Source organism: Myotis yumanensis, unplaced genomic scaffold (genome assembly GCF_028538775.1).
Source record: "Myotis yumanensis isolate MYYU_CA2020_CCGP unplaced genomic scaffold, mMyoYum1.0.hap1 SCAF_3, whole genome shotgun sequence".
Classification (NCBI taxonomy): Eukaryota; Metazoa; Chordata; class Mammalia; order Chiroptera; family Vespertilionidae; genus Myotis; species Myotis yumanensis.
The window spans coordinates 160,871,804-160,922,484 of record NW_027223754.1 but is presented as its reverse complement, the minus strand read 5'-3'; the positions used below and the strand labels follow the sequence as shown (position 1 = coordinate 160,922,484).

Sequence of the window (50,681 nt, the reverse complement as noted above, 5' to 3'; positions counted from 1 at the left end):
CAAACAGGGAGACTATTTTAGATTTTCCAAGTGGATCCAATATAATCCCAAGGGTCCTTAAATATGAAGGAGGGATTCAGCAGAGAGAACAGGATGGATGGCAAAGGGAGAAGAACTGGGCTTGATGCTGCTAGCTGTAAAAATGGGAGGCTGGGGCTGTGAGCCAAGGAATGCGGGCGGCCTCTAGATGCTGGAAAGGGCATGGAATGGATCCTCTGTAGAGCCTCCAAGAGGACTGTGGCCTTGCTGACACCTTGATTTTAGCCTAGGGAGACCCATCTTGGACGTCTGACCTCCAGGATTATTAAAAAAATACATTTGTGTTCCTTTAAGCCAGTACATTTGAGGTAATCTGTAATTAGAAATTGTAATTAGCAAACAAATACAAGATGAAAGGATTCGCTCTTCCCGGTGACTGCCTCCTCCTGCAGGGTGAGCGGCTATGGCAGCTGGAGAGACAGGATTTATCTGACATGTTTCAGCAGGAGTGGAGTTAATGCATTAACAGGAATTTAACAGACTAGCATTGTCTCTTTGAATGCTGTGCTCTCCTGATACAAATGCACACACTTGGACAGGGCTTCCTGCCCCTGCTCCCTTGGGGGATGTCTGCTGTTTCCCTCTGCTTAGTGGCTCAAGCCAGGAGGAAGCAGAGGAGGCTCCCTTTGGACTCGTGTCCCGATTGCATTCTCCAGTTCAGCTTGCCAGTGAGGTCAGAGTGCTGTGGGTTGTCTGGCACTTGTCTGGTCATTAATAAAACAATTTCTTGGGTCTCCTTTTGGTCTCTGTTCGGGGTGCCTTCTCCATTGGCCCGATTCAGCGGGGTGAAGGGATGACATGCTGGTGGGCTTCCCTGGAGCCTGGATGGTAAAATCAAGGACTGGCCTGGTGGGGACTCCAGTGCCATGGATTTAATTAGGCAAAGGCTCACAAAATAATTCTAACCCACAGCTTTCTAGGTGTAGTTGAAGCTGGAATGGAATTACCTCAGTTCCACGTGGGTGCAGAACAAAGGAATATTCAATTTTGGATTCAGATTACTTGTGCTAATCTCTAGTAAGCCATGCTAGATTGGCTGTCCCGGGTCCTGATTGTCTCCTTTGTTTTGAACGGCATTTAGGGCTGCAGAAGGAGCGATGGAGGGAGGTTATTTATGGCCTGTCTGCAGGCTTCGAGATGATTTCCTACCACACAGTCTCAAGTTGGCTCGGGGGTGTACATTTATTAAGGCCTGATTTCAGATGCCCATTGTGGGGATCTGCACGTCCCACAGGTCCAGAGGCCCAGGACCCCTTATATGGAGGAAATGCCTCGTGGAGAAACACTCAGTAGAATTATTACACGCTTGGAGGATAAAAGAGACATGAACACATCGAGTGCCGGGAACACTCTGTCTCTAGAAATCAGATGTATTCAGGGAATCAGTCTTAGCTTTGCAGAGAGAAAAGTCAGCAAAAGAGAGAATGAAAAAGAAAGGAAGTTCTGTGGATTGAGCTGGGGGAAAAGACAATTTTCTTGGGAGAAATGTTGAGTTCTTAGAGGCCACGCTTGAGATATAGTAAGAGAGAAAGGAAACGTTTCTACACCTACATGCTTTTCAGGATGGAACTAAAAAAGAGCAGAATATTTACTCATTTCTGGATCAGGGAGGATGAGTGGGGTCTAGAGATTTAATAACGCTGCAAAGTGGAGTGAAGCCGCTAGAGGGAGCATGGAACCAGGGAACTAGTGCTGACAGCGGCTTGTTTGGCTTGAAGGGAGGTCAGGAGGTTTAGAGGTGAACACTGCAAGTATGGTTAGGCCAGTGGTCGGCAAACCACGGCTCGCGAGCTTCATACCGCTCTTTGGCCCCTTGAGTGTGGCTCTTCCACAAAATACCACGTGCGGGCGGGCACGTACAGTGCGATTGAAACTTTGTGGCCCATGGGCAGAAGTCGGTTTTCTGCCTGGGCGAGTCTATTTTGAAGAAGTGGCGTTAGAAGAAGTGGGGGGTGTCAGTCGGTCTGGCGATGGGAGACGCAGTGCGGGGGAGGCGCACGCGCTATTCATGCACGAGTTGAGTGAGCCAGTCAGTCAGCAGTCTCATTGTGCAGTGGTTAGTGCTAGTCGCGTCCGCAAATCGCGCGCGGGTGACAAAAGTACCTACTCGAAGCATAAAGTTACCTGTATTTTTCCAACCAGCTGCAAATCCTACAGGTATTTTTGTCATCAATTTAAGAATTGTAATTATTTTGTGATGGTGGCTTTATTATTATAAAATGAAACATTTTTTTAGGTATGTTGAGATGGTTTGGACATATAGAGAGGATGAATGAAAGGAGATAGACGAAACAAGTATACAAGACGAGTGTGGATGGGAGAGTTGGAAGGGGTCGACCTCAGCGAACATACCTCAATCAGATTGAGGACGTTTTTAGCAAAGGCCAGCTTAGGAGTACCCTAATTAAGTTAATAACAATGTACCTACCTATATAGTTTAAGTTTAAAAAATTTGGCTCTCAAAAGAAATTTCAGTCATTGTACTGTTGATATTTGGCTCTGTTGACTAATGAGTTTGCCTACCACTGGGTTAGGCAAGTCTGAAAGGGACAATCATTTGGGAGTGGGGAGGGGGTGGGGGAAGGTATCGTCTATGCCCTGAGGGGACAAGCCGAGAATCTGTGGTCAGGACCCTCCATGTAGTTACTGAGAAGGTGAAACACACGAATGGGAAGTCATGCAGGAGAGAAATAGATGTAGTCACATCTGAGTTAAATTGGGGCGACTGGGAGTATTACTTTAAAATTTTAAATATCACAAGATGACAGAATGTCTTCAGTGCCCCCCTTCCAGAGAAGAGATAGTAGGCAGGCCCCCACCTCTAATGGGAAACTTAATGCCCCAGTTAACCCCTCCATGGGGGATGTCGATGAAAGAACACCCACACTGAGAGAAGAATTTCATGAGTTTATTTAGGCCTAAATTTTGAGGACATTCCTGGAAGGAAGATCTCAACGGATTGAGAAAATGCTCCTGAGAAGACAGTCAAGGTTTTCCCTATTCTCTCAGATCCACCAAGTTTTGCCACGTTTCGTTGCTGGCTTACATAATCAAATGCAGTAATTTGATTCTGGCTCAAAGGCCCGATGTGTCAGGAGGAGGCTGTCATTGAGATGCCTTGCCATTTCTGTCTTCTGTTTCAACTGCACTGGGCCCTGGCTAAGCAAGCCAAATTCCCGCCCCTGTGCTGCTCCAGCTGCCCACTGGGGGGACTCTCCCAGTGCCCACTGGGGGGACTCTCCAGAGGAGCATAGAAGAGATGGGCTCCCCCCGCAGCTGCAGCACCACTGCTCTGAGAACCTCCGTGGAGAAGGTGCGCAGGTGGTGGCTGTGGCTCAGTGCCAGTCTCCACCGCACCTTTTCCCTGCCCCTTAAATCCTCATCAAAGGTTTCTTTGACCCTATTTCTTCCCAAAATCCCCACACAAAAAAACATGCACTAGGTTCTGGGCACATAGTTGAGAATATGTTTGTGTTTCTAAGTTTTGCTGGTGTGGTATTCTGTGTCCTAGTTACCCTGACTTTGATAAAGAGGGACCCACGAGCTACTCAAGTGTGGATTAAGTCCACTTTGGAGGGACTGGAGGAACAGCTCACCTTTCAGAGCGGAAAGACCAGGATATAGCCTTTGGGGTTGAGGTTAGACTGCAGGTAAAATTTCAGGCTTGGCAGACAGATTTCTGAAGATTAGAGAAAAGCAGGCTCAAGGCTTGCTGCCCTATCCCTCTCCCCTGCCCCACCCCAGAACCAGCTGGCCTCCCCCTCAACTCCCAACACACGCTGCACCTGCCTCCTCTGACACCACACTGAGGCAGGTGTCACGTAGTGATACCTGTTTGTGCCAATGAAGGCATATCTGCTGGAAACCTCACCCCTAACCCCCACGTTCCACACTCTTGGGCCCTTTCTTCCTGGCTCTGAGGTTATCTGTGCTAGTCCCCTTCCTGCAGGCACCATAGCCTTTCTCCTGACCCCAGCAAACACTCCCCATGCTCCTGGCTCTCCACCCTCCTCATCCTCAGGAGCTTGGAGGTCTCCCCACAGTCCCTCCCTCTACTGTCCCACCTCAGAGATCTGGAGATGCGGCTCCCCCAGACCAGAGAGAGGATGGGGACCCAGGGACCTAACCCCTACCCACACTTGGGAAGCTGAAGTTATAGGGAGAGAGTGAGTACCTTCCCTTCCCCTTCCCATCCAGACCTTGTTCTACCAACCAGCTGGATCAACAGAAGGAACACTGTCAGCCCCTCCTGAGAGGCCAGTGTTTTTTCAGGTGGGGAAGCCAGCAGGGCCCTGGCAGCCAGTTGGGGGAAGTAGGGAACTGACCTTGTGGGAATGGATATTCTTTAGGAAGAGCGATGCCCAGGCAAATAGACATCACTAGGGTTTTTGGGAGTGAAACCTCCTGGTTAAGAATGAGCAGACACTGCCCTAACTGGTTTGGCTCAGTGGATAGAGCATCAGCTTGCGGACTGAAGGGTCCCAGGTTTGATTTTGGTCAAGGGCATGGTTGCGGGCTCATCCCCAGTGGGGGGTGTGCAGGAGGCAGCTGATCGATGTTTCTAACTCTATATCCCTCTCCCTTCCTCTCTGTAAAAAAATCAATAAAAATATATTAAAAAAAAAAGAATGAGCAGAATAACAAATTGGGGAAGAATTACAATTATTTTTTTCAATTATAGTTGACATAGAATATTGTATTAGTTTCAGGTGTACTAGTATAACATAGTGATTAGGCATTCATGTAACTTACAAAGTGAGCATCCCAACAAGTCTAGTACCCATTTAATACAATATATAATTATGACAATACTAGAGGCCCGGTGCACAGATTTGTGTACCGGTGGGGTCCCTCGGCCTCGCCTTTGGGGATTGGGCTGAAACTGGCAGTCTGACATTCCCCATGGGGTCCCGGATTGCAAGAGGGCACAGGCCAGGCTGAGGGACCCCACGGGTGCATGAATCTGTGCACAGGGCCTCTAGTATGCATATAAGATCTTTGGTTAACCTCTTCCTGCCCTCCCCCTTCCCCACTTCCCTCTGAGATTCATTAGTTTGTTCCATGTTTCCATGCCTGTGGTTTCCACTCCTGTGTTGAGCGTCTACCCCATGGTGGGCAATGCACATCATAGCTATTGGTCGGCTGGCCGCTTAGGCTTTTAATATATATATATAATTATATTAAATAAATATATATATATATTATATATTTTAATATATATATTTGACTATATTTCCTTTGCTGTAGTTTAGATCTCTGGGGAAGGGAATAATTTTGGAGTTTTATTTCCTTGCATTCTAATTTAAAAGAAAGTGTCTTTAAATTTTGTTACTTTTCTTTTAAATCCTCACCCGAGCATATTTTTCCATTGATTTTTAGAGAGAGTGAAAGAGAGAGGAAAAGACAGAGAGAAATATCAATGTGAGAGAAACATATTGATTAATTGCCTCCTGCTCGCGCCTTGACCAGGGCTGGGCCTGGTGAGGAGCCTGCAACAGAGGTAGGTGCTCTTGACCAGAATTAAACCTGAGATCCTTTGGTCAGAAGGCTGACGCTCTATCCATTGAGCCAAACTGGGTAGGAATCTTTATTACTTTTGTCATTAAGAGGGGGTTTATGTTTAAATTTAGGGCATTTTTGGGCAGCTAGTGTTGAATGATTTGATAGTTTATGCTGCCAGGTAGTACTTATTTTGTAACTTGCAGGTGAGCTGAACTGAGCTGATTGGAGAGGAGAAATAGTGTTTAGGAGTTTCAGTGTTGGAGCTAGTTTTCATCCTATTTATATCTAATTCAGAGCCCTTGGAGGGAAACAGTAACCTGATCACCCCGCTGATTCCAGGAGAATATACAAAGATTAGTGGTGAGGACTTGCTACTTCATTTTCTTTATCTGAAAATAAGAATTGAATTTTGTGGGGTCTTTTGTAAGGATTGAATGAGTAAATATGTGTAAATCATTTGGAAACCTATTTGCACATTTGCTATTTGGAAATATACTTCTTGTTTGCTCCTGCCACGTAGTAGGCGCTATAAAAACCAATGGGCCATATGACATGGCCACTTTTGTAGGTCACAAATGGCTGAATATCTGCAAAGTGGGAGACATCTCTGATGCACGGTCTCTTCTCAGCCATCCCTCCAGCTGCACCTGTGGTTGATCACAGATCAGAAGCCAACCCTTGAAATCCAAAGCGCTGAGCAAAGAGAAAGCTTCTCTGTTTGGGGGCTCTTCCTCTTAGATGTCCCCTCCCCACAGGGGTTGGAGGGAATATTTTCAGCTTACTTTTTCATTCTGTGCTTACTCTCCTCTGGGGGAAGAGTAGATGATCTTACCTGTGACAGCCTGACTGTGGCTTCCCAGCCCTGTCCTTGTTCAGTCCCTGGCTCAGGCAGGTGGGGGTGGGCACAGGGCAAGAGTAGAAGGCGCCTTTGTCCCGAGGTCTTCCATCCAGCTTTAACAGGGAGCCCTGCCTTTGGGTTTATAGCACATCTGTCCAGCCATTAGTAAGGTAGATATTTTGCTTTGATCTCCATTAGGTAATGAGTATCATGTCATTTCTTATATTGATCTGAACTGGAGGGTCAAAAGGATGAAAATTGAAATTTCCCTAATCTGATCTCAGAAACTCCCCCTCCAATTTCTTCCTGAATGACATTAACTTCCAACTCCCATGCCCCCCAAACCTCCCCCCCCGCCCCCGTTTCCAGCTCTGAACACATTTGCAGATTGCATTGCCAGTAGGACAGTCACTCTGTTGATCTTCTGCGCACACATTTTTTATTTTTTTAATCCTCACCTGGGGGGCGGGGGCGGGGGAGAGAAAGAGAGAGAGAGGTGTCAGAGAGAAACATTGGTTGGTTGCCTTCAACCAGGGATTGAACCTGAAACCCAGGTATATGTCCTGACTGGGAATCAAACAGGCAACACTTCTGCACACAGACTGATGCTCAACCAACTGAGCACTCCAGCCAGGCTGCACACATAATTTCATATGTCCTGGGAGTAGGACAATATAGATCAGGGTTAACTCCTGGGTTGGAAAAACTCAGCTTTCCACCTGTGAGTCTTTCTTTCTTTCTCTTTTTTCTGACATAAAAATATTTTTAAATTTATGTAAAAAAAATGTACCTCTAACAGGCAAACTACAAACTGGGGAATTTACCTGTAAAATACACGACTAAGAGTAACCTATTAAGAATTCTTACAAATTGGTAAGAAACAAGACAAGCATCTCAATTCACAAAACACAAAATTAATAAAGAAAATTTGAGAGTGTGGCCAGGCAGCTCGAACCGGGCAGTGGATTGTGTAGAATATATTGCCAGGCTCTTGTCTTCTAGTCACCTGGCTTCCTCTGATACCAGGTTAGAGGACCGGGGGAAGCGTGCCTCAGGCCAGGCTTCGGAAGAATCCACCCCAGAACTCCCCCTTCCCTGCCAAGGAAGGAGGCTCTTTCCCGGGAGGAAATTCAGAAGAAATTAGAAGCTGCAGAAGAAAGACACAAGTCCCATGGAGTGGAGGCCTTGAAGCAGCTTGCTGAGCAATGAGAACGGGAGAAAGAAATGCTTCAGAAAGCAAAGAAGAGAACGAACTTGACTAAAATGGCAGAAGGGAAACTGACCCACAAAATGGAAGCCAACAAAGAGGCACCAACGCTGCCGAAACGGAGCGCAGGTGAGAGGAGGACAAGCACATTGAAGAAGTTCGGAAGAAGAAAGACTCCAAAGATCCTGCTGATGAGACTGAAGCTCACCCATTTGTTCTGAGAACTGACCGTCTCCCCCTCCCCTTCATAAAGATCCAAGGACTGCACTGGCCAGTGTCATTGTGCTTTTGCCCTCCTGACAAATAGTCTAGAAGAGCGGTTCTCAGCCTGTGGGTCGCGACTCCTTTGGGGGTCGAATGACCCTTTCACAGGGGTCGCCTAAGACCATCGGAAAACACATATATAATTACATATTGTTTTTGTGATTAATCACTATGCTTTAATTATGTTCAATTTGTAACAATGAAATTGGGGGTCACCACAACATGAGGAACTGTATTAAAGGGTCGTGGCATTCGGAAGGTTGAGAACCACTGATCTAGAAGTTGATGTGGGACCACAGGTAGATCCAGATGATGTTGTTTTAGGGGATTAAGGGGAGAAAGCATTTCATTCGTTTTTAAAGTGTTGAGGTCTTTCTAATGTAGCTATTTTTCTTGATCTTTTCTACTTCAGTACACTTGGTGTGCTGGGTCAATGGCTAGTACTGTATTGGCTCTGTGAACACGTTTGTGAAAAGAGTATGTCGTGGCTTCTTTTAAATTGTTAAGATGTTGAATATCAGTTCACTTAAAAATATATGTTTTCATGCCAAAACCGTTTGGCTCAGTGGATAGAGTGTCAGCCTGTGGACTGAAAGGTCCCAGGTTCGATTCCGGTCAAGGGCATGTACCTTGGTTTTGGGCACATCCCCAGTAGGAGATGTGCAGAAGGTAGCTGATCGATGTTTCTCTCTCATTGATGTTTCTAACTCTCTATCTCTCTCCCTTCCTCTTTGTAAAAAATCAATAAAATATATTAAAAAAATATATGTTTTCATAGATTTCAGAGAGGAAGGGAGAGAGAGAGAGAGAGAGAGAGAGAGAGAGAGAGAAACATCAGCGATGAGAGAGAATCATTGATGCCTCCTGCACGCCTCCTACTGGGGATCGAGCCTGAAACCCAGGCATGTGTCCTGACTGGGAATCAAACTGTGACCTCCTGGTTCATAGGTCAACACTCAACCACTGAACAACACTGGCCAGGTTCTGTTCATTTTTAAATCCCAATTCTGTCTTGATATTACCAGATGCTAATGTTCTTGAATGGTTAATAAAACTGCACAGTGCTGTTAATAACATTTAAATATACCAGGTTTTGCCTGTCACAATGACAAAGAGAGGAGAAGAGTGAACATAGCCAGTGGTGGTAAGTATGTAAAATATGAAAAACTGCTGACAATTGTATTGTTGGCAAGATGAGAATATATATCTTTTGACTTTACATATTTCTGAATTTCGTCTAAGAAAAATAAAAATGTATAAAGAGTGTAATCAGGGTGAGCAAGTTTTCGTAAACATAAAGTGAGAAAGTCTAAGAGGATAGACAGCAAAACACAATGAATGTTTTTCTTTGTATTTATCTGCCTTTCTACAATGTGCACAGATTCCCTGTGCATTTTTGCTCGTTTGTTTTTAATAGAACTTAATGGAACTCAAGTTCAGTAGAAAAACCCTAATTTCAAAGCATCACAGTTTGAACTGAATTGAATCATTTCAGGTTAAATGCACCTGTTCAAAATCCAAGTTTATCATTTTGTTTGGAACAATTTTTGAGAATCAAGTGGTCATGTAAATAAGGAAGCAAACAGGTGTAAAATGACAAGAGAGCTATTGACAAAATAACTACGAACTGTTCCAATGGCTATTGCAGTATAATAAATAAAATGACAATTAACCCAAATCACCTTTATTTTAGTCTTCAATGCCCCCCCCCAAGATAAACACGATTAACTTAAAAATGGCATTTACAGTGCCTCTTCAAAGTATTTCCATTCAACCAGAAACTTAGCCTCACAGAATCCAGACACTGAAAAGCATTATATTTTGTTGTCATTATAAGATAAAACAGAATCTAGCATAAGTCAAAGGAAATCATTCATACTTCAGGTCCTTCTGCTCCACGAACCAGCATTGTTATATGATTTCCATTTAGCAAAATCTTGTATAATTTAGTAATCCACAGAGAGCTCTGGGTCACTGCACAGGGGAGGCCCTCTCCTCCCACGGGCAAGAGGGAGTGCAGGTGGGGGGGCTGGCAGTCACCCTCCAATTGCTCCAGTGCTTCTTCCTCTGTAGGCCAGCCATGAAGTGAAGATTGGGCTGCCTCCCACCTCCCCTTCCTCCCTGATTTCCCCTCTCTGCAGCACCCTCCCCTCCCACAGGTCAGGGCATGTAGGAGGGGAGGGATATGTAGGAACAGGACAGGGACAGAGGAGGGCACCCACAGTGAGTCCTCAGGCATCCAGGCTTATTTCCTAAGACCCATAATAGACCCCAAGTTTAGGCCTCCATTATTTCCAGACCAGGCTACCTTGGAGTTTCTCATGGCTCTCTGGCCTCCAGTCTGTCTCCACTACAGCCCATGTTCTGGGCTAATGCCCAAGGAATCCCTGAAGTCCATGCCACGTCTCTACTCAAAGGTCTTTAATGACCACCCATTCTCCATCAAATAAAGTGCAAACTCCTTGGCCATGTGTTCAAGGCCCTTCATCTTTCAGACCTCATCTCTGGCCTCTGTGAAGTATTCCCTGCTCGCTGTGGGGTTATATCTGTATTCATGCTATTTCTCTGTCAGGGGTGAGCTTCCCTCTCCGCCGTATTCCACATCAGGTGTTGCCTTCTCCCTGGAGTGAATCCAACGTTCTCACTATCACTCCTCCCTTGGTTAGTCACCTCACCTTTGTGGTTCCACAATACATTGTTTACATCTTCATCTTTTCATTATTACATTCCACTGCTACTTTTAAAAATTAATTAATTTATTGTCTAAAGTTTTTTATTTATTTTTTTATTTTTATTTTTGCTAAAAGTATTACAAAGGGTATTACATAAGTGCCCTTTTTTCCCCCCCTCCCTTGACAAACCCCTGCCCTCCCTTACCCCCCAGTGTCTTATGTCCATTAGTTATGCTTATATAGATGCATACAAGTCCTTCGGTTGATCTCTTACTCCCCTCCCTCCTGTCCCCCAACCCTCCCTGACCTTCCCACTGCAGTTTGACAATCAGTTTGAGGCAGCTCTGCCTCTGTATCTATTATTGTTCAAAAGTTTGTAATGGTCTTTATTATCCATGAATGACTGAGATCATGTGGTATTTTTCCTTCATTGACTGGCTTGTTTCACTTAGCATAAAGCTCTCCAGTTCCATCCATGCCATTGCAAATGGTAAGAGTTCCTTCTTTTTTACAGCAGCATAGTATTCCATCGTGGAGATGTACCACAGTTTTCTAATCCATTCATCTACTGATGGGCACTTAGGCTGTTTCCAGATCTTAGCTATGGTGAATTGTGCTGCTATGACAATAGGGGTGCACATATCCTTTCTGATTGGTGTTTCTGGTTTCTTGGGATATATTCCTAGAAGTGGGATCACAGGGTCAAATGGGAGTTCCATTTCCAATTTTTTGAGGAAACTCCATACTGTCTTCCACAGTGGCTGCACCAGTCTGCATTCCCACCAGCAGTGCACAAGTGTCCCTTTTTCTCCACATCCTCTCCAGCACTTGTCGTTTGTTGATTTGTTGATGATGGCCATTCTGACAGGTGTGAGATGGTACCTCACTGTTGTTTTGATTTGCATCTCTCGGATGATTAGTGACATTGAGCATGTTTTCATATGTCTCTTGGCTTTCTGAATGTCCTCTTTTGAAAGGTGTCTATTTAGCTCCTTTGCCCATTTTTTGATTGGATTGTTTATCTTCTTTTTGTTAAGTTGTATGAGTTCCCTATAAATTTTGGAGATTAGGCCCTTATCGGATATGACGTTGGCAAATATGTTTTCCCATGAAGTGGGTTTTCTTGTTGTTTTGTTGATGGTTTCTTTTGCTGTGCAGAAGCTTTTTATTTTGATGTAGTCCCATTTGTTCATTTTCTCTTTAGTTTCAACTGCCCTAGGAGCTGTATCAGTGAAGAAATTGCTTCGGCATATGTCTGAGATTTTGTTACCTTTGTATTCTTCTAGAATTTTTATGGTTTCCTGTCGTACATTTAAGTCCTTTATCCATTTTGAGTTTATTCTTGTGTATGGTGTAAGTTGGTGGTCTAGTTTCATTTTCTTGCATGTATCTGTCCAATTTTCCCAACACCATTTATTGAAGAGACTATCTTGACTCCATTGTATGTTCATGCCTCCTTTGTCAAAAATTAATTGAGCATATTGGTTCGGGCTAATTTCTGGACTCTCTATTCTATTCCACTGATCTATATGTCTGTTCTTGTGCCAGTACCAGGCAGTTTTGAGAACAGTGGCTTTGTAATACAGCTTGATATCTGGCATTGAGATCCCACCTACTTTGTTCTTTCTCAGGATCGCTGCTATTCGGGGTCTTTTTTTATTCCAGATGAATTTTTGGAGAGCTCGTTCTAGATCTTTGAAGAAGGCCATTGGTATTTTAATGGGAAGTGCATTGAATTTATAGATTGCTTTGGGTAGTATGGACATTTTAATGATGTTGATTCTACCAATCCAAGAACATGGTATGTTCTTCCATCTCTTTATGTCTTCCTCTATCTCTTTTTTCAACGTCCTGTAGTTTTCTGAGCAGAGGTCTTTTACCTCTTTAGTTAAGTTTATTCCTAAGTATCTTAATTTTTTTGGTGCGATGGTAAATGGGATTGTTTTTATAATCTCTCTTTCTGAAAGTTCACTATTGGTGTATAGAAATGCCTCGGATTTCTTGGGGTTAATTTTGTATCCTCCTACATTGCCAAATTCATGTATTAAGTCTAGTAGTTTTTTGATGGAGTCTCTAGGGTTTTGTAAGTATAATATCATGTCATCTGCAAATAAGGACAGTTTTACTTCCTCTTTTCCAATTTGGATGCCTTTTATTTCTTCTTCTTGTCTAATTGCAATGGCTAATACTTCCAGGACTATGTTGAACAGGAGTGGTGAGAGTGGGCATCCCTGTCTTGTTCCTGTTCTTAGGGGAAATGAGGTTAGTTTTTGTCCATTGAGTATGATGTTGGCTGTGGGCCTGTCATATATGGCTTTTATTATGTTGAGGTATGATCCTTCTATTCCCACCTTGCTGAGAGTTTTTATCAAAAATGGGTGTTGGATTTTGTCGAATGCTTTTTCTGCATCAATTGATATGACCATGTGGTTTTTTTCTTTCAATTTGTTTATGTGATGTATCACGTTTATTGATTTACGGATGTTGTACCATCCTTGCATCCCTGGGATAAATCCTACTTGGTCATGGTGTATGATCCTTCTGATGTACTGCTGGATCCGATTTGCTAAGATTTTGTTGAGGATTTTGGCATCTATGTTCATGAGGGATATTGGCCTGTAGTTCTCTTTCATTGTGTTGTCTTTACCTGGTTTTGGTATTAGGGTGATGCTAGCTTCATAGAATGTGCTTGGAAGTGTTCCTTCCTCTTGAACTTTTTGTAGTAATCTGAGGAGGATAGGTTTTAGTTCTTCCTTGAAAGTTTGATAAAACTCCCCTGAGAAGCCGTCCGGTCCTGGGCTTTTGTTTGCTGGAAGCTTTTTGATGACTGCTTCAGTTTCTTCCATAGTTATTGGCCTATTGAGATTTTTAGATTCTTCCTGATTGAGTTTTGGAATGTTGTATTTTTCTAGGAATTTGTCCATTTCCTCCAGGTTGTCTAGTTTGTTGGAATAGAGTTGTCCGTAGTATTGTTTAACAATCATTTGTATTTCTGTGGGGTCTGTTGTTATTTCGCCTCTATCGTTTCTGATTTGGTTTATTTGGGACCTCTCTCTTTGCTTCTTGGTGAGCCTGGCTAGGGGTTTGTCAATCTTGTTTATCCTTTCAAAAAACCAGCTCTTGGTTTCATTGATTTTCTGTATTGTTTTTTTGGTCTCTATTTCATTTATTTCTGCTCTAATCTTTATTATCTCCTTCCTTCTGCTCACTCTGGGGTTTTCTTGTTGCTCTCTTTCTAATTCTTTGAGTTGTAGAGTTAGATGATTTACTACCATTTTTTCTTGTTTTTTGAGATAGGCCTGTAGAGCTATAAACTTCCCTCTCAGGACTGCTTTCATTGTGTCCCATAGGTTTTGGATTGTTGTGTTTTCATTGTCATTAGTGTCCAGGATGTTTTTAATTTCTTCTTTGATCTCATTGGTAACCCAATCAATATTTAATAACATTCTATTCAGCTTCCAAGTGTTTGAGTATTTTGGGTTGTTTTTATTGTAGTTTATTTCTAACATTATGCCATCGTGGTCTGAGAAGATGCTTTTTATGATTTTAATCTTCTTGAATTTGTGGAGACTTTGCTTGTCACCCAATATGTGGTCTATTTTTGAATATGTCCCATGAGCACCTGAGAGGAATGTATATTCCATGGCTTTGGGGTGGAGTGTTCTGAAGATGTCAATTAAGTCCATCTGATCTAGTGAGTCATTTAGGATTGCTGTTTCTTTGCTGATTGTTTGTCTAGTGGACTTATCCAGTGATGTCAGTGGTGTATTAAAGTCCCCTACTATGATTATATTGTTGTCGATCTCTCCTTTGATATCTTCCAGGAGTTTTTTTTATGAATTTGGGTGCTCCTGCATTGGGTGCATATATGTTTACCAGGGTTATATCTTCTTGTTGTATTGATCCCTTTAGTATTATGAAGTGGCCTTCCTTATCTCTGGTTATGGCCTTCACTTTGAGATGTATTTTGTCAGATATAAGTATTGCTACCCCAGCTTTCTTTTCCTTTCCATTTGCGTGAAAGACATTTTTTCATCCCTTCACTTTCAGTCTGTGTGAGTCCCTTCTAATGAGGTGGGTCTCTTGTAGACAGCAGATGTATGGGTCATGTTTTTTTATCCATTCAGCCACTCGATGTCTTTTGGTTGGAGCATTTAGTCCGTTTACATTTAAAGTTATTATTGAAAGGTACTTGTTTGTAGCCATTTCTTTTTGAGTGTGTGGCTGTTTTCTTTCTGAGGTTGTTATTTCTTCTTTTTACACCAGTCCCTTTAGCATTTCTTGCATGGCTGGCTTGGTGGTGATAAACTCCCTTAGCCTTTTTTTGTCTGTGAAGCTTCTTATTTCCCCTTCAATTTTGAATGATAGCCTTGCTGGATAGAGTATTCTTGGATTCAGTCCTTTGCTTTGCATCACTTTGTAGATTTCCGTCCATTCTTTTCTGGCCTGATGTGTTTCTGTTGAGAAATCATTTGATAATCTAGTGGGAGATCCCTTGTATGTAACTTTCCGTCTCTCTCTTGCAGCCTGTAAGATTCTCTCTTTGTCCTGAACATTTGCCATGGTAATTATGATGTGTCTTGGTGTGGGTCTTTTCGGGTTCACCTTGTTTGGGACTCTCTGGGCTTGTGTGACTTTTTTCTTCCCCACCCCAGGGAAGTTTTCTGATATTATTTCTTCGAATAGGTTTTCTAATCCATGTTCATCTTTCTGTTGTTCTGGCACCCCTATTATTCGTATGTTGTTTCGTTTCATGTTGTCCCAAAGCTCCCTTAGGCTCTCCTCCTGTCTTTTAATTTTTTTCTCCATTTGCGGTACAGTTTGAGTGTGTTTTGCTTCCTTGTCTTCTAATTCACTGATTCGGTCCTCCGCTTCTCCCAGTCTACTGTTGATACTTTCAATGGTGTTTTTTATTGCAGCTATATCGCTCTTCATTTCTTCTTGGGTCTTGCAAAAGTTATTGATCTTTTCATCTGTTTCTTCTTGCTTCTTGCATAAGTAGTTGATTTTTTCATCTGTTTCTTCTTGCTTCTTGTACATCCGGTGCATGTACTCTAGGACCCTTATTCTGAATTCTTTTTCCGTCATGTTGCATATCTCTGTCTCACTTAGCTGCTTTTCTGGCGAGTCCTCCTTCTCTTTCCTTTGGGCATTTCTTTGTCTACCCATGTTTGATCTCACTGATATATCTAGTTGTTGAGTCATTCAGTGGTTGCTTCCTGGGTGGCAGTGGCTGCTCCCTGGGTAGCAGTGGCTCCTCGGGCTGTGGTTGCTCCTTGGGCGGTTGTGTTAGCAGCGGCTCCTCCGTTGATAGCAGGGCCTCTGGTGGGTGCTGTTCACAGCTGTGGTGGCTCTTCTGGTTGCTGGAGGGAGGCTTCACACACAGCAACTGTTCCCCAGACAGAGCGTGTGGTGATCAGGAGGCCGCTGTTGCTTGGATCTGCTTTCCATGGAGGGAAGCAGGTCTCCTCTGAGTTCATGAAGTAGTCGCGCTGCTTGAGAGCCGTTGCCTCCGGGTTAGTAGCCGGTCTCTGGATGCGGATAACAGCTACTCAAGATGGCGCGGTCTTGCCCCTGGGCTGGTGCCCAGTGGGAGGTTTCAGCCTCAATCTCTAACCATCCCTATTTTCAAGGAGATCTCTGTCTTTCCTGGCTGCAGACTGTCTCTCAGCTGAATCTCCTTTGTTTGTTCAGGCTGATAGTTACCCTTTTCAGCTGCTCGCCCTTATCTGCTCCGGGACAAAGCACCAACACATCTGTCTATGCCTCCGCCATTTTCCCAAATCCTAAAGTTTTTCATATGTCTCCTTTTTCCCCAACTAACCCCCGCCACCAGTCCCCCAAGCCATTCCCACCCCAGGCAAGCTCCCACCACCCCAGTGTCTGTGTCCATTAGTTATGCTAATATGCATTCATACAAATATTTTGGTTGCTCTCTAAACCCTCCCCCCCTGCCATTTGTCTCTGGATCTATTCTTGTTCATCAAATTATGTTGATCATTATATCCCACATATGAGTGAGATCATAGGATATTTATCTTTCTCTGACTAGCTTATTTTGCTTAGCATATGCTCTCCAGTTCCATCCATGCTGTTGCAAATAGTAAAAGTTCCTTCTTCTTTTTTTATAGCGGCATAGTATTCCATTGTGTAGATGTGCTACAGTTTTTTAAAAAAATATGGAACGCTTCACGAATTTTCGTGTCATCCTTGTGCAGGGGCCATGCTAATCTTCTCTGTATCGTTCCAATTTTAGTATATGTGCTACCGAAGCGAGCACCCACTGCTACTTATTGAGTGTCTGCCATTTTGCAAGTTTTGGGGAGATAGTGGTAAGCAAAATTGCCTGACCCTGGCCTCATGACCTTTATGGTCTAGCATTTGTCACACTCTGTTGTAATTTTCTGTTTAGATCTATTGCTCCTACTGGTCAATTACCATTTTGGGAGCAAGAGTCACCGTTTATTTATCTCTGTATCCCAACTTATTTAGCACAGATCTTAACACTTGCTAAGTGCTCCAGTTTGGGAAGTTGAATGAGTCAATTTGCCTCTTCAAAGCTGGCCCCTGGGAGCTTTGTTTAGCCTCAGTGGGGAGGGAGGCAGGAGATGGGTACTGGAACTTCAACACTGAGCAAGACAGACCTGGTGGCTGCTCTTCCCGGCAGGGTTGTCAGATAAAGTCTCCCAGTTAAATGTGAATTTCTGATAAGCAGCAAATAATTGCTTTTTGTTTAAGTACAGTATGTCTCAAACAGGGGACATACTTGAAGCATCCATCTTATATAAAAACTGCTGTTTGAAATTTTAACCCTGCTATTTCTGGCTTCTGTAAATGCTTGCTGGCTTAAATACTAAGGAAAATAAGACTACTCCCAGTTCAGAGAGGCCATTAAACCTTCTCCAGACGAAGTTATCAGTGCTGGTGTCAGGCCAAGCCTTTGGTCAAGGTCTCAAAGTGCCAGCACATAGGGGCTCTTTAAGAACTTGCAAAGGGGACCGGAACAGAGCCTCATATTTGGGAGACAAAGAAGGTAAAATGGTATAAATACAGGAACCTTCCTGTGTGATTTCGCCCAGAATTTGAGAGACATTTTCCTCTGGACCCGCATTCCGGGAGCCGGTCCATCCTTGCTGCTTGACACAGTCGCTGCAGAGAAGAAACATCTGCACAGCATATGTTTCAAGGGACCTGGCGTATATGGCATACTGTTCTTAATATGTTTGCTCCCCTTAGCGCTATGTGTTTTAACCAAGGTCACCTCTCCGAGAAAGGTTGTTTTCCCAGGTAGGGATTTTTCCCTGAAGTTAGGGAGGGGATAAAACCTCTTAACTAAGTGCCAGGCTGGTAGTTAATCACTTTAACTACAAACAATCATGCTTAAGCTACATAATCTTTACTCCCTGGAATGGAGATAAGAAACGCCCTAACCTTTGCAATAAAAATTGACAGGATTAAAATCAACTGGTATAAATACAGATGTAACAAGACAACAGGACAGAGAACCTAGAAACAGAACCTAGCAACAGAACCTAGCGAAAGAACCTGGCTGAAGAACCTAGACAGAACAATTCAGGAGAACCTAGCGAGAGAATATGGCTACAGAATCTGGCGGGAGAACCTTGCTATGCTGATCAACTGAATGCAGCCTCCATGTCATTCCTTCTTCTCTGACTCCGTCCACACCTTTGGGGAGCCCTGGACCTGCTGGGGATGGACCTCAGCACCCGTGCATAATAATAAATGTAACTCCATTTCTATAAGCGTTGCTTGGTTCTTCTCCAGCTTTTCTGTAACATACTTATATTAAAAGGTTGTTTATTGTTTATCTGAATTTCACATTTAATGGGGTGTTCTGTGTTTTGTTTGCTAAATAAGGTAATCCTACCCCCAGCTCCAGATCAGCCTCCACCCTCTGCCATCTGTTCCTCCAAGAGCTTAGCCTCCACCTGTGTGCTCACTCCCCACCTGTGTAGAAGAAAGATGTACCAAAGAGGTGTCCAAGGGACACACCTGTAGTTCTCTTCTGAGAAGAGAGATCACAGTGGTTTTTGCACACAAATTTCAGACTTTGGATCAGATGACCTTGTTACTCTGGCCATTCCCATTTGGGGAGGAAGTCTGGGTCTTATCCAGAGGCATCCATCAACAGGCATCAGAGGACCAGTGGCTTCTGAGGAAGTCTGGGTGAGAGATCTGTCCATTATTGATGCTACATACTGAATGGTTCCTTACCAACCAACAACAGCCCTCTCAGTGAATTTTGAATGTGAGACAGAAGGAAAACTCAGTGAGTTGTAAAAACAGTAGATGTAACTTGTGGACCTATTCTAAGCGAGGAAAGTCCCTACCAGGTAGTGGTTGGGACACATGGTCGCATCTGTGTGAGGGTCACTTCTGTTCTCATTACTTCCCTCCTATGGGTGGGTGGAGGGTTTGACACTGAGGCCCTTGACTAGGGATGTACTGGCTTTGAATGCAACCCAGAGCACTCCGTCTTCCTGGTCTCAGGTAGGAGGCTTTCACTTTTGAGTAATGGACAGTCCAATTCAGCTGTCGAAGACAAAGAGAAAGCTGTTATCTCTTGTCACAGAACACTGGAGCTAGTCTTCGTTAATTTGAAGTTCAAATAAGTCATCAAGGACTTAGATTCTTTCCATTTCTCCCCACTGCTATTCTCTGCCCAAGAGCCCTGGCTTCTGACTACTTCTCTTCAGGCAAGCAGTATGGCTGCCACTGCTCCAACTAGCACACCCTCGCAGTATCCAGAGGCAGAAAGACCTTTATCTTTGTGCATTAATTTTTTTAAGAGCAAGAAAAACCTTTCTCAGAAGTCTCCATGGCAAAATTTTCCTTATGTTTCATTACCCAGAATTGCAACACATGCCAGTGCTCGAATCAGTCTTTGGCTAGGAGAATGGGACCACTCTGATTGGCTTTGCAAACTACCATTCATCCCTGGATGGAGCCACCCTCCTGAAACACATGGCTACAAGGAACAGACATGGGAGTAAATCAATCTGTTGGCAAAGAGAAAGGGGCCTATAGCTTTTCCATAGGAAACCAACAACATGTAATGAACTGTCTGAATCAGATAGGGTTCATATGTAATGGTTTTAATTTTTAAACTCACTGCCTTAAAAATGCTCTCTGAAGCAGCCATTTCGGGTCCCTTAATAATATCTCGGGAATAGCACATATATAGTCAAGTCCAGTCATAATCTTAAAATTTAATTTATTTAAAAAATTTTATTGTTGAAAGAATTACATATGTCTCCCTTTCCTCCCACTGACCTCTTTTAGCCCACCCCCATAAACATTTCAATATATCCAATTCAGCACTCGCCCCATCTCCTCTCTCTGCCTAATGTGATGTATCTCCAACTCCGACCTCTCCCTTCAACTCCAGTAGAGAAAGAGAGTAGGAAAAATTGCTGAAAAGTTGGTGAGAAGAGATTATTTCTAATAAAATAAGTACTTTATGCTGATGTGTCCCTTTGGGCTTCCTCTCCACATCTCACCATGCTGATATTGGCTAGAATTTTAGTTCTATGGTATTACAGGTTCAGTTCTATGATATTCTCTTTTTTTAATTTTCCTTAGTCCTTCAGACAGTTGTTTAATGGTTTTTATTTTCCATATCTCCCTAGATAGAACTATTTGAATACTTCTTCCATAATTGTTTTCCACGTGGAAGCTTTTGTGGCACAACTTCTGGGTGTGCTTTTATTACCAGTATCATTTAAATGATAAAGTCATCTTTAAGGAAATATGAATGTTGAATTCTTGCCAAATTCTTTTGCAGAACCTTGGGGATAGAACCATATGCTTTTCCGTCATTGATCACTGGTGTATATGATTATATTCATACCCTTCTTAGTATGGAACCATTCTTTTGCTCCTGCACTTACTGCTAGATTCTACTGCTAATATCTCACTTAGGTTTTTGCCTCGATGTTTGCAAATAAGAGAGATTGGTCTGTTAAAAACATTTTTTCTCCCCATGGGCACTCTTTTGGGTTTTTAAATCAGTGTTCTGCTGGCTTCTTTTTTGTCTGTGTGAGGTGTTCTCCTCTCTCTGTGCTCTGGGACAGCGTAATGAAACTGAATTCCTTCAAGGGACTAGTGAACCCACTTGTGAAGCCCTCTGAGCATGGTGCGTTCTTGTGTGACAGCTCTTGATGTTTTCTGTTTCTTTGTTAGTAATTCATCTGTTTATGTAGTTTATCTCTTCTGGGGTCAGTTTCCTTGGATATTTTTCTAGAAAATAATCCATTTTACTCAGGTTTGATAAGTTCATTTGCAAATTGAAGCAAAAACAATCTTTTAATTATTTGAGTTTCCTTTTTATCTTTGTTATGTCCCCATTTTCATTTTTTATTCTAGTTTCTCTTATCCCCAACCCCCAACCTCCTTTTCTTTTTTTGCTGTTGTTGCCGTTAAGAGTTAGATAATGGTTTATCTAGTTTTTTCCCCTAAAAAATCAGCTTTTGGATTTTTTTAAAGTTTAGGTTCTATAATTTTCTCTTTTCCATTTAATTAAGTTCTGATTTTACTAATTCTTTCTTTCTGTTTTCATTCTATTTAGTTTGTTCTTTAATTTTTTGAGTTGTTTGTTTAAGATTAATTTTTTCATTTTATTTTGCATAGGTTTATTCTTTTTAAAAATTTATTTTTAGTTTTATCACCTTTTATCCCCTCTTAAATTTTTACTTCATATTTTGACTAATGTTAATATTTAAGACTTTGAAATTTCCCATGTACACCATTTTATCTGTATCTCAAATTTTGATATGTAGTATGTTCATTATTGTTGCATTCCAGATATTCAGTATTTTTGGTTTTATTTTCTTCTTTAAATCAAGAGTTATTTAAGAGGGTTAAAAATTTCCATATAGATGTGTTTTTTTTTGGGGGGGGGTTATTTAGTTCTGTTCTTAATTTCAAATTTTATTGTTTTATGATCAGGAAATGTCTATTTGCATTATTTCTACATTTTATGGTTTATTGAAATATTGGGTAAGAGTACAGACTCAGGAGCCAGACTGCCTCAGTTCAAATCCTTAGCTACATGATTTTATTTAACTTCTCTGTGTCTCAATTTTCATGATAGGGTTGTTATAAGCACTACAAAAAATTAAAATCTATAAAGTGCTTAGAATAGAGTGTCTGGCACATTTTTAAGTTTTATAGAAGTGTTAGCTATTATTATTGCTGTAGTTGTTTGTCATTATATAATTTTTGATGCATTTTTTAGGATCAATTTCCGAAGTGCAGGAATATTTTCTCTTTCCAAGAGAATTAAATTAGCTCCATCTTAGTGTTTAAGTTACTTGGATAAGGACTCCATAACCAGAGTTTCCTGGTCTACTTGACCTTTAGGGCCTGAGCTGAATCAGATACTCTCCAACTACTGATCTTGCATTTCTTCTTCTTTTAAATCTTTACTGTTCAGATTATTACAGTTGTTCCTCTTTTTTCCCCCCATAGCTCCCCTCCACCCGGTTCCCACTCCACCCTCTGCCCTTACCGCCCCCCCCCCCCACTGTCCTCATCCATAGGTGTACGATTTTTGTCCAATCTCTTCCCACACCCCCACACCCCTTTTCCCCTGAGAATTGTCAGTCCACTCCCTTTCTATGCCCCTGATTCTATTATATTCACCAGTTTATTCTGTTCATCAGATTTTTTATTCATTTGATTTTTAGATTCACTTGTTGATAGATATGTATTTGTTGTTCATAATTTTTATCTTTACCTTTTTCTTCTTCTTCCTCTTCTTAAAGAATACCTTTCAGTATTTCATATAATACTGGTTTGGTGGTGATGAACTCCTTTAGCTTTTTCTTATCTGTGAAGCTCTTTATCTGACCTTCACTTCTGAATGATAGCTTTGCTGGGTAAAGTAATCTCTTGGTTGTAGGTTCTTGCTATTCATCACTTTGAATATTTCTTGCCACTCCTTTCTGGCCTGAATAGTTTCTGTTGAGAAATCGGCTGACAATCATATGGGTACTCCCTTGTAGGTAACTAATTGTTTTTCTCTTGCTGCTTTTAAGATTCTCTCTTTGTCTTTTGCTCTTGGCATTTTAATTATGATGTGTCTTGGTGTGGTCCTCCTTGGATTCCTTTTGTTTGGGGTTCTCTGTGCTTCCTGGACTTGTAAGTCTATTTTTTTCACCAGGTAGGAGAAGTTTTCTGTCATTATTTCTCCAAATAGGTTTTCAATATCTTGCTCTCTCTCTTCTTCTGGCACCCCCATAATTTGGATGTTGGTACTCTTGAAGTTGTCCCAGAGGCTCCTTACACTATCTTCATATTTTTGGATTCTTTTTTCTTTTTGCTTTTCTGGATGGGTGTTTTTTTACTTCTTCGTACTTCAAATCTTTGACTTGATTCTTGTGATCCTCTAGTCTGCTGTTGGATCTCTGTATAATATTCTTTATATCAGTCAGTGTATGCTTAATTTCTAGTTGGTCCTTTTTCATATCCTTGAGGGTATCACTAGACTTATTGAGGGTCTTACTAAATTTATTGGCAGTTTCTAGAAAATTCTTGAAAAAACTTATACGTGTGGTTTTGAACTCTATATCCAGTAGTTTGCTTTTATCCATTTCTGTCATTTGTGACCTGTTTCTTTGTCTCCGCATTTTGGCGGCTTTCTTTTGTTGATAGAGTGGCTTTCTGTGCTAGGTGTCCGATAGGGCCCACTGGCTCAGCCTCCCCAATTACCTAAGGTGGACAGTCTTGGTGCACCCCTTTGTGGGCTGTGTACACAGTCTTGTTGTAGTTAAGCCTTGATTGTTGTTGGTATCAGTGGGAGGAATTGACCTCCAGGCTAGATGGCTGTGAGAATCAGCTGTGTCTATGGTGGGAGAACTTCTGTGCTGGTGACACCCTTCTGGGGCAAGACTTGCTTCAGTGGGGCTTGGGTGCTCACTGAATCTGCCCCCTGAGTGTGTCCTTTATGGATCTGAAAAGTTGTAATCTGGATGGTCCCACTCTGACCACTGGTTACACTGGCTCTTGGATCTCTAAGGAGGTGCTAATTTAGCCTCTGCCCGAGGCTACCCAGCAGGAGCTAAGGAGAGATCTGCAGATTCCTCTTCTTTGTTTGGGATTTGGAGGTGCCCAGATGAGGCCCAGCTGTGAAACAATGCAAGCTGCTGTGGGGCCTTGGGCCTTCTTTTGGATATTCTGGGTATCTCTGACCCAGCTGCAGTTTGTTAGGTAATTTTAGATTGCGAAGGGCCAGGTCATTCATATGCAAAAGCCTCTGCACACAGCTTGGGTTGGGGGAGGTCTCAGGGAATCACCAGGGTGGAGCAAACAGGTATGGCTGATCCTCAGTCTGCCCTAAGAGGTCCCGGGTCTCAGTGCCCCGCGGTAATCGCTGCAAGCAACTCTGAGAGAAAGCCGCCCTTGAGTTCTGCCCGTTGCCAGACAGTCCAGTTTCTCCCCGTATGAGTCTGGGTCCCCAGAGACTATCTCAGAACTGGAGTCAGGGCCATTGGGAGCTTGTGTCTCCCTCCCAATTTAAAAAGACAACCACGTCCTCAGTTGTCAGCCCTTTCTGCGTGCGCCTCCGTACCTCTGCACTTTACCTCCGAACCTCCTCTGAGTCTCAGTGTGCTTTTCTCTTTCCTTCTAGTTGTAGAATTCCCACTCAGCCAGCCTTCCTGTGGTTCTGGATGATGTCCATTTTGTCTTTTAGTTATATTTTTGAAGTAGTTGTGTGAGGCAGCAATTTCAGGTGTTTACTTATGCCACCATCTTGGTTTCTCTCCTGATCTTGCATTTCTTAAAGGTTGGTGCTCTTTTATAATGAGCAGAACTATTTGTGTCTGTTAAAATGTTTATTGTGAATTGCAAACTTTGTTAATATACTCTTCCTTGTCTCACTTAATGTGTTTGTATTAAAAATAAATGTTATCTGATAGTAAGATCAATAGTTTGCTTTCTAAAATTTGCGTAAGTGCTTTTGCCATCCTTTGACTTTCAATCTTTCTGAGTTGCTTTTCTTTTCTTTTCTTTTTTTAATCTTCACCTGAGGATAGTTTTTCCATTGATTTTCAGAGAGAGTGGAAGGGAGCGGGAGATACAGAGAGAGAAACATCGATGTGAAAGAGACACATCAATTGGTTGCGTTCCATTTGTGCCCCCACTGGGGTCGAGGATTGAGCCTGCAACTGACTGGACTCAAACCTGTGACCCTCAGTCCACCAGCTGACACTCTTACCACTGAGTCAAGCGAATTAGGGCCCGTGTTACTTTTCTATTGAATTTTGTGTAATTCCTACGAACAAGACTATTTTCATCATAATCACAATACCACCATTAAAATCAGAAAATTAACATTTGATATACTATTGATACCTTATTACCATTTAAACCGCAGGCCCCATGTGAATGTTGCCAGTTGTCCCAATAATGTCCCATATGACAAAAGGATCCAATCAAAGACTAGCATTTAGTTCTCACAGTTCCTCAGTCTTTCCTTGATTTTCATGAATTCCAGTTTTGAAGACTACAGGCCAATTGTGTAGAAAGTCTCTTGATTTGGATTTGTCTAATGTCTTCTTATGATTAGATTCAGGTTCTGCATTTTTGGCAGGAATAGCAAGAAGTGACACTATATTCTTCATATTACATTTTATTAGGTGTTGCATAAGTTCCATTTGTCCCATTTTTGTGATGTTAACTTTGATCACTGTTTAGCATGATGTCTGGCAGATTTCTCCACTGTCCAGTTACTTTTTTTCTCTTTGTAATTAATAAATATATTGTGGGAAGGTACTTTGAGATTATGTAAATGTCCGGTTCCTCATCAAACTTTTACCAATTAGTTTTAGCACTCATTGATGTTTTTTGGCTGAATTATTTATTCCTGAAATTGTTGTCAAATAGTGATTTTCTAGTTCATTCATCCCTTCTACATTCATACTGTAAGGAAAACCTTTCTCACTTCCCATTTATGAATGCATGTACACTAATACATCTAAATAATATATGCACATTTATATGGACTCATGACTTTTAATTTGGTCAGTAAGTTATATCCTGTTACCATCATCATTATTTATTATTATATTAGTAGTAGTATAACTAGAGGCCCGGTGCACAAAAATTTGTGCACTTGGGTGGGGGGTCCCTCAGCCAGGCTTGTGCCCTCTCGCCATCTGGGACCCCTCAGGGGATGACCACCTGCTGTCTTAGGCCCGCTCCCCGGGGGATTGGGCCTAAGTTGGCAATCAGACATCCCTCTGGCAGCCCGGGAGCCCTCGGGGAATGTCCACTTGCCAACGGGGAGCAGGCTTAAACTGCAGTCTGACATCCTTAGTGCTGCTGAGGAGGCGGGAGAGGCTCCCACCACCACCGCTGTACTGGCAGCCATCAGCTGGGCTTGTGGCTGAGCAGAGTTCCCCCTGTGGGGGTGCACTAATCACCAGGAGGCAGCTCCTGAATTGAGCATCTGCCCCCTGGTGGTCAGTGTGTGTCATAGTGACCAGTCATTCCCAGTCGTTCTGATGTTAGGGTCAGTTTGCATATTACCCTTTTATTATATAGGATAGAGGCCTGGTGCATGGGTGGGGGCCAGCTGATTTGCCCTGAAGGGTGTCCCGGATCAGGGTGGGGGTCCTGCTGGGGTGCCTGGGCAACCTGGGTGAGAGGCTGATGGCTGTTTGCAGGTGGTCACACCCCCTTCAGGGTGGGGGTCCCGCTTGGGTGCCTGGCCAGCCTGGGTGAGAGGCTGATGACTGTTTGAAGCTGGTCACACCCCCTTAGGGTGGGGGTCCCCACTGGGATGCCTGGAAAGCCTGGGTGAGGGACTGATGGCTGTTTGCAGGCTGGTCAACCCCCTCTCCCCCGAGTGGAGACCTTCACCCCATGGAGGTTTGGCCAGCCTGTGTGAAGGGCTGATGGCTGTTTATAGGTTGGCCACACCCCCTTTAGGTGGAGAGTCCCCACTGGGTTGCCTGGCCAGTCTGGGTGAGGGGCTGATGGCCGTTTTCAGGCTGCCAAGCCCCCCAGCGATGGAAGCTCCCAGCCTCTCCTTTTTTTCTTTTCTTTTCTTTTTTTTATTCTGGGATTTATTTACCTTCTATAAGTGAGACTTTGTTGCCTTCAGTGGAGCTCAGAGCTGGCTGCGGCAGGCGGGAAGCTTGGCTTCCTCCATAACTGGAGCAACCAAACCTCCTGCTCGCTCCAGCTCTGTGGCTGCCGGCCGCCATCTTGGTTGGGTTAATTTGCATATAGTCGCTCTGATTGGCTGGTGGGCATGGCTTAAGGTGTAGCGAAGGTATGGTCAATTTGCATGTTTGTCTTTTATTAGATTCGATATTTTTCTTTCCCATTGACCTTGGCTAGTTTGATACAGTTTGACAGTGATGAAATTAAGCTAGCTTTCTGGTTAGCTTATGTATTCTTTTGACATGTCTTCATTATTATTTGAGCACTTTTTAACTTTACAGTACAACCAGGCATTCCAGGCTCATCATGTACTTTCTCTGTGCTACTCCTGGTATCAGCTATTTCTCCAAGGATCTCTGTTCTTTTATTGGTATTTAGAAATGAAGATATAGCAGCTTCTCGGAATGTCAGTGCTTCCAGGCCTTTCCATTGGTCAAAGATAGGGATTATATATTTGCATGAATGTATGTACATTCATACAAATAAATCATATATATATATCTCACAATAAGTTCGCACTGTTGCCTCTAATTCCAGTCTGGCACCACAGAATTCTAGCTCAGTCACCCTACTCCATATAGACCCCCTTCTCATCCTGCGTGTACTCTGTTACCCCACACAAGGTCAGTACTTGCACCCTCCCCCTTCTCCCGTTCCCAGCACCCCTGGGCAGACACCCTCCTCATCTCTCTCCAATTCCAACACCCTGCTCCACCTTTTCAGCATGCCCCACCTCTGCCCATGCAGAGACCAACTTGCTGGCTCTATCTATTGGCTTTTGCACTGAATCATTAAGGGAAGAAGGGAGGAATCTATTGTTTATAGTTTAGTTTTACTTTGTGACCCAATCTGGGAATGTTTTGCTTTTAATATATGAATTTGTGCTATTTTTACTTATTCATATGAAATGTGCTAGTTTTATCTTCTTAATGCTATTCTTCCATCTTAACAATTTATTATTATTATCATTATTATTATTATTATTTATTTTTTGATATATGAACTGTATTTCATTATTTTCTGTGTAGTTTTTCTGATAATTTAAAGATGTATAGTTTTAATTGTCCTACTGATTCTTGTTTAACCATAATTTCAAATAAGGCACTCAATTCTTTACCATCTGATATTCATGGATTATAGTATGGATTCTTGTCATGATTTCCTTTATAGCTTTATTATTGCATTAGCAGGTGAAAATAGTTTTTGATATTCTATAAAAGTTGTGTAAGTTAGCCTACTTTTATTAACTCCCATTCTCTCCTCTATCCCCATCATTAACATTCTGATTTTTTTGTTACATTTTCATAGTTTATAACATTTACCTTTGCTCTGTAACCATAACTCCTCAGCAATTTTAGCTTTTGTCTTGCATGAAAATGAATTTAGCACTTTCAGCTAATCCTTTTACCTCATTTTATCCATTTATCTCTTGGCTGGCTAGAGTTTATAATCTAATAGGTTTTTTTAAGGGTCATGGGAATGGAATGTCTTGAATTCTTGCATGCTGAAAATATTTGTCACCTTTAGACTGGTAAAATAATTTGAGGAAGTACAAAATGCTTGGGTCTCATTTTCCTTCTTCTAGAGGACTTTGTAAGGATTTCTCTACCCTTTTAGTGTTAGTTTGAAGCCAGCCTGAATATATATATACTAGATGCCCGGTGCACAAATTTGTGTGGGTCTGTGGGATTGGGCCGAAACCAGCTCTCCAACATCCTCCAAGGGGTCCCAGATTGTGAGAGAATGCAGACCAGGCAGAGGGACCCCACCTGTGCATGATTGGGGCTAGGGAGGGACCAGGAGGTTGGCCAGCTGGGGAGAGACTGTGAGAGGGCTCCAGGGTGTGTCTGGCCCATCTCGCACAGTCCCGATTGGCTGGACTCCAGCAGTAAACTAACCTACGGGTCTGAGTGTCTGCCCCCTGGTGGTAAGTGCATGTCATAGCGAGTGGTTGACCGACCTTAGCATATCATTAGCATATTACCCTTTGATTGGTTGAACGGCCTACTGGTCGACCAGATACTTAGCATATTAGGCTTTTATTATATAAGGTTCTTCCCCCTCAGTTCCTCAGTAGCTATGCTGATAGTTTTACCTGAATGCCCAATGATTCTCTTTTTTAAAATTTTAATTTTTTATTATAGTTGAAATGCAATATGATGTTAGTTTCAGGTGTACAACATAGTGATTAAACATTTTTATACCTTACAAAGCGATCACCACAATAAGTCTAGTATCCACCTATCACCGTACATAGTTATATTCCCTGTATTCCCTAGGCTGTACTTTACATCCTGTGACCTATTTTACAACTGGAAGTTTGTACTTAATCTCCTTCCCTCTTTCTAATGATTCTTTTTTTAATTTTGAATATAAGAAATTTTATTAAGCCAGTTCTCAGCATTTGTCTTTTTGAATCTGTTTTTCCTTTCAATCTGTAGATTCCCATTTTTTATTTTATTTTATATTTATTTAAAAATATTTTTATTGATTTCAGAGAGGAAGGAAGAGGGAGAGAGAGATAGAAACATCATTGATGAGAATCATTGATTGGCTGCCTCCTGCATGCCCCCTACTGGGGATTGAGCCTGCAACTGGCCATGTACCCTTGACCAGAATCGAACCTGGGACCCTTCAGTCCCCAGGCCAAGGCTCTATCCACTGAGTCAAACCGGCTAGGGCTCACATTTTTATTATTAATTTTAGTTTGTTTTTTTTTGTGGTAAAATACATATAACATAGAATTTACCATCTAAACCATTTTTAAGTGTACAGTTCAATAGTGTTAAGTACATTTATGTTGTTGCACAACCAATCTCCAGAACTTTTTTCAACTTGCAAAACTGAAACTCTTCATCCATCAAACAACTCCCCATTTTCCCCTTACCCCAGCCAGATTCAAATTTTCTTTTATTTTTAAGGAACACTTTAATTATGTCTTTAATTCTGCTTTTCTTTTCTAGGTGCACAGTTCTCTTTCTCAGGAGCAGTCTCATACATGTGGTGGATCTAGTTACAAACAAGGTGTCTTTGATTTTGTTCCTCTCAGTATATCATACACTTTAGAGAAGTTGTATTTGTCTGCTCTCCTCATGAGCTGTCATCATGGGACACTGTGTCAGCATCTTCCCTCAATTTGGTTCCAGTTTCACTGGACTTGGCAGAAGTTCTTCATAGAAAGTGCTGTTTGGGCCCAGCTGGTGTGACTCAGTGGCTGAGCATTGACCTATGGACCAGGAGGTCATGGCTTGATTCCCAGTCAGGGCACATGCCAGGGTTGCAGGCTTCATCCCCAGTCTGGGGTGTGCAGGAGGTGGCCAATCAATGATTCTCTCTCATCATTGATGTTTCTATTTCTCCCTTCCTCTCCCTTCCTCTCTGAAATCAATAAAAAAAATATTTTTTCAAAAGGAAAGTATTATTTGAGGTTGTAAGTCCTCTCCATTTTCATTCAAAATGGAATTTATAGATCTGTATTCATTTTTCTTGTGGTAAATCAATTCAATTGGTTTCAGACATAAGATGTTGGTGGATATATCTTTATTCCTTCTCATTATATTTGGAATTGTGTTATTGAGTGTTTCTCTTATTAACTTGTATATAATTTAATTAGAACACTGATTTTCAGCTCATGGAACATATAAACTAATTACTCAAATTCTTCAGCATAGCAAAAATATATATTTGTCAATCTGACAAAAAAAAGAGATATATTTTGATTCATTCACACTAGATGGCTGTTGTTGTGCTGGCCATTGTTATTTTTTTTTATTTGACAATTTAAGGGAAAAGAGGTTAGTGCTCCTGAATAAATAGTCAGGTATCGCATTTTTAAAAATTTTTGTGGCATACCAGTTGAAAATCAATGATTTAGAATATCACTCATAGCTGAACATCAAACCTCCATAAACTTAGAACTTAGGAAAACAATTGCAAACCCAGAAATAATCCTTTTAAAATTGTTTATTATTTCTTGTAATTTCATGAAATTGGAGGTGGGAAGGGGTGTGGAAAGCTGTGCCTGGCCTTTTAGCTGGACACAGATGCGTTTGTATGTGTCCTGAGTGGTTTGTGTCAGAGAGACCACCTTCTGTTCCCCACACCCCAACAAAGGTAACGTGTTAAAGTAACATCCACAAGGGGAAGCTGCCTATGCCTTTTTTCCTTGTTGGTCTGCTAGGGCCTTTGGACTGCTCCTGTTGTCTGAGGGGATGAAAGATTTCACTGGGCCTGTGGTCTTCTCTGAAACAGTATCTGGGAAACTGCTTCCCCTTTATCAGGCTTTGTCATGGTCACTGTACCTTCCAAAGCACAGAGATTTGGGTGCGAGATGGTTAAAGTTTTCTTTCCTTTGAAGGAGGAGGACGTGGGGTGTGTTGGAGTGCTGGAAGGCAGATATCACCAGAGCCTGGGTGGGTACTGTCAGTGGGGAGGATGGGAGAAGTGTTGTGAACAGGTATGGGCCAGAGTGGACGGTGCCTACATGAATCTCCATCGTTCAATACACAAGCCATTTGTGAAGTAAGCATCTATTATCCATTGAGTATCAGGATATTGAGATGGATCACACATAGACTTGGTTCTGAAGAGTTATATATCTGGTAAAGAGGTAGCACAAGTGGAGACATTAATTTCACAGGATGAGAATGGAGAGGTGGGTGGAAGTGGTGTAATACTTTCAATAATAAAGATAAATTAAAAAACATACTGAAATAAAAGAATTAAACACTGAGAAATAAATTTAACCAAAGAGATCTGTGCAGTAAAAACGAAAAGACATATATATCAATATAATGGACTATTATTCAGCCACGAGAAAAAGGGAAATCCTGCTATTTGCAACAACATGGGTAGAGCTGGAGGATATTGTGCTAAGAGAAATATGTCAGAGTAAGACAAATACTTTATGATCTCATTTATATGTGGAATCTAAAAAACCCAAACTCATGGAAACAAAGTAGATTGGCGGTTGCCAGGGCTTAGGAGGTGGGGGAACTGGGTGATGGTGGCCAAAGGCTGTGACCTTCCAGTTATAAGAAGAACCAGTAGCCTGCTGAGATGTTGAATATGGGCATAGGGGTGTGTGTTAGTTTCCTACCATAAACTGGATGACTCAAAACAACATAAATTTATTGTTGCTTAGCTTTGAAGGCTAAAAGTTCAAAATCAAGGTGTCAACAGGGCCGTGCTCTCTCTGAAACCTGTAGGGAAGAACCCTTCTCTACCTCTTCTTGTTCCTGGTGTTGGCATCACACCAGTCCCTGCCTCCTTGGTCACATGGCCATCTATCCTTGTGTGTCTTTACATAATCTTCCCTCTGTGTGTGTCTGTGTCTCAATTTCTCTCTCTCTCTCTCTCTCTCTCTCTCTCTCTCAGGAGATCAATTTTATTGATTTATAAAGAGAGAGGAAGGAGAAGGGAGAAACATTAATGTGAAAGTGACACATCAATCGGCTGCCTCCTGCACACTCTCATCAGTGCACAGGACGTTGCCCAACCCACTGAGCCACACTGTTCAGGCTTAGTAAATTAATTGGCCCCATGTGGAAATTGTGAGTGGGAGGCAGGAGGGATGCATTTTTTACTAATGCCACAAGGAAGTGGCTTTTGTAGCAATAACTCAGGATTTGACTATTTTCAGGATGGCAAATCCTAGCTCTTTGGAGGTTGATTTAATTTTTGGAAATGCTCAAATGTCACTAGGAGCCCTGTGTGAAGAAGAAGGAGGAGGCAGACCGAACTGAGTGGCATTTGGAGCAGGAGGCCCAGCACATGTGGCTGTGGCTCAGTGTGACTAAAAGGGCTTGTTAGAGGCAGTGTCCTGAAAGTGGGCTGTTCCCGGCTCAGGGTATGGGCTCCAGGCAGGGCTTTCCTCCCTCCCCCTCAGGCCCACCCTACAGAACACAGGCACACAACAAGTTGAATGCTTTCAATTTAATTGCTCTGAGCCGTACACATGATTAAGGCGTTAAGTTCCCAGATCCCATTCTTTACAGCTTCTCAAGGGAAAAAACTGCTTGGATCCAATATCTTCTTCAGTCCGTCTGGAAGAAAGCAGAGAATGCAAATGAGGCTTGAAGGGCCGAAAGCACTACCCACCCAATCCATCCTCAACTCAATCTTCTTTCCAACCTCACTGCACCCCTGAGGGCCTGACCCAGAAGTCAGAGGGAGGGAGGTTAGATTCACTGGAGGCCAAATGATGAGCCCTATCCCCCAACCTGGGCAGGAGTGAGAGGAAGAGAAATGAGCAAGCAGACTGCAGTGGAAGGTTGGGGGTAGGACCCCAGGGCATCTGGTATCAGACAACCATGCATTTTTAAAGTGGATGAGAAATTTGAGCCATTTGAAGGCACAAATGAAGGAAATTTCTATGGAGAGGGGCTCAGGTAGTCCCAGATCTCCTGTGTAGGGTGGTGGTGAGGGCATGGTCTTTCCCACCTCCCCAGTTGGCTCGTGGCTGGTGGCTGGTGGCTGGTGGCTGGTGAGAACTCCTGTTCCCACAAGGCTTTGCCGTAGGATGCACTTACCTTTAGCCTTTTGAATTCTTTCATCCACCTTTTTTTTTTCTCTTGCAATGACATCTTTTAGGTCCGATCTACCTTTCTCTATCACGGATTCTAATTTTGGAACAGAAGAATCACATCAGCAGAAAAGCCATGTCATTTAAAGAGAGTTCCCACCTCTTCCTCTCTTCCCCCATTATCCTTGTATAAATTCCTAAAGTGCAGAAGTTTTGCTGAGGGGCCCAGCTTCTCTCTCATAGGAAGTGAGTGGGCCAGGAGAGAAACCATGTATAGTGCAGGCAGCAAAATCTACTATTGCAGAGACTCTGTGTTTGGGTGCAGTGTTCACCTCATTTGTGCTTTGTGTTCAAGTGAATGAATGAATGTCTGCTTCTTCTGGGCTTGTCTTTGTGCACAGAGGCATCATGTAGACTTGCTGCCAGAATTTCTTTGGGTTGTATCTGTTACAGAGACAGAGACTTACCCAGGAGATTTTTTCTTTGCTTGGTGGTTGGCTCCTGGGCTGCCGCCGAAGTCTGGGCTGCTATGGTTGTCTCTTGGGGTGCATCAGATTGCACTGGAGTTACAAACACACAGATTTGTTGATTTTAGCAAAGTCAAGTGTGCTTTTTTTCCTTAGGCATGGGTGGCAGAGCCTCAGATACCTAATATGTGCTAGGTGCCAGGATACAGAAATGATATGGCATAAACTCTCCCTTGTAAGAGAGAAATGGGATTTCTACACACTATGTGCTCATTATAGATGAGTGTTTGTCTCTCCCCCCGCACTCCCCACCCTGCCCCAATGCATCTGGTGAAATCTTAACTTCCAACAGAATGGTATCAGGAGGTGGGGCCTTGGGGAGGTAATTCGGTCATGAGGTGAAGCCCTCATGAATGACATTAGTGCCCTTGTAGAAGGGACCACAGAGAGCTCTCTCCCCTTCTTTCCACCATGTGAGGATACGATGAAAAGTTGGCAGCCTTCAAAGCGGGAGAGGGTCCTCACCAGAACCTGACCATGCAGACACCCTGGTCTCAGATGTGTAGCCTCCAGGACCATGGGAAATACCTTTCTGCTGTGTAAGCCAGTCTATGGTTGCTTGTTGTAGCCCGCCCGAATGAACTAAGACAGAGCCTCTCGGGAGATGGGCAGGCTGGGCACTTGTTCTGGGCAGGGTTGGGTAGGAATTGGGAGAGGAGTGTGGGGGCAATCAGGGAGCATGGGAGAGAGAAGCTGGGTGTTGAATGCAGGATTTTGGCAGGGAGGTTGTTCTAAAGGGGCTTCCTTGGGGGCAGGAAGTGAGTCAGCAAGAGCTCTGGGGAAGGCATGTGTGGGACAGGTGGGCGGAATGCAAAGAAGTGAAATTTAGCAGATATGGGTGGTACATGAGGGAGAGGCATGGGAAAGAGGGTTGGAAATGGGGTCTGAGGCCAGATAGTGGGCACCTTGCAAAGGAGCTGGGAGTCACGAAAGCTGTTTACAGGTAAAGGTCTGCATACTGCCTGGGACATTGTCCTTATTATTTTACCTTATCGTTTTCTCCCTTTTATTCACAAAAGCCTTTTCCCCATTAACCTTGCCTGTATGAGTTCTCCTGCTTCTTCCCTGCACCTGTCCCACCCCAATCCATGCTCTTCTATTACCACCAAGATCAGGACCCAGTCTCCTCTCCCTGAATTCCTCCCCCAGCCTCCACTGATATCCCAGCTGTTCGACCCTCCCAGGGCAGGGACCAGAGGGAGAGAACTCACAGCTCGCAGGGTCCTCAGTAGGTTGTGCAGGACCAGCGGTGGTATCTTCTGTAACCGAGAAGAGAGACAATTATGAGGACTGAACCTGATCCACACCAGAGCCATCCTCCCTCGCATCCCCAATCCTGAGCTCTCAGGAACGATTGTGGACACAGGGGGGCAGATTTCACTGTTGGCTGAACAGGTCCTTCTGCCACACCAGTGGGTCCATCAGAGCATTCTTTCTGATGTTTAACTCCCCCTGCAGTTTTTTGAAGCAGGTTCTCCTCAGAAAAGTGGGATATTTCTCTGAAAACTGCCCTCCTCCTGTACCTCTAGCTTGTGAGGTGCCCTAAGCTAGTGTCAGGAAGCCAGCCATGGCCTGTGGTGGTGAAGGTTGGTGCAGAGGCCCTTGGATCATGCTCAAGTGGTTTATGGGATAGGACTCCAGCTCTAATTCCACGTATTCTTTCAACACAATGTTTATGCAAAGCTCTCTGCTAAGTGAAGGGGGTTCTATGATGAAGAAGAGCTAACATTCTAACGTAATTATTTATTTCCAGGTGAGATGGTGCAATATGGGCAAATGAGGTCTAATTGATCCTTCATACATTTTTTTTTTGAGGAAGACTTTCTTGAAGAATTCATACCTAAAGTGAGATTTCAGAGATGAAAAAGCACCTGGTTGGTTGATATCCAGAGTTGGCTGGGGAAGGGGATAGGCAGAAGGAAGAGCAAGAAGGAAGGTCCCAAATTTTGAGGAGTGGCAGGCTTGTCCTGGCCCAAATAGCTCTTTTGTGCAATTGGAAAAGGCATCCTGAGAGATAGCCATGGGCAGGTCACACTGTTCTGCAAGTGGAACATGGGCTCCATCACCTTCTCTGCCTGGTACCCTTGTGCATGGGACAACCTGCTCAGCTATATTCAGTGGCCCAGAGGCCCTGCAATAAGGCCAGTGTGACCATTATAGGGGGTGAAGGAGGATGTGTGAGGAGATGGCCAGAGGTTTCCTGCCCCTCCACCCACCAGCAGTGAGGTAAATAAGCCACATGTGGAGAATTGGGGGGGGGGGGGCGGGGGCAGAAGTCACTTGCAGAGGGCAGAGAAGCCAGCACAGCACTGGGAGAGAAAGAGAGGAATAAAGGCAGGAGCTATGGCTTCCCTGGATTGTGAGGGCTTTGGTGGGTGCAGGGGGAGGGCCATACTCACGGGCACAGACCAGGGCCCCAGCCAGAGCTGCCAGAAGGAGAAGAGCTGTGAATCTCATGGTTGATGCTCAGGAGTGAGTATCACCACAGAATCCTCAGAGGGTCCCAAATACAGTGCTGGGACTGCTGGGCCTTTTAAGGACATCAAGAGCCAATGGAAAACAAACTAGAAGGGGTGTGTCTTCCTCCTCCTCCTTCCCTTCTTCCCCAGATTGTCACCTGCTAAATCAACAAGGATGAGCTGGAGCTGGCAGATACCTGGCACCAACCTTCTCTTCCTTCTCACCCCACCCACCCTCTGAGTTCACATCTCTGGGATTTCAGGGACTGGAAGTAGGAGGTTTGGTTTGGGGAGATTTTAAAATGTGTCTGTTGAGGGTACTGGTGGGACTCTTAGTCCTGGCATCTCTCCTGGAGGAGGCTGGGGGCTTGGGAGACCGCATTGCCCACCTCTTGCCTAGATCTCCACTGGACTCAGTGCAGGGGCTTGAAGGTTTCTCCCGGCTAAGTGAGCCCTGTTCCCTGGGGATGCCGCACTCAGAACACACTTGGGGACTGAGTTCATGGCTCCCTTATCCTCTTGAGAACATGGCTTTGAAAGCACTGGTGCCTTCTCTGGAGTTGTCCTCTGTTCTTGCCCTTAATCCCATAGGAAGAATTCCCCCAGCCCCACATGGGCCCCTGTCAGTCTCTATGCTCAGGTCCAAGCAATGGGATCCCACATTTCTGAGAGGATCTCCTGGTTAAAGAAGCTGGTCGTTCACTGAAGTTGGACTTTGGCTCTCCCTTCCAGTAGGGAGCTGACTCACAGTCAGAAAAGTAGGTAATTCTCTTTGACTTGGGAATTCTTCTTGCCCTGAGTTGGTAACCAAGAAGCCTGGATTTTGAGTTCTGGCTTTGTCATATACATGAGACAGTGAACTGTCATATGCTGAAAAACTTTAGGATTTTCATTTGTCACCGAGGAGTTATGGCTCCTGTACAGGAGAATGGTGAGATAACATATGGCAAAGCATTTTATAGACAATACATTTCTATGGAGATGTGTGGGATACTTGAACTTTGAAAGGGTTCATCTTTCTGGGTGGGTTTGATTCAGGCTGGTGCTAAGTGCTAAATCGAATGGGGCTGAGGAGAAACAAGAGCCACTTGAGGAACTGACAGGTGGAGAATAAGGTGCTGGATACCAAATTGTGATTTTCCATTAGCTGGGTGTTTGTTCTTACCAGGTCGTGGGTGCTCCTGTAGGCTTCCCTGCCTCACAGCTGTTCTGCAGACAGGTGTGGACAAGGGGGTATGAGGGTGTTTGTGGTGGCCGGGTTCAGAGCATTAATCTCCTCAGGAGATAGAGGTGGGACATTACTGGCAGGAGGAGTGAGTTCTTTCAGGCCATTTCACCCATCCTTAACCTCCAGTAAGATAACCATCACATTCAGGCAGCTGATCTGCTCCACACATGGGGTGTGGGACCTGGGTTAAAGTAATTGTACCCCCGCTAACTCCCTTGTGGTTTGATATTTGAAATTTATCGGTATCTAATGGTGGTCAGTAGGTGAAGAAGAGGAATGCATTAAATTAACATAGGGACAGGACTTGGCAATTCACTGCCTACCTGAGGAGGCTTGAAGGTGATGGGGAGGGCTGAGGGACAGGAGAAAGTGCTCTAGGGTGTGTGTGCATGTGTGTGTGTCCATGTATACACTAGAGAAGGAGAAGCTCTGACTCAAGAGCCCAAACAGTCTACCTGAGCACATTAAAGAAGCCAACAGAAGCAAACTATGATATTTGCACAAGTTTTTTTCTAAGAGGAAATTAGAACTCTGGCATCAACATTAGAACTGTCACAGAGCAAGGTCTTTCCAAATGTCACTGCTCATTCTCTTTCCTTTCCTAATCCTCCTCTTTGCTCCAGGCATTAAAAAGGCAGGTATTGACATAAAGGGGGGGGGGGGTGTAAGGCAGGGACACTTGTTCTATAGAAAAATTTCATAACTTTATAACAGGGCCAGTCCAATGTTACCCTAAATTGCAGGGCCTGGGAAAGAATTGGATTCGTATATTAAAGAAAAGAGATGCATCCCATGTATCTGGGTGAGGGACTTTTCTTCCAGAGTGTTTGACCTCCATGATGACTGTCAGTTTGCCCATCTGTCTTTTATCATGTGCTAGTAATTTTCTGTCCATACTACTTTCCTCCCCTTTCTGTCTCAGATCCATTCTCTGGCGATCTCTGCCCTGGTCTGGAAGGATGACCTTTGTGGGCTGTGTCACCTGGGCTTCCTTGCCCTCTAGCCGCTGGTTGAATTTGGTCATGGCAGACAATGGTGGGTGATCAGAGGATGGGAAGAGAGATTGGTCAAGGCATTTGTTCCTCCTGCTACCTCCCTGCTTTGTTATGTGTGGTAGGTAGACTTCTAACATACCCTGAGTAATCCCTATTGTCTAAACTTGGGCTGGATCTAGTGATTTGCTTCTAACAAAAAGAAAATGGCAAAAGTGATGGGATGTCTGTCACTTTTGAGATTAGGTTATAAAACACTGACTGTTGGATGGACCTGGAGAGTATTATGCTAAGTGAAGTAATCCAGTCAGAGAAAGACAACTACCATATGATTTCTCTTATATGTTGAATCTAATGGACAAAACAAATAACCTAGAAACAGATTCACAGATAGTGAGAACAGACTGACAGCTGTCAGAGGGGAGGGGTTTTGGGAGGTGGAGTGAAAAAGGAGAAGAGATTAAGCAACAATAGTATGATAGTTACCAGAGGGAAAGTGGGGTAAGGCAGGTAGAAAAGGGTAAAAGGGGGAATAAATGGTGACGGAAGGACCCTTGACTTTGGGTGGTGAACTACAATACAATATATAGATGATGTATTAAAGAATTGTAAACTTGAAACCTATATAATTTCATTAACCAATATAACCCCAACAAATTCAATTAAAAAAATTTCAAAAGAACTATGACTGTTATCTTGCTTATTCTCTCTCTCTCTCTCTCTCTCTCTCTCTCTCTCTCTTTTTCCCCCCCTCTCTCTTCTCAGCTTGCTTTCCCCAGTGAAGTGAGCTACCCTATGGAGAGGGCCATGTAGTAAGGAACTGATAGCAACCTTAGCCTGAAGCCAGGGAAGGACAGAGGCTCCCCAGTCCAGCAATCTTTGAGGAAGTGAATTCTGCCAACAAGAGTTAATGAACTTGGAAGTGGATCCTCTAGTAACTAACCTTGATGATAACTTCTTGCAGGCTTGTCAGAGATTCTGAGTAGAGGACCCAGCTTGGCTGCACCTGGACTCCTGGCCCACGCAACTGAGAGATAAGAAATGATGCTGTTTGAATAGCACTAGGCTTTGGAATAATTGGTTATTTAGCCACAAACATTTAATACTACATGGCTTGGCAATGGCGGTGTTCCTTTATGACTACAGCTTCTATCTAGTGGCCCTGGTTCCACAGCTCCTTCTCCTAACTTGTCTCAGGGAAAACCATTTCCTCCCTGTGCCACTTCAGTTTTAGAGATGGTAATGGCTTCCTGCTTTGTTAGTCCTTACTTGAACTTCCATATATATATATATTCATTAAAGAACCTTTTTAATAACTCCTCTGAGTGTGTCATTCCTTTTCTTCTAGGGCTCTGACTGATATACTCCACCTCATCTGACCTGTGCTGAACGTCTTTTTCCTGTTCCCCTTCTGTGAAACGCTGTCCTGGTGTAGGAGGGATAGCAGGGATTAAAAATGGAAGAATGACCCAGAGTTCTTGCGGTAGATAGTTCACATATCCAAGACACAGTCATAAGTTGTATCTATAGAACCATCTTATGCTGACTGCTATGGTTCACATGGCTGGTCTCTGCTGATCTCTGTTTGGCTTGCCCAAGCTCTACCATGCTCCCCTGTTGTATTTATTTGTTGAAGGAATTGGTTTAGGTTCTTATGGAGCCTGGCTAGTCCAAAACCTGTAGTTCTAATTTGAAGGCTGTCAGGCTGAAGACCCAGGAAAGGGATGATGTTGTGGTTCAAGTTAAAAGGCCACCTGCTGACAGAATTCCCCCTTCTTCCAGGGAGGTCAGTCCTTTGTTCTATTCAGTCCTTCAACTGATTGGATGAGACCCACTCATATTATGGGGGCAATCTGCTTTACTTAAAGCCCAGTGATTTAAATATTAATCTCACCCCAAAACACCATTAAAGAAATATCCAAAATAATGTTTGACCACATATCTGGGCACTGTGGCCCAGCCAAGTTGAGACATAAGATAAACCATCACAGCCCTGGCCAGTGTTACTCAATGGTTAGACTGTTTGCCCCACACCAAAGGGTTTTGAGTTCAATTCCCAGTCAAGGGCATGCACCTGGGTTGCAGGGTTTATCCCTGGCCTGATCGGGGCACTTGTCAGAGACAACCAATTGATGCATCTCTCTCACATCCATGTTTCTCTCTTTTTTCCTCTCTCCCTTTTCCTCCCTCCCTTCCACTCTCTCTAAAAATCAATGGAAAATATCCTTGGTTGAGGATTAACAAAACAAAAGAAAACATCCTCCCAAACCATCACAGTACCCTTTAATATTTTAATTTTGGAAGGCTAGTGAGCATCAGGGAGGGCCCAGAGAGAAAAAGAAACATTATGTGCAACTTCAGAAAGGCTTTTCCAGACCATAACATGAAGAACTCCTATTTTCTCTTCCTGGTTCACAGGTGAAGTGGTAAGCTCCAGGGAACCACAGAATAAGTCCTCAAAGAACCAAGAACCAGCCCTCCTCCTGTCTGTGGTCTTAGCAATTCTCATGGTCCCCATGTGGTTCTGCCACTTCACTTGGCAATGTCTAGATAGGGACTTGGAGTCAGAGGCCAGAGTTTGGGGATGCAGATTTCAATGCCTATAGGAGTCAGGCAAGTAACAACAGTGAGCCAGGCAGGCCAGGTGTAAGGCTGACAACAGTGCAGGTGCAATGATACATGATCAATGTCCCTCCCTACTGCCAGACATTCCAGTTCTTCAAGGAAAATTAGGTATCTGGATTTCCAGGTGAAATCTCCCGAATTTCTTTCTCATTCTTTTTATACATTTTTTGTAATATTTTTACTTTTTATTTTTAAATATCTTCAGACTTACAGAGAATTTGCAACCCCCACCCCCTTTCTAGATCCACTGGGAACTGGAGTCCCATATGCTAACATTTACTCATGCTTGTGTTATCATTTTCTATCTTTGTCCTTGTCTCTTTCTCTGTTTTTTCCTAAACTTTTTTGAGAATAGAAGCTGAATTTTTAGTAGATATGACAGACAACCCCTTTGGAAATGGATGTACAGCTCTTGCCTGTCTTCATGATGGCAAATCCTGGACCTTGTGTGTTAACATTATCTTTGGAAACAATGGTTTATTGACTAGTCAGGACTTGCTGGATTTTTTTTTTTTTCAGATAGTGCTTCCAAATATGCACTGTCTAATCTCCCTTTCCCATTTTTGATGACACATAAAGCAGATTCCACACTTTAAAAAAATATATAATTTATTGATTTTTTACAGAAGGAAGAGAGAGGGATAGAGAGTTAGAAACATCCATGAGAGAGAAACATCAACAGCTGCCTCCTGCACACCCCCTACTGGGAATGTGCCCGCAACCAAGGTACATGTCCTTGACTGGAATCGAACCTGGGACCCTTCAGTCCGCAGGCCGGCGCTCTATCCACTGAACCAAACCAGTAAGGGCAGATTCCACACTTTTACAGTTCTTTTTGGTTATAAAGAATCCATCTAGTTTAAAACCTTTAAGGGGAGGTGAGACATGACAGGCAGAGATTCTGAGATACCAGTTACTGACGATGTGGGGAGAAGTCCTGATCTCTTTCTGTCCTTGTCTCCATTCATCTGCTCCTATGAGGGCCTCCACTGATGCATGGTATGCTGACCTTCAGGTGGCTGGTGTTCAGTTTTACCTGAGCTCCAGCCATTGCTGTGGAACCCCTCAAAGGTGGCCGTTCCCTTAAGCCCTGTCAGGGACCCACACTTCAACTTTCTCACCAGGTGCCCCCTCCCCTCATCTGGCCTGGAGACCCCATGCAGCCTCTGGGCCCCTGACCCCTCTCCCACATGCATTCATGGAAGCAATGGGAAATCCTGAGTTCTCTTCCTTTCCCTTCCAAAGGCCTCAGGCGATTGAGGTGGGTCTTCTTGTATCTCTTCCATGGACTATCATGGAAAACATCCTGCCTCCAGAAATTTCAGATGACACACACTAGTTTCTTTATTCTTTCTGCCCTGTGGCAGAAGTTGCTACAGGGACATCAACAATCATTCTGATCATCTGTCTGAGAGACATTTAAACAACCCTCGGAGTTAAGTGTGGTCATGAGACTGCGTTCTTGCCAACTGCATGCATCACCTGCTAGTGTAGTCCAGACACACCTCCAATCTGTTGCACGTTTCTTCCCCACATTTGTGGTTGGAATGATGGTGGAGGTGATACAATGACTTTGATGCCGTGTATTGAAGATGTAGAACAATTTCCAGCCTGAATCCCTAAACAACTATATGGAGAAGATGACTACTGTTCCCTTATCCCAAATCTGGTACATCAGAAAGATAGAAACTTTTACTGTCTTAGAGCCACTATACTCCAGGTTATTGTTTATAGTAGTTTAGTCTTTCCGAGTTAACATATTCCTGATGCCTGTGGACATAGGTCGGCTTTAGTCTGGGCAGCTCCTGGTCAGTCTAGGAGTGGTTCTCAACCTTCCTAATGTCGTGACCATTTAATACAGTTCCTCTTGTTGTGGTGACCCCTAATCATAAAATTATTTTCGTTGCTACTTCATAACTGTAATTTTTCTACTGTTATGAATCATAATGTAAATATCTGATATACAAGATGTATTTTCAGGGGTCAGGACCCACAGGTTGAGAACCGCTGGAGAGCAAACATCCCTCTGGGGTGGGTGACTCCAGTCTCTTCTTGGACTGGAACCTCCAATCTAAGAGGGATTCTGATAACCCCTCACTCAACGTGGAGGGTGGGAGAAGCATCTCCTTCCCTTCCTCCATGGGGGCGATCAAGAAAATCCTCTTTGGATTCCCACATAGCCAGTCTCCTCCACAGGGCAGGGAATGGTAGTCCTGAGACTGATTGGGGTAGGGCTGGCTTTTTAAACTCTGTCAGTTTCAGGGTGGAAGTCAGGGTGGTATAAGGTTCCAGGTATCAAAGTTCTCTGTGGAATGTGGGGTACTTTTGCACGGCCTGTGGTATCTGGCTGTGCACTCTAGTGTTAGTGCCAGGGCCATGGAAAAATTCAACAAACAGTGATGCACAGTAAAATGGTATTAGCCCTGTTGACATGGGTGAAGGGATAGCTGTGAATCAACTTTATGTTCTTACCATCCTATGATTTTCCGCCACTCTCTCGGGGACAGAAACAATCCTTGCCAAGGCACCCAAATGCAATCTCTACTTTCCAGCCTGTAGGTGTGTGACACTGCTAACCACTCATCTTTTTAAAGGTTGGGTGCATTCTCTCTCTCTCTCCTTCCCATTCCCTTCCCTTATTCTCTTTATCTCTATTTCCCTCCCCCTTTGACTTACCTTTCCCTGCTCCTTAAACATTCCCCAGTGTTCTTTTCTTAGCCCTTTCCTCCCCTCCACTTACCTACTCTACTGTGTGACTCATTCTTGGAGTTATGCTTATGGCTCCCACGTCTTCATTCCAGCCCCTCCTCTGAACATTAATATCCACCAGCTGCTGGGCAATCATAGGATGTACTGAGTGTATCAAACCCTACAGGTGGAAAACTGGTCTCATCCAGCTTCCCACCTCTCTCATCACCTGCTTATCCTCCTCCACTGTTTTCTCTTCTAACAACACCTGCATTCACCCAGTAATCTACAAAGAGGTGGGAAAGTAGTTTTATATTTCTCCTCCCTGACCACCTATGTTACAAGGAAATGGGGTCTGTCAATCCTCCCTTTGACCTGCCTCTTTATCATTTCCAGGGAGTCTGCCTCAGCTCGAGGCCTGGCCATTTCTTATCTCCACTAAAGAAACAGCCTCAGTAGTGTGGGGGAGGGCTGGGGTTGGGTGGGGACTGGGTGGAGCTGGGTAAAAGAGAAAATTGGGAACTTCGGTAATACTGTCAACCATAGAAAAGAACAGCCTCATCACTGACTTTTCCTCCGACTGCCTCAGCTTTCATCTAGCCACTGTCCAAGTGATTTCTAATGCACAAACTCTGAGCCAGAGCTGACATGTTTTCTCAGGAGCAGGCTCCTATGTGTCCCTTTCATTTCCACCCCTCCTCATTCCCTCGTCTGGACTCTGCCTTGGTCACATCACATTTCTTGCATAGATTTTGTTTTTTCTCTTGCCTTTGTCTCATCACATATTTTCCTCCACATGCACACATGCCTTCCTCGTGATTCCTGGGGTTAGGAAAGAGCTTGCATGTTCCTAAAGGCATGGAGAATCTCTTTGGGGATCCAAGGTGAAGAGGGCTGGCAGCTGGCACTGGGCCTTAAATTCCTAAGTAGTCCATGGCAGGAAGGGCCTTGAGGACAGGTTAAGACTTGGGGAATGTTTGGCTTGTGAGATTTTGGTGCTGCTCTGTTTAACTGGTGGCTTCCCGGAGGGTCTTCAGAAGGAAGGTAAGGAAATTCCCAGTGTCCAGGTTGGGAATAAAGTGGCTAAGAGTTGAGGGTCAGGGGCTGAATTAATTGCATATCAAAAGTGGGTGTAGAGGCCTTTGGTAGGAGAAGCATGGGGGATTCAGGGGAAGGTATGCTGGGGCATCCGTCCTGCAGATATTGGGCACTGGCATCGGAGGGAAGTGTAATGGGGTGTCTGCCCTCATGGAGCTCACAGTTGAGGCTCGGTAATCAAGTTAAATTGAAGAATTTGTTATAAATATGGCCTGTGGTGGGGAGTACCTACAAAAGAAGAAAATGAAGGTTTGAAGTAGTACCGGGATATTGGGAGGGGAGAAGAGGGGAAATGTTAGATGAAATACTCAGGTGTTATGATCAGCAGAGTAGAGAGAGGAAGTGTTTTTTTTTTTTTTTTTTTTCGCTAAAAGTATTACAAAGGGTATTACATAAGTGTCCTTTTTTCCCCCCACCCTTGACAAGCCCCTGCCCTCCCTTACTCCCCAGTGTCTTATGTCCATTAGTTATGGTTATATGGATGCATACAAGTCCTTCAGTTGATCTCTTACTCCCCTCCCTCCTGTCCCCCAACCCTCCCTGGCCTTCCCACTGCAGTCCGACAATCGGTTTGAGGCAGCTCTGCCACTGTATTTATTATTGTTCAAAAGTTTGTAATGGTCTTAATTATCCATGAAAGAGTGAGATCATGTGGTATTTTTCCTTCATTGACTGGCTTGTTTCACTTAGCATAATGCTCTAGAGAGAGGAAGTGTTATCTATGTTCCTGAAGATGTGAAACCAAGGAAGTGAGAGGTCTGATATGGGGAGGGCTTGAACTGGGCGAAGGCTTTCTCTGGACCACAGGGTGTGTGTGTGTGTGTGTGTGTGTGTATGTGTGTTGTGTGTGTGTGTGTGTGATGTGTGGTGTGTGGGTATATGTGTATATGGTATGGTGTGTGTGTGTGTGTGTGTGTGTGTATGTGATATAGTGGTATGTGGTGAGTGATATGTAGTGTGTGTGTCTCTGTGTATAATACGTGTGCTGTGTGGTATGTGTGCTGTGTGCATGGGAGGTGCATGTGGTATACGCTGTAGTGGTATATGTTTTGTGTCTGTGTGTGTGCACGTGGGGGTGTAATTGGTGTGTGTTGTGTGTCTCTGTGTGTGGGTATGATGTGTGTATGTGGATGTACTAGTTATGTACTGTGTGATGTAGTGGTGGCTAGTGTTTCTCTGTGTGTGATGCATGTGCTATGTGGTGTGTGTGTACATGGGGGTGTATGTGGTGTGTGGTGTTGTGGTGCGTGGTGTGTGGTGTTGTGGTGGATGGTATGTGTGTGTGTCTCTGTGTACATGTATGTGGTGTGTGGTGTAGAAGTGTGTGATGTAGTGGTGTGTGGTATGTGTGTGTATGGGGTGTATGTGCTGTATGACTTCACTGGTCTTCTGCAAGCACCCATGGGCACAGTAGTAATGAATTGTTTCCCTGAGCTGGTAGAAGTTTGGTCAAGTGCCCTAGGTATGGCCAGAAGGTAAAGCAGCAGAAGTTTATATGTTCCTGCCAGGAAGATGTCCTCAGAGTCAATGCCCCAGGCTTGAAATAATGTCAAAGCAACACCATGTACCTCTGAAAGGTGAAAGTGGTCAATTATCATTAAGAACCAAGGGTGAGGAATAAGGTGGAGAGAGGCGTGGGCTGAAAAGCTCACTTTGTTACTTCTTCACAGGCTCCCTTTCTTATCCAGCTCCTGAACTGGTTCTAAAAATCAATTTGAAAGGGGAGACAATATGGAGCATTGGACGTCCATTTGGGATGATTTATGGCTTCACAGGGTGACTAGTTTGAAGAATGTGGTGCTTGTTCTGATGGAGAAGTTCTAGTTTATTCGAGATAAATGTGTTCTCTCTTTATTACCATCAAGCTGGGTGTTAGCCAGGTCTTTGGAACACTCAGTACTGTACGTTCTAAATTCCTTTATTCTGATGTACTGGGGAGTTTCGGAGTTTCAGAGCTCAGGAAGTTTCAGGGAGGGAATTAATCTGGCGAGACTTCTAAGACCCAGAGGCCTGTGGTAAGGAGATGGAAGTGAGGGCTTTCAGTGTTGGGGACTTGTTAGTGTAAGTTTGAATGCAGAATTGGGCCAAATGAATTGAGTGGAATTGACTTTGGGAACCCTTAAAATAAGGGAATAAAAGAGATGAGTGGGGCAATTGGTAGAAAGCTAAAATAAGTTACAATGGCATTTTAAACCCCAGGAGAGAATTGTTTTTGGTTGCCAGTCCAGTCCCTGATTCTGGATAATCAGAGCCAGTTCTAAAGTACTGAAGGGGTCCCAGTTGACCTCCAACTCTTGTAACAACCCTTTAATTTCCAGAGGTGCTGGTGGCCAGGCCTGCTGCACAGAGAGCCAATTTCTTCATGGAGAGTACTAGGACAAGAAAGAATTTTATGTTCTTGCTACTTCATGTGAATCTGGATGTTGAGGAAAGGAGTTTCCAGTGAGGGTTGCAGGAGGCAACTGGTCCTGTTCTTTGCTGGGAGGCCACTGTCCTAAAATACCCCGAATTGGGCACATGTCCTGGCTCCCTCTGGTCCTCTGGTTTTCTCCTGGGTAGAATTTCAACCTCTTCCCTGCTTCCTGTTCTGAGTTAATGACAAGGAAGGAGGCTGCTGGGTAAGTGGGAACATTTAACCTCCTTAGAGACCTAGAGACACTGAAGGGGGAGGGTCTTAGGGAGAAGTCATTCCATCTACAGCGGGGCCTTGACTTAGAAGTGTCCCGACTAACGAGTTTTTTGCGATACAAGCGGTCTCTGGGCCGATTTTTTGCTTTGAGTTGCTAGCTAAAATTCGGGTTATGAGCCAGCTTCAGATACCCCACCGCTAGCTGGCACAGCGAACGTCACAGTGAATGCCACAACATCAGCCCAGCATCACGTGTCTCACTCGTTCACTTTAATGATTTGACATATGAGTAATTTGAATTATGAGCTCTGTCACGAAACGAATTAAACTCGTAAGTCAAGGCCCCACTCTACTAGTATATCCATCAGACTGGCAGAGAGAAGGAAAGCACATGAACCAGGTTGAGGGTATAAAGGAGAGGGCTAGAGTCATTCCTTCCCTTCTAGGGGTGGGGAAACTTTTTGACTCGAGGGCCACAATGGGTTCTTAAACTGGACCGCAGAGCCGGAACAAAAGCATGGATGGAGTGTTTGTGTGAACTAATATAAATTCAAAGTAAACATCATTACATAAAAGGGTACGGTTTTTTTTTTTTTTTATAGTTTTATTCATTTCAAAATGGGCCAGATCCAGCCCGCGGGCCGTAGTTTGCCCACGGATGCCTTAGACTCTGCCATATACTGCAAATGTGTAATTCTTGTTGTATCATCTGTTGTCTGTTTCATGCACTTGTAGTTCAACTTTCTCAATGTGGGCACAGGAAAGGAAGTTTCTAGCTCTATCTGCTTTCTCAAATACTTATTTTTATACCCAACAAACTGACTTGACACCCCTACCGCTGGGAGAACTCCAACTCCCTTGTGTATGTGGATTCCCAGGTGCTTACCTTTTGATCATTTTTTCCTTGTGATTTCCTCTGCCTGCCAAAGCTGTCAGCATCAATTTATGTTTTGATTTCTTGAGCTCTCCTCTGTGCCCTGAACCTCCCCAAATGTGGGACACAGCCCCTTTCTCTGAATTTCTCTGAGTACCACCAACATAAGGTTTTTGTCTTTGCTGAAAGTTTGGGATTAAATTCCAGAACAAAAACAAGTTAATAGTGAATACTAATCATTCATGTCCCAAATATCATTGGTCCTCACTACCAAAGGAACCTTCATAGTAACTCTGGCACCTTAGGCCTTATCTCTCCTATGCCATTCTCTTTACCCTGGTACCCTTTATCCATTTATCTAACCGTATTCTTCATTTGTTCTCAATAAATGTTTATTGAGTGCATACCATGTGCCAGACATTGCTCTGGTCACTGATTGGTTTAAATAGTTTAGTTCTCTTTGACTCCTACCACTCAGGGAAACCGCTCTACCTCTACTGAGAAAAAAATCTGACAACTACTTAAAAAATGTTTTGGTTTTAGACAGAGAGAGGAATTGAGAGGGAGAGAGTGAGCAAGAGAAATATCAATGTGAGAGGTGAGAAAGAAACATTGAATGGTTGCCTCCTGCAAGAACCTTGACCAGGGAGTGAACCTGAAACCTGGGCATGTGCCCTTACTGGGAATCAAACCGGCAACATTTTGGTGCATGGGATCGTGCTCAACCGATCACACCTGCCAGGGCCTGGCAACCATTTCTGACCAAGTGTGCACATCACATACCACCTTAGCCAGAGAATTTCGTCTCCTGTGATAAACCACAGCTCAGTCAAGCATCATCCCTTTGTACTGTGAGTTGCTGATTCCTCAGTGAAAAGAAACGTACCTTTGACATTATAATACCAATCGCTGCAGATGATATAACGACCTTTGCTGATATGATAGTCAGGTGAGGAACTGCTCTTTTTCTACCAATAAATAAGGAACAGACCAACTGTGATTTTGCTATTGTCCTTTACCTTCTGTGTGTCTTATTCAGAGAGCCCAGTTATTCTAAAGGTATTCCCTGCAGACACTGGAAATAAAAATACTTTCTTTGAAATGTTCACATTTGCCTCTGAGTTTTGTTTTGATATCACCCAAATGTTCTTTCTTTTGACATTACCTGAAACTCACTGAACTATTGTCTTCAGCACAAAACCATGTATACCTGGATAAATCAGGCCATTACTTTGGAGGGCAGGAGGTCTGGAGCCGTTGTTTTTGTCATAAGTTATTCTATCATAAGAATGATGCAGGAGATTAAAAATGGCGGCAGAGTTAGAGGATGCTGCATGGTCATGCTCCCAGGAACAAGCTGGAATTACAATTGAAATATGAGAAGGTTTCCTGAATAATCAACAGAAAACTCACAGGTGAGAACCCTGATACCCAAGGACTGAAGGTGGAGCTGCCATAGAGACTGGTAGGAGAGGCAGAGACGTGATCCACAGAGTGGAACTGAAGTCCCAGAGAGATATCTCAGCTGGTGGTGGAGAGGGGGGAGGTGCCACTGAGAATTCTGGGATCTAATCCCTGAGCTGGGCTCCCCAGCAGAGAGCACCAAACTGAGGAAGGTATCCACATAACATAAAGCTGTGAAAAGCAGTGGGGTGCTGTCTGCCAGGGAGTGGCAGCTGAACATTCAGGCACCCTCTTAAAGGGCCAAGGCACAAACATTCCCTGTGGAGCCACCCACCTTGTGCTCTAGCAGAGGGAGGGTGAAGTGGACTGGAGCTGTGAGAGCAGAAGCCAGCACTGGGGACTCAGGGGACAGAGCTCAGAAGGCAGACATCCCAAGTCTCCTTGGCTCAGTAATTCCCTCACACAGCCACATAGACATCTGCCTTGCCTGGGGGCATAGACATCTGCCTTTCCTAGGGGGACAGTTGACACACCCTATAGAAAACACCTTGCCCTGAGGCTGCTTAAGAGATTAAATGTAACAATTCGAAGGAGTACTAGCTGCTTGTGTAGCCCGACCCATCCAAGGAACAGCAGCCACTTGATCACCACACCCTCTGCAGCAGCTGTGTGTGAAGCTTCCCCCACCAGCCAGAGGAGCCACCACAACTGTGAACAGCACCCAGCAGAGGAGCTGCTACCAACTGAAGAGCAGCTGCTATCACAACCGCCCGAGAAGCAATTGCAGCTCGAGAAGCCACAGCCACCCAAGGACCAGCCACTGAATGACTCAACATCTAGATATGGTGGTATGATCAAACATGGGTAGACAAAGAAACCCCAAAGGAAAGAAAAGGATGACTCGCCAGAAAAGCAGCTAAG

General features: G+C 43.8%; 1 protein-coding gene, 1 non-coding gene and 1 pseudogene across 2 annotated transcripts; 1 reads left to right on the top strand and 2 right to left on the bottom strand.

The window, feature by feature from the left end:
- The first annotated feature begins 3,298 nt into the window (after positions 1 to 3,298).
- On the top strand, positions 3,299 to 7,893 carry LOC139006415 (stathmin-like; annotated as a pseudogene).
- An 8,802-nt stretch (positions 7,894 to 16,695) lies between these two features.
- Positions 16,696 to 16,802, bottom strand: LOC139007721 (U6 spliceosomal RNA). The gene has a single exon (XR_011470887.1). It is a non-coding gene; the product is annotated as a U6 spliceosomal RNA (small nuclear RNA).
- Positions 16,803 to 32,647: 15,845 nt separating this feature from the next.
- On the bottom strand, positions 32,648 to 36,252 carry LOC139005482 (extracellular glycoprotein lacritin-like). The gene is made up of 5 exons (XM_070407715.1): positions 36,163 to 36,252; positions 34,975 to 35,022; positions 33,704 to 33,796; positions 33,244 to 33,333; positions 32,648 to 32,757 (listed from the first exon to the last, which is right to left on the bottom strand). Exons 1-5 carry the CDS (start codon positions 36,218 to 36,220, stop codon positions 32,714 to 32,716), a joined length of 333 nt encoding a protein of 110 aa, XP_070263816.1. The 5' UTR covers positions 36,221 to 36,252; the 3' UTR covers positions 32,648 to 32,713.
- Positions 36,253 to 50,681: the final 14,429 nt, after the last annotated feature.

What these genes read in the sequence shown, in the direction of transcription:
- LOC139005482 (XM_070407715.1), bottom strand. Translation starts at nt 36,220, where the DNA reads ATGAGATTCACAGCTCTTCTCCTTCTGGCAGCTCTGGCTGGGGCCCTG. An exon ending in TGGGGCCCTGGTCTGTGCCC is followed by an intron (nt 35,023 to 36,162) that starts GTGAGTATGGCC and finishes TCTCGGTTACAG; the next exon opens with AAGATACCACCGCTGGTCCT. An exon ending in TACTGAGGACCCTGCGAGCT is followed by an intron (nt 33,797 to 34,974) that starts GTGAGTTCTCTC and finishes TTGTAACTCCAG; the next exon opens with TGCAATCTGATGCACCCCAA.